The sequence below is a fragment of the Hypomesus nipponensis genome, chromosome 11, assembly GCF_054491055.1.
Source record: "Hypomesus nipponensis isolate SF chromosome 11, ASM5449105v1, whole genome shotgun sequence".
Lineage (NCBI taxonomy): Eukaryota > Metazoa > Chordata > Actinopteri > Osmeriformes > Osmeridae > Hypomesus > Hypomesus nipponensis.
The window spans coordinates 33,340-105,428 of NC_140371.1; the positions used below are offsets into that span (position 1 = coordinate 33,340).

Genomic DNA, 72,089 nt, shown 5'->3' on the forward strand with positions numbered 1-72,089 from the left:
CATGACACAAAGAGGATATGGAAGCTCTGGAACACCGAGGCAAAATCGTCTTATTGATGTCCCATTCACGCCACAGAAGGACTTCATGAAGTTACCCCGGGGAGCCTCTGAGGTTCTGACCCAAGGAGACAAGTTGCTGGTCCGTTGGAAAGACAACAGCATTGTCACAGTGGCAACAAACATGGAGGAGAAATACAGTGAGACCTCTGTCAAGAGATGGAACAAGGCGCGACGTGCCTTTGACAAAGTCCCACAACCAAAATGCATCAAGCTTTACAATGAGCACATGGGCGGTGTTGACCTTCACAACCAGCAGGTTTCAAGATCCCATATCGCCATCAGGTCTAAGAAGTGGTGGTGGCCTATCTTTGCATGGTCTCTCAACAGTGCCCTTGTAAACAGCCACTTCTTTTACAGAGACATTATGGGAGGGAGCATCGACCTGCTCACCTTCTCACGGATAGTAGCACAGTCTCTTATGCAGAAGTTTGGCACAAAACCACTGAGCCATGGAAGGAGATCTCTTCCGAGTGCTGCTGTTGAAGATCAGGCGAGATACGACAAAACTTCTCACTGGCCAATCAACACAATGCACCGGTTCCAGAGATGTTGTCGTTGTGACAAACGCACCACATATGCATGTGACAAATGCAAAGCGCCGCTGCACATTGAGTGCTTCAAGATGTACCATGGACAGTAAAAACAGAAATCCCAAATGAATGAAAAGGGAGGAAAAAGCCAATAAAAGAAAGCAGTACAACCTAAGCAGAAAATCAAAATGGATCAAAATGACAAATGAATCAACTACAGTTGTTGGTGAATGTTGCACTAAATGTCATGTTATAATGTTAATGTTTCAATACATGTTGCAGTCGCAATAAATATTACAATGTGTTATACAATAAAGTTACAATGTTGAAACACGTTAATTGTTGTTTTTTGCCTTTTCTCTCAGTATTCAAATCGGTGTTGTATATGGAATTTTGAGAGGTTAAATAAATCCCAATGATGGGGCCTGCCAGTGAATGTTCTAAATGTATTAATAACTGGGCTGGATAGGGTTATTTTGATAACTGCATAGGAGGAATATGTTACATCAATATACAACACACTATCCCACCGGTCACAATTGTGACCGACCATAAAACATACTTTTTCACCGACTTTCCCTTGAAAAAAAACAAGAATAATGATTAATTGTTTCAAAGGGTTACTAATGACACATGATTTTGATATTTTTATGTCTGGAAAAAATTCGGGATTAAATGGGTTAAATGCTCCATCCATAGTGTTGGATAAAAGGAAATATTTGGAGGAACCCCTTTCGCTAAAGGAACTTACCAACTCTGTTGCAGCAATGCAAAGTGGCAAGGCTCCCGGACCAGACGGCTACCCCATTGAATTTTATAAAACATTTTCTTCCAAACTAGCTCCTCTTCTCCTTGAAATGTTTGAACATTCCCTGGATCAGGGGACCTTGCCGCAAACACTCGCAGAGGCTACTATTACGCTTTTATTAAAGCCCGAGAAAGATGCAACAGCGTGTGGCTCCTAATGGCTGATATCACTTTTGAATGCCGATGTAAAAATATTGGCCAAAGTTCTCGCCACTAGATTGGACACTGTTATGACAGACATAATTTCTATGGATCAAACTGGCTTTATTAAAGGTCGTCATTCTTTTACCAATATTCGCAGGCTTCTTGGCGTCATTCACTCCTCGGCATCCTCTGAGATTCCCGAGGTGGTGATCTCCTTGAATGCCGAGAAGGCGTTTGACCAAGTTGAGTGGCCACTTGTATCATGGATTTGCTTGTTATATGCCTCACCTAAAGCATCGGTAATGATTAATAAACTATGTTCCAAGCCTTTTCCTCTATCGAGGGCTACACGGAAGGGTTGGCCTCTTATCCCACTGCTTTTCGCTTTGGCCATTGAGCCACTCTCTATCATGTTGAAAACCTCACAAAACTTGAATGGAATCTACAGGGGAAATATGGAACAGTGTCCTTATACGCGGACGATTTATTGCTCTACGTTTCGGACCCTGTGCCATGTGCCTCTGACATTGTGAAAATGCTGGATCAATTTGGTAGTTTTTCAGGTTATAAATTAAACTTCTCAAAAAGCTAATGTTTTTTAGTCAATAATCCATCCCTTACAATTGCGGAGTCATCCTTGCCCTTCCGTCTTTCTAGGTCAGGATTTAAATATTTGGGAATCAATGTTACCCTTAATCTATCTGGTCTTTATGACAAATGTTATACCCTTGATTAATAATCTTAAAACTGACCTTCAGAAGGGGAGTCTATTAAATCTGTCTCTGGCAGGCAAAATTGCGTGTATTAAAATGAACGTACTGCCAACATTTTTATATCTGTTTCAGAGCAAATCTGTTGACAGTCTGATATCCTAATTTTTATGGGGTAATAAGCACCCCAGGGTTCGTAGGGTGCTCCTCCAAAGGCATAGGGCAAAGGGGGGACTGGCCCTGCCTTGCTTCATGTATTATTACTGGGCGGCAAACCTGCATAAAATTGTTAATTGGATACAGGTCCTGAATGCTGACTGGTGCCAATCGGAAGCAGATACCTGTACATCATCATCACTTCCTGCACTAGTCGCTTCCAAGCTTCCACTGTCTCCTAAACAATACTCCTCGTGCCCCTTTGTAACTTCCACTCTTAGGATCTGGTCTCAGTTTAGAAAAACTTTTAATTTGAAAGATTTCTCAATTTATGCTCCCATATGCATTAATCACCTCCTTCTCCCAGCCAAATTAGATCCTGTCTTTGCAGATTGGCAAAGAACAAATCAAATCAAATGTATTTGTATAGCCCTTTTTACACGCAAGCATGTCACAGAGGGCTTCACATACGCCCATAGAACTGCCCCTCAACCAACCTAAACCCTCTAGGAAGACAGGAAAAACTCCCAACGGGAGAAAAAATGGAAGAAACCTTGGGAGCAGCAATTCAGAGAGGGATCCCCTCCTCCAGAGACGGTTGGTAAGAGAGAGGAGCAGAACACAAGCTAAACATACTCATACAATGTCAATGGGTTTTCAAACACCAAAATCCATTGTTTGGCTTTATAGACATTGGATGGGACCTGGAAACTCGCTGTTGGCTGTCATGGAGACTGGTTTCCGGATGATGACCTGGTCCAGCGTTGGTAGACCGACGACCAGGCAGGTCCTGACAGCTCAAACCCCCCACACCACAAGGGATGTGTGGGGGGACAGAGAGAGGAGAACAGGGATTAGAGAATGCCAGGAGCAGCTAACAGTTACAGTCGTAATAGAATGAGATCCCCACCGGTCAAGTGTGGACTAGTGCAGCAATTTAACAAAGCTAAGAGGGTATTTGATGCAGCCCCACACACCAAGACAGCGACAGCCCCCCTCGGTTGGAACATGAAATCTGTTTATTCTACTAATAGGTTAGTATTCCACTCTAAAATAGGTTATATTTATACGAATAAGGATGAAAACAACCAGTCCCCCGTTGTACATTTACATTACATTTACATTTATTCATTTAGCAGACGCTTTTATCCAAAGCGACTTCCAAGAGAGAGCTTTACAAAGTGCATAGGTCACTGATAATAACAACAAGATAACCCCAAAGCATTGCGTGTAGCCAAAACAAGAAGTACACATTGTGAATAACCAAAAAATAAGTGTTAAAGGGAGGAAACCATAAGAGCATGTAGTTGGGCTTTGCCAGTTGTTCCGCGTCTCCACCGCCCTCCGACTCTGTCTCGACTCACTTGATAACAGATTTTGGCAGAGGAGAAGACACAAGTTTTTACAAGTTTCATAAGCACTTGCTCCATACTCCTCCAACGAGCAACTCTTAACTTTTGTTCTGAGGTAAAATTTGGTCAGAAAATGTCTAGATTCGGTCGTTCTGAAATCGTCTACTTTTCCCTGTGAAAGCAAGCTGTTTCACCTTTGGCCTAGTTCAGAAAAAATCTGAATTTCAGCAATCTGAATTTCAAGAATCTGAATTCCTGCAATCTGAATAAAAAAAATGTGTATTTTTGGATCAAAATAATTCTGTTTTATTAAATTCGGCATACAAATAATTCAGATATTATATATTCAAAAGCAAAATATTTCAGTTTTATGAAATTCGACACACACATATTTCAAATCTTTCATATTCAAATTGAGATACTTTTGTCAGCTTTCTAGCTCCATACAAATGGAGAGATAATGTTGAGACTCATGTAAATTATGTTATATGCACACTTGCTTCTAATAATGACCCATAAAGATTATAGCCAGCCATCCAGTCGTCAGTCATTTACTCTCCCTCTGAAACCATTACCCCCTCTCTCCCTCTGAAAACATTGCTCCCCTTTCTCTCTCTCTCTGACACCATTATTTCTCTCCCTCCCTCTAAATCCATTACTCCCTCCCTCGGAAACCATTACCCCTTCCTTCTCTATATGAAAACATGACACCCCTCCTCTCCCGATAAACAAAAACAACACAGAGAGGTATATCTTTAATATTTTAATTGTGCATCAGTTGGAAGTGAGGGGCGTGATATAACCTTTCTGTCCTTCTGACCTTGAGCCCCAATCCACAAGATCCTACAGGGAACCTCTACACTAGACACGGCTTGTAACCTTCTAACCCTAATCCTTCAACCAACTGTATTCCACTGAATAAGTACGTTTCTTCAATAGTAGTACAAAATAATTGCAACAGTACATGCCCTATACACTGTGAAGTGTTTGGCTTGGATGCCAAATCACCTTCGATACGGTATAATAAGTATGACAGCTGAGCATGAGATATTAGACCCTGCTGGTGTGGGTTAGGGTTAACCCTATGAGATATTAGACCCTGCTGGTGTGCAGAATTCTATCTTGACATGTGTCCAGATAATAAACCAGTAAACACTATAATACATACATTTATAAAACATACAAACAAGTACAATTTTCTCTTAGACACACAAGTGTATTCATAAAGATTTACAGGCGTTGACAGACTAAACAACGGCAGTGCACGTTTACCTTCTTGTCACCATAGCAGCCCAAAAGAGGGGGGGGGGGGGCTTCCAGGGTGTTTAGTAACAGAGAAGTAAGATGACATCCCCTCTCAACTCTCCACACCGTTCTACTCACCTTTCTCTATCCTCACCCTTTTCCCCATTTCCTTAACATCCTCTCCCCTCTTCTCACCCTTTCCGTCTCTCCTCACCACCCTGTCAGGGTGCAGGTCACCTAAACTAAATTTGTGTTGCTTGACCGTCAGTCCTTCCCTCCTCATTTCTTTTCTCATTCATTCCATGTGTCTTCTTCATGCTCCTCTACTTCTGTCTTTCTTCTTTCCTCCCCTCCCTACCTTCTCTCCTTTCCTCCTCCCTTGTTGCCCTGTCTTTTCCTCCTACCCTCCCCTCACTTCCCCCTCTCTTCCTCTCTTTTCCATCTTATCACCTCCTCTACACCCCTCATTACTCTCCTTCCCTCCTCTCCTCCTCTGTATTCCTTCTCCTCTCCCCTCTTCCCCCCTCATTCCTCCTCTCCTCAGAAGTTGTAAGGTGACACCAGCAGGGTGACCCTGGCCAGGTGTTTGGCCTGGAAGACTCTGTCTGAGTACTCTGCCATGTCCACCTCCACGCTGACCTCCTGTGGACCTCGTATTGGTTGGACCAGGATTAGCTCTCCCGTCTGCCTATCAGAACGCTGCATTACAAACAGGCCCCGCGGGTTTCCCCCGACAATGCCAAAGCGCAGGCTGTCTGGGCCGGAGCGCCCAGGGGAGGGAGGGCTGGGCGGGGCGGCGGTTGCCATACGGAACAGCGTGGCAGGCGTCTGGAGGGCGGAGGGTAGGGGCAGAAAGTGGAAGGAGATGGTCTTGGGGGCAAGATGGCAGGAACGGCTCTCCATGGGGCAAGGATTCCTCTCACACTGACTGTAAAGGGGAGGGGGAGCAAAACAGACGATTTAGAAAGGGGGAGGAAGAGCATATTGAGGGAGGAACAGGAGGGGCTTCGTATAGATCATTTAAATAAAGAAAAAGCATTAGAAGATAGAAATAACTTTCCTCTTCTAATGTATTTTTTGACACTCTCTCACCCTCCTATAATTACTCTTCAAATCAAATCAAATGTATTTGTATAGCCCTTTTTACACGCAAGCATGTCACAGAGGGCTTCACATACGCCCATAGAACTGCCCGTCAACCAACCTAAACCCTCAAGAAAGACAAGGAAAAACTCCCAGAAAAACTCCCAACGGGAGAAAAAATGGAAGAAACCTTGGGAGGAGCAATTCAGAGAGGGAGCCCCTCCTCCAGAGACGGTTGGTAAGAGAGAGGGGCAGAACACAAGCTGAACATAGTTATACAGTGTCAAAGGGGTAGACCGACGACCAGGCAGGTCCTAACAGCTCAAACCCCCCACACCACAGGGGATGTGTGGGGGTGGACACATCTCCCTTTCTGTTGTATTGACTGGCTTGCACTGGAGCTGTATTTCTCCCCAGGTTGTGCAGGCCTCAAGAGATCAGGCAGTACAACATTTCATGCCCGTGTTTCCAATCTGTGAGAAATTACCAAATGCAGCCAACAAGGTTTGTGTGCCTAGGGTGGAGTTTAGAGCAGGGGTCGGCAACCTTTTTGATGTTAACCAAATACAAATCAACTCAAATGAGTAGCATGTGCCTGCAGAGCCGGAGAGGCTGCAGTTTCAAGACCGCAGTTTCAGGACCGCAGTTCTAGGACCCTAGTTTGATCTGACAGTGAGTCAAGTGACGCAAGATCGGCGGCGTTTGAGGGGCCCCTAAACATTTAAATATATTAGTAAATCAGTTGACTTCTTGAAGAACTTACATTAATTGAAAGTGCACTTGACCTATTCCAAAGTATACTTTGAGGTACTTTAGGAAGTATACTTCATAAACTAAAAGTGCACTACACAGGCTACTTTACAGTATTCAAAAGTAAACTTCAAAAACAAGTGTTCTTTAAAGTGTACTAAATGAACTAAAAAGTGGGACAATTCAGTTCACATAGTACAAAAATGGTATATAAATAAGTACAATGCTCATATATAAATAAGTATACTGCTAGTACACTCTAAGTACCATGATAATAGTAAACTTTTTATACTTTAGTAGACTTACAAATTAAACTGAAGTTATTGCTGCCACCCATTACCTGCCTGTGAGAAGTGTGAAAAAGTTTATAGGGATTTTCTCTGCTAGTTAGAGTATTCAAGATACAGAGGTCTCAGAAAAATCTGCAACCAGGAGTAAGGACGCACAGATCACATTGACTTTTGGAAGGTGATAGTGAGTAGAAGACTGACAGGCTTGCCGGCTAGGCAGCTGACAGGCTACCTAAAGAATCTGGAGGTGAGGAGCATGGGTATTTGGTGCCTCGGAAGGGGCTCATACTTTCTCTAAATAGAGACCTGCTAGCAGACAGACAGGCTGATAGACAGACCGGCTGAAAGACCAATAGGCAGGCACACAGACCGACTGTAGATTGTCTACTCACAATGGAGACGTCTTGATGTAGCTCACATTGCCATGGGAATGTGGACACTCGGGGTTGACACACTGGAAGCCTCCGCCCGTGTTGATGCAGGTGGTCCCTCTGGAACAGTTATGCTGCTGGGACAGACACTCGTCCACATCTGGAGAGCACAACCCTCATGGAGTGGGAAGGAGGGAGAGGTGGGGGGAGAGACTCTTTTATTTAGTTCTACAGCTTTGTTTCACTCTGACTCATCTCCCATGCCGCTGCTGGGAAGAGTAAAGGTCACTCCTTCCACAAGCTAGCTTAAAGAAAGAAGGAGAAAGAAAAGCACAAGAAAAGCTTACAGGCTAACATTCTAGAAGGCTAACAGGATAGACGCTAACAGGCTAACCGACAGTGGGTTAACATGCTATCTAACAGGCTATCTGATAGGGCGATAACGCAGTAGCATGCTATCAGGCTAGCAGTTTAACATGCTTGAAAGCTAACAGACTAACAAGCAAAACGCTAGTAGGTTGCCAACAGACACAGAGCATAATCAGCCAGCCATCCCAACAGGCAGTCAGCCCACCCAACAGCCAACCCACCCAACAGCCATCTACCCTTACAAAAAAGAAGTATACTTCAAGTTTATTTTGGAAGTATACTTAGTATAAAAAGTATACTATTATCATGTTACTTAAAGTATACTAGCAGTGTACTTATTTATATACTTTTTTGTACTAAGTAAACTGAATTGGCCCACTTTTTAGGTCATTTAGTACACTTTAAAGTACACTTGTAGTGTATTTCAAGGTTTACTTCTGAATACTGCAAAGTAGCATGTGTAGTGCACTTTCAGTTCATCAAGTATACTTCCTAAAGTACTTCAAAGTATACTTTGGAATACTCTAAAGTAGCCTGTGTAGTGCACTTTCAGTTCATCAAGTATACTTCCTAGAGAACCTCAAAGTATACTTTGCAATACTTTCAAGTGCACTTTCATTTAATGTAGGTACATCAACAAGTAAACTTCTAAATGTAATTTTACTATTATTTACTAATGTATTAAAATGTTTATGGGCCCCTCAAATGCCTCAGATCTTGAGTCACTTGGCGAGAACGGGGCCCTCATAATAGTTTACTGCAGATTTGTAGCTTTTCACTGCGCATTCAATACCATTCCAAGAATCCAGCTGTTCTTATCAAATGTAACAGTCATTTAACTCATGGTTACAATGGTAAACCAGCACAACAATGACAATTACCACGCAACAAAACTCTACATTCTAAGCAGACACATTTAAAAAACGGAATTCATGAAGTTACATTTGTATTTCGAAAAAACTGCAAACTTATCAGCAAATTTTAACACTATTTACCGCCTTGCATCATGGGAATTGACTAGCCAATGAGCCACACTATCTTCATTATTTCACGTCGTTATTTCGTTCTTCAGTCAGTTTGACAGTATAACCTTCAAATTCTCAAGTAGCTTTATCGTTTTTTTCCATTAATACTCCAATTGATAATTATTAGTATAAGAGTATAGGGTTTCAGAATGTTTTAGCAGTAATTAAGGTTACAGCTTCAGTAACAAAAAAGACTCAATGTGCAATGCATTAGATTTTCATAGACATGAATAATTAGAACGAGATGGATCTAAAAAATGTAACCTGTAATGTACTTTAAAATTATTTTGACTGTTTTTGCTGTATAATAATAGAAAACATACATCCTACTCCAGAAAAAAATGTATACCATTTTCTGTTTCTAAGCATACTTCCTAAAAGTACGTTATTGAGTACGTTGTGAAGAGCTACGAATCTGCAATAAACTATTATGAGGGCCCCGTTCTCACCAAGTGACTCAAGATCTGAGGCGTTTGAGGGGCCCATAAACATTTTAATTAGTGCTGTCAGTTTAACGCGTTATTAACGGCGTTAACGCAAACCCAAATTAACGGCGTCAATTATTTTATCGCGCGATTAACGCTCTTTTTGGCCTAGCAAACTTTGTAGTTTTTTTCACATGCTGTTGCAACAACTACCGACGTTAGAAAAACTACAACACCACACCGGATCTAGCTAGACCGGAAACAAAACAACAGGCACGCCAAACACTCGTTTGGCTTGCGAGCTGGCTAAAGAGTAGTAGCAGAGCCCGTTTACGGATATTAGACATTCTCTGGTAGTAGGCTAACGTTACGTTTTGAGTGGATGACGAGCGCGAGATACCGAAATGGATGCCAATAAGATTCTGAATGGAAAGTTTGCTTTTAAAAAGTTGCCAAATGGTTCTATTGACAAGACCAGTGATCTGTGTGTTTTGTCGTTGTAAACTGAGCTATCATCGCAGCACGTCCAGTCTGAAATACCACTTGATGGCCAAGCACACAGCTGATGCAAATTCTCTGCCCCCTCGTCAAAGCCAGGCGATTGCAATGTTGTTTTCAATAAAAAAAATATTTGCACAAAGCAATCCGAACCACTTTTCTATGTTGATAAGAGCATTAAAATTTGAAAAAAGATTGGGACAAAAAGAAATCAGGGACATTTAGAATAGATAAAAATGTGCGATTAATTGTGATTAATTATTTTAATCGTTTGACAGCACTAATTTTAATGCATTAGTAAATAATAGTAAAATTACATTTAGAAGTTTACTTGTTGACGTACCTACATTAAATGAAAGTGCACTTGAAAGTATTGCAAAGTATAATTTTGAGGTTCTCTAGGAAGTATACTTGATGAACTGAAAGTGCACTACACAGGCTACTTTCCAGTATTCAAAAGTGAACTCGTTTCAAAGCATACTTAAAAGTATATTAAAAGTAAACTATGTTCTAAGTATACTTCTTAAAAGTATATTAAAAGTGAACTATTTTCTAAGCATACTTCTTAAAAGTATATCAAAAGTGAACTAAAAGTGTACTATCCATATTTTAGTATACTTATAGTATACTTTAATATACTTCTTTTTTGTAAGGGTAGCCCCACAGACTGCCCGCAAGCCCTAGTCTTTTTATTTACTGTAAACCTTTTTACTCGCCACGTGAGTTTGCTTCATTCATACTGGTCGTCGTCTACATGCCCCCTCAGGCTAGCGCCAACGAGGCTCAACATGTGTTTGCCAATCAGATATTGTGCGTGGAGCATGAAAATACGGATTCCTTGGTTATTGTGCTAGGCGACTTCAACAAAGGCAATCTCACTCAAGAACTCCCCAAATACAGACAACTGATCAAATGCCCTACCAGAGAAGGGAACACTTTGGATCACTGCTACTGCTCAGTAAAAAATACCATGTGGTTCCCTGAGCGGCACTTGGTCACTCAGACCACGCCATGGTCCACCTGATTCCTGCATACAGGCAGAAGCTAAAGCGCTGTAAGCCTGCAGTGAGGACATCAAAACAGTGGACCAGTGAGGCTATGGAGGATCTGCAGGCGTGCTTGGACTTTACTGACTGGGATATGTTCATGACTGCCTCCAATAGTCTGGATGAGCTCACGGAGGCTGTGACATCAGACATCAGCTTCTGTGAGGACTGCTGTATACCAACACACACCAGGGTGAGCTACAACAATGACAAACTGTGGTTTACAGCTAAACTCAGAAGGCCGAGGCTGGACAAAGAGGCCGCGTTAAGAAGTGGGGACAAGGACAGATTCAAGGAGTCGGAGAACAGGTTTAGCAAGGCGGTGAAAGAGGTTAAACGACTGTACTCAGAGAGGCTGAAGCGCCAGTTCTCTGCTAACGACTTATTACTGGAGAGGGCTCAGGCAGATTACCAACTTCAAGCCCAGAGCCCCCCACTCCACTAACGACTCTCGTCTGGCCAACGTCCTGAACGAGTTCTACTGTCGTTTTGAAAGACAACTTGACTGCCCTGAACCATCCCTTCCCTCCCCCCCGCTCCCCACCAACTCAGTGATGACACTCTCCATTCAGGAGAGTGAAGTTAACAGACTTTTCAAGAGGCAGAACCCACGCAAAGCAGCTGGGCCAGACGCTGACACCCTCAAGAACTGTGCTGACCAGCTGTCTCAGGTGTTCACCTATATCTTTAACACCTCCCTGGAGAGATGCCATGTGCCAGCCAATCTCAAGTCCTCCACCATCATCCCTGTGCCCAAAAAGCCCAGGCCAACTGGACATAATGACTACAGACCTGTCGCCCTGACTTATGTGATAACAAAGTCTTTTGAGCACATGGTGCTGGCACACCTTAAATCCATCACAGACCCTCTACTGGACCCCCTGTAGTTTGCCAACAGAGCCAACAGGTCTGTGGACGACGCAGTTAACATGGCCCTCAACTTCACTCTACAGAACCTGGACTCCCCAGCATCCTATGCCAGGATCCTGTTTGTGGACTTCAGCTCTGCCTTCAATACCATCATCCCAGCCCTGCTTCAGGACAAGCTCTCCCAGCTGATTGTGCCTGATTCCACCTGCAGGTGGATCACAGACTTTCTGTCTGACAGAAAGCAGTGCGTTAAGCTGGGAACACAAGTCTCTGACTCCAGGTCCATCAGCACCGAATCACATCAGGGCTGCGTCCTTGCTCCTCTGCTCTTCTCCCTGTACACCAACAGCTGCACCTCCAGTCATCGACGACACCACCCTCATTGGGCTCATCTCTGGTGGAGACGAGTCTGATTATAGGCGGGAAGCGGCCAACCTGGTGACCTGGTGCAGCCAGAACAACCTAGAGCTCAATGCTATTAAGACAGTGGAGATGGTTGTGGACTTCAGGAAGCACACAGCCCCACTCACCCCCATCACCGAGTGACTCCCCAGTCAACACTGTGGAGTCCTTCCGCTTCCTGGGCACTATCCTCTCCCCAGGACCTCAAGTGGGAACTGAACATTGGCTCCCTCATCAAGAAAGCACAACAGAGGATGTACTTCCTTCGGCAGCTGAAGAAATTCAACCTGCCACAGACAATGATGGTGCACTTTACTCAGCCATCATTGAGTCCATCCTCACCTCCTCCATCACCGTCTGGTACGCTGCTGCCACTGCCAAGGACAAGAGCAGACTGCAGCGTGTCATCCGCACTGCTGAGAAGGTGATTGGCTGCAATCTGCCTTCCCTCAAGGACCTGCACACCTCGAGGACCCTGAGGGCGAGTGAGGTAGGTTGTGGCCGACTCCTCCCACCCTGGACACTCCCTGTTTCAGTCACTCCCCTCCAGCAGAAGGCAGCGGTCCATCAGGACCAATAATTCACGCCACAAAAACTGTTTTTTCCCTTCTGCTGTTGGCCTTTTCAACAAGGCCTAGAGTCCACACTGACTCTAATGACTTCCTGCTTAAAACACATTGCATTTACACAATTGTATCTTGTACATTTGTATTTTTTATAATATTAGTTTTTTAGTTTTTTATATTGTAATTGGCAACTAATATTTGATTTCATGACAACTTTTATTTTATTGTACATGTTATTTAATTCTAATTCCAGTTAGTACTGCTAGTTTATGTACCCTTTGTACCCTTAGTATAGATAGTCCACATATTTACATTTTAGGTTCCTATATGTTTATTGTATGCACCTTCCTGCCAAAGTAAACTCCTTGTCTGTGCAAACTTTCATGGCGAATAAATCCCATTCTGATTCTGATTCTAAGACAGTGTGTGTGGGTGTGTGTGTGTCTGCAGGGTTTCTGAGTGTGTGTGTGTGTATAGCAGTCTCTGTGTGCAAAGTCTCTGTGTGTGTGCAGTGTCTCTGACAGTGTGTGTGTGTGTATACAGTGTCTCTGACGGTGTGTGTGCAGATCTCTGATGGTGTGTGTGCGTATACAGTGTCTCTGATTGTATGTGTGTGCAGATCTCTGACAGTGTGTGTGCAGTGTCTCTGATTATGTGTGTGCTTACCCTCACAGCTGCGCGAGTCGGAGAGCAGCTTGTAGCCGTGGGGGCAGGAGCATTGGTAGGACCCGGGTACGTTCACACACGCATGAGCACACAGCTTCCCTCCCTGGTCCAGCCGAAACACCTCACATTCATTCACATCTGGGAGAGAGAACACACAGATATACTTACTCACAACTGCGGCAGCGGCAGCGCGTCTGTCTGCTTTGCGGGGAAGATGGCAGAAAGTGCAGAACCCAGCTTGACCGCAGCAAAGGAAGTGATTGTAACCCCAAAAGATCTATAGAGTGATGTCTGGAAATATTTTGGATTTTGGTCAGTTGATGGTAAACTTGTTGACCCTACAGCTGAAGTATTGTGTAAACTATGTAAGCTAGAGTTAGCTCACCATTCAAAAACTAGCAACTTGAGGCTACATCGTCGGTTCTATACTGTAAAAATTCAATTAATGTTAATAATATTTGTTTCAATCACTGAATGAAGCCTGCCATATTTGGGACAAGCAGGGGCGGATTAAGGTGGTCAGGGGCCCCTAGGCTGCTCTTTATGTGAGCCCCCCCCCCCCCTCTTAAATATTGTGCTTTACTAGAAATGGTCCACATGCAAATAAGGTGAACTGACATACACACACATTGAGACAGCCAACTGTACAGTGTTATCTTTACATTCCTACAGTGCTAAAATCAGCCCAAACGCGTGAGTTCTAAATATTTCCGACACTTCCACTAGAGTGAGTTATTTTTGCAAAATGGAAGCTAGCTAGCTTTAGCAAAGAACGTTTATATTCAATATACGTATATAAGAGATGTAAGTGGAAAGAATACCAGACATAACCCTTTGCCTCCACCGCAGGGGCGTAGCCAGAATTTTTTGGGGGGGTAGGCCTAGAAAAATATGGATAGGCATCTTTTCAGTTTTTTTTTTAACTTATTTACTTTGCGATGTGCACCCGGTGCATAATGTTTTGGAGATATTTTCGTTTTTGGGTAGACCTTAGAACAAATTGGGTAGGCCTCTGCCTATCCAGGCCTACCCGTGGCTGCGCCCCTTTCCACAGCCTCAAAACAATTACTATGAACGGAATGTAACTATGAACAGCAAAGCAACAGAATACCCTGCATTCACAGTTCAACTGCAAGCTGGTAATCGCTTTTAGCTTTATTAACCAAAAGGTAGGCTACTGCATCTGCATCAGTGCAGAACATGTTTTACTGAGGCAAAATCACAACATCAGTGGTGGAAGAAGTATTCAGATCCCTAAAAGTACTAACACCACCAGTGTTGGGTGTAACGCGTTACTAAGTGACGCGTTACTGTAATGAAATTACTTATCCACTGAAAAAGTAAAGTAAGGGATTACTGTTAATTTTTAGGTAATTTTATTACAGTTACTTGTAATGTACTTGCGTTACATACTGTAAATTAGTCAAACAGTTCTGTGTAAATCAATATTGAATTAAAATCTAAATGTATACATTTAAGGTAAAAGTGAACGCTGCCTCTTTTAAATCGTTAGCTGTAGTGCAGTTGCACGGGAGACGCAAGTTTTTGCTGCATAAGCGCGGGCTCTAGCTGTTTGAAGTGGAAGATTTTGGACTCGGCTGCAGCAAGTAGCTCTAGCTGTTTTACCAAATGGAAATATTCCAAGCTCTTCACCTTTTTGTCACAGGCTAACAAGAACATTAATGTAAAGTGCAAGCTATGTCCTGGGGAGAAAAAATGATATGCGGCTGCGGCTAGCACAAGTAACCTACTGAAGCACCTCACAAGGCAGCATCGACGAACAGTTTTGAGTGATCAATGTTTATCATGAAAGTTTGCACAGACTAGGAATTTACTTTGGCATCGACAGATAACACCTCAGCAACACCTGTTAAGCAGCCAAAACTTGATTTTACATCGCCAGTGCAGAAAGTGTCTGAAGGTGAGCTTAAAAAAAATATTGCAAACTAGATTGCAGGAAGAGATGCTACTGCTGCGTACTGTAGAATCCTGTGATGTCATGTTTAACTTAGAAGTTAAGCTTTTGTGTTATGCACATATTGTTTGGTAACTAAAGATGAAAGAAGGTTACATTTGGTTACAGGTTACACGTGTTACTAAAATGTTAAGTATTAGTAGGCTATGTTTAAAAAAGCTAAAAGGCTAAATTGTTCCAAGTTTGACTCGTATTTAATTATTGAAAGACTTTCCTTTCTGTTGTCTATCCAGTCAAGGTTTTTAGGGATTGTAAGAAGTACTGCATTACATTACTTATTGAGTAATTAAATTACTTTTCAGACAGAGTAAATACTGTAGTAGTTTCATACAAACTACTGAAAAACAGGATGCAAGTTAGAACAGTATGTCTCATTTAGTATCTATTAACAGCACCGGCAAGGGCTGGCCTGATAGGTCTGCCAAACTGCCTCAGAGCATTGCCTTAAAAGAAGAAATATGCTCCGATACCCTCATAGGTCAGAGTGTCTTGGAGTGGCTGAAGTGCGCAACAACATGTAATGAGGGACAGGGCTATCTGTGTATCAGGGTTCCAGGCCGATTGCCAATTAAATATTTGGATGACGTGCATATCCTGTATAAAATGTCCTGCGTAACTATGAAAGTTTTAGGTTGGTCTGAGAGCTGAGGCGAGCCTGGTGAATGTATTCTGTTCCGGGCACAATAAAGTAAGACCTTTGTTATAATCGACTACGACTTGCAGAAATCCTTATTGTCCCCATCAACTGACCTTGGACCATAGAGAGAGCAAATTGAGTCCACAACATTACAAAACTACAATATTGATGAAGTAATTAGTAATACATAACTTTTTTGAAGTAACTTACCCAACACTGAAAACCACACACTAGTACCAATAGCACTAACTCTCCCAAATTCGCTGAAATATTACTGATGGCCAATGCTAGCTGGCAGTCCTCCTGATGTGGATCTTACATTTACATTTATGCATTTAGCAGACGCTTTTATCCAAAGCGACTTCCAAGAGATAGCTTTACAAAAGAGCATAGGTCACTGATCATAACAACGAGGTAGTCCCAAACATTGCAAGCAGCCAAAGACATCTTGTCTTTGACTGGATAAAGATTCAGCAGCCTTGAAGAATCCATTCAATTTCGGAATATGTTTCAGGATATCTTGGTCAGTGCCGCTGCTAGCCATTTTGGTGCCCTAGGCATAATTCCTTTATGATGGGAATTCGAGGTGTTAGTTCGAGGTGTATAGGCTAACTATAAGTTAGCAGCATATTTCCCGTATTTAACAATAATTAAACATGGACTTACCTAAAAGTGATGCACGGGCATCATCTTGCAGTTTATTTCTTTTTCTGCCCCTAACTCCTGTTGTCTTTTTGAGGCCATTTTCGAAAAGTTTACCTAGCCTACTGTCAAAGTTCGTCAGGCCACTGAGATAGAAAAGGGCACCCATGGCGAACTTTGGAAAGTTGAGTGTGTATTTGTTTTTTTGTGGGGAGGGGGTGGGCACCATCGTGACGTTTTTTGAGCAATTAAATATATCTCTTGTTTTGCCTGTTTTGTGATAAACATGCCTAAAAGGTGCGTAATATTTATATAGGCCTACTGAAATAATATCGGCATTATAATTATAAAAATTATGATGATTTTTCAGTTGGCAAATTTTTGGTGCCCCCTCAGGCTTGGTGCCCTACGCACAGCGCGTAGTGCGCGTTGTGGGAGCGGCGGCACTGATCTTGGTCACGTTGTTCTTTTAACCTTTGTATTTTGCGTTTTTGTGCTCAACTTTAATACTTTACTTTGGTAATTCTGCCACTATGCCATCTAGCAATAGCAGTGAGTAATGAATATGATGGACATGATTTGACCAGCAGCAGCTGATTGGGTAGATGTGACTTGGGTCACATCTGTCCAATCACTTGCTTATTAAAAAAGAAAAAGTTTCTTATGGGCCAATTAGGGTCTTTATTTTTCCCGCTGAAGTACATTTAAAATATTAAAAAACAATACGGCCAATCCGGGGTCCCCTGCACACATGGGGCCCCGCCTGCACATTAATCCGCGCCTGGGGACAAGCATTGCGACCTTAAATTGCTTGCACAAAACTCTTGATCAGAACTCAGCATTTGTTTATTGTTGTCGTTCATTTTTCAATGCTATGCGCAGAGCACGACGGTGCAGGTGAGAGAGAAAGACGAAAGAGTGAGTGTGTGCCAGCGAGAGGCCAAGGTCTGCGGTCTTGGCCATTAGTTTATGTACTTATTTTAGTGTAGGTAATATGTTCCCTTTGCTGCCTGAACCAAAATTCTGAACTTTCCATATGCTGTTGAAATATGATGTTCATATTAATATTTTATGAATTTTCATATGAAATCATACATCTTAACTGTTGATACTATATTGAAGGGGAGAAGTAGAAGATTTTTATGATGTAAATAAATATATGATTACTTAAAGGGGCAATTGACTGGGTTTTTGGGGTATTTCACACTGTTCCTTAAGGTCTCCGAATAGGGTATGTAACGTTGGTTGGGTTGAAAATGGCCCGGGTGCTGTTCTATGCCCCCTGAGAGATCCTCTGAAATGTTCCTGGGAAAAAACACTAGCTTTTCTCCTTTTATGGTATGCTCATTAATATTTAGATTAGCTGCAAGCTGATTGGTTGGTTTTCAACGAGCAAAGCTGGGGAGCAAAAGCGCAACATGGCCAACAGCAGCGCTCGCTGAAAAATCGAAGTTGGAGACTTGAAATAAAAACGCGCAAATAAATCTATTGTGTCTACAAATCACTGTTTTCAACAGATTGACTATATATAATTTAAAATAATAACATTACTTGTTTCCACTTCTGTTGTTGAAGCAAACTGGATTGACTTAGGTGGGTATAAAGTTAGGCTACAGCTTAGCAACCAAACCATATCGTGATTCTACTCGGCGTCAGTTAGCTAGCTAGGTCTAGATATCTTGCTGAAAAATAACATGACAAAGATCTCGACAAACATCGTGCATCGTGAATTGTAGATTTACATGACACAGGTTATTTATTTGAATGAAACACAGTCAGGAACATGAATCAACGTTAGTCCCATTGCCAACAAACTAGGCTAAATGATCACACAGTCAACCTATGCTCTTGCGTTAGCAAGCTAAATTTGTTTACATGCCTACAGTCTAGGTGTTACTACTAGCAACAGTTACTAGCAATGCTAATGTATCCTGTATCTAGCACCTGCCTTTCTCCAGTTCTTTCAAATAGATTATCTATACAGGCGTTAGCAATAAGCCAGACTGCTGTTCGTTGTCTGGCTATTTTTCAGAATCTTCCCTTCTAATGCCGACTACAGCTAGTCTAGTTAGAGTCATTTGATGTGTGTAGAAAAACGTATTTAGCATTCTACCTGGTATGCTATATACAGGAAACGTTAGCATTGCTAATAACTGTTAGCACAACATCATACTGTCCTTATAGCTTGCGGTTGCAATGGGCATACGGTCGGTACAACACCTCTTTCCAGGTTCAGGTTCCTAGCAAATCCTGCTTGAAATTGTACAAGGTTGTCAAAACCGTCTTGGGTGAAATGTTCAGAGCAAATGAATGATTGAGCGTTGACCTTCGCCGGGATTTTCAGCAGCCATGCCTGTTGAATGTTTGGCTCCTTGGGAAGACTGTGAGTGTTAGCCTTCCCTGTACAGCCTAGAACACAGCATTTACAGCCGTGGTCCATTTTCAATATCCTTGTTATAATTCAAAACGTTCTTCTTTGTAATTCCTTATAAGTAGCCTACACAGAGCAGCGTGCAGCTAAACTAGTATCAGAGATAGATGCTACCTCGGGCTGGTCTGGATGTCAATTCTGGGGCGTGACAAAGATACAGACCAGAGCCAATAAGAGGGCGATCACCGGTCCTACGTAGGACCGGTAGCTTTGTTGAAATCTCTTTTTGAGATTTGAATAGGAAAGAGGTGTCAATGGACTTTGATATTCACGGTATGTTCAGTTTACCCACCGAACTGTCGTTATTCAACTATGACAAGGTAAAATCGGTTCTGCAGTCAATTGCCCCTTTAAGGCAAATCATATTTTATCAAGGTGATTTCAGGCAACCATTTTTTACAAAAACTTCTCCATCCACCATACCTCATCAGACAACTTAAGTTTCAAGATGGAGAAATACTTTGAGTTTATGGAATATCCACAGATCTGTGGGCAATCTAGAACAGAAGACAGATTAGAAATATCATCTTTTGATAAAAAGTTATGACCATTCTAGTGATTAGTGGAAACTAGGGGGAAACCGGAATTCCTCTCCCCTAAAAGTAGCTAGCGCTATAGCTGGATACTCTTCTGGATAACTAAAAAACGTTTGGCTGTCTTCCACAATCAATTGAATTGGCCAAACAAAGCATGTACATTTAGCTTACAGTGTACATAAACTGGTTGGTTAATGTTGTTTTTCCAAGTTTTTTTTTTTATCTGCTAAAATCAAAGCTAAACAGTGCTATTACCGTCATAGCTGCCTGTCACAAACGCCCAAGCCAGACACGTATGCTAATTCTTTCCTGGAAAACTTGTCACTCCCACAAACAAATTATTTGTAAGTAAAAAGTTTAGACTTTTAATTGACAATATTGTCAACACATATTAAGAAACTTGTCTTTACTCATTATATCGACTCCGATTTCAATTTGAAGCTGTTAATCTAACACTGTAGGCAATCTCCCATGGTATAGACCAATTATCACCCTACATCACACAATTGTCAAGCAGGCTCAACTGCGCATATCGGTTGCAAAAGACGAACTTCTCCCTGAAGTTACACTTGGAGTGTCGATTAGGTCATCATATATCTCTGGCCACTGGATTGCAGGGCTTGACATTAACTTTTTGAGGCTCTTGGCCTTCAGACAAATACATTTACGTTTCACTTGTCTATGCACAAAAGTCACTTGACCCCTATACCCTTAAATAGTCTGACCAAGTGATCAGGCAAAACTAGCCTGGCTAACGGAGGTCGCTTTCTGAGGCAAATGACAAATGAAACAGGCTTGGTTAAACAACACCGAGATGCTGGCTATCTTCATCAGACTCGTATCTACATTAGGCAGTCCTCCCTGACATTTCTGTTGTAGAATGGAGTGAAATACAACATTGTGCACACTGCCAGTGAGCGAGTCTAATGTCAAAACAGTGTAACGGGGACGCAGTCTCACTCAGATTGCCAGTTTTAACAAATCAGAAAAATAATCGGACCAGCTGGCTAAAAGCAGAATTCTCTTGAAAGCTGCCCTGCTCGACATTTTAGATGTAGATTTGACTGTAAAACTGTAAAATTATGAACTTTGTGACATGACGTGAAGACACGCTTGCCGCTTGTCTATGCAGTCTGTCCCGGGCGACAGATCAATGGGTAATCGCTTTCTCTCTAAAAGGCTGTCCTCCTCAACTTTTTTGGTCTTTTTAAATCTAACTATTTGTATTAACCGTGTGGTCCTTTTGCCATTTCAAATGCTATCCTTTCCTGGTTTTCTGCAACCACATTGTGCGCGCAGCCCGAATGTTTAGAAAACAAATAATTGGTCTATCCGTTCTGGCTCCGCCACGGAAAACAATGGCTGCCTTTGCTGACGATACATTTATTTCCCCTTCCCAGTAATCCCTTAACCAATGATATGTGCTTTGAGTTGAAGTTGTCATGAGTATCTGGAAGTTTTCAGAAATAAAATCGGTGATTGGACAGCGAAGATATTAAGGCGGGAACCATGGGAACTTTTGTTCCCATATTTGAATGGTCCGGCAGGAAAGATTTTGAGGTGTTATAGGTTACTTTAGGCTGGTATTGCGTCGGTGAAACGATAACGTTCAGTCATTTAGCATTCAGTCACTTAGCAGACACTCTTATCCAGGGCGATAACGTCTTCCCACAGTGTGTATATCACTTTGGTTTTATTGGATGTTGCATCTTAGTTTTTTTGGAACACAAACTTCTCATCCAGAAGTTGCAGATTGGGTGGAATTGTTAGCCTGGGTGCCAGCCCAACTTTTCCCCACCCACAAAAAAATTTGGTCGGGAAGTTGGGTCTGGAGGGTCTCGTATTGGGAACAACTACATAAAACCAGGATCTGGGCGGACCAATGAAATTGCCAGGGCAGGCTTTATGTGATGATGGACAGATGATCAACAGTATCCTAATCAACAATGTCATGAAAGAGCCCTTGGGTTGAATTCATTTTCAACAAACAACATATTACGTTGCTCTGATTGGTTGTAGGTCTATCCAATTGAGCGTAGAGGCATTTGTTTTACAAGTTCGGTTGAAACAAACCATAGTCTAACTAACCCTAACCCTAAACGCCCCATAGTCACAGCCCAACGGAGAGTTTTCAGACTCATATTCTGACTAGAATTATGAGTATGACAACGTCAGGCTATGGAATTGTGGGTATATTACGTTAAATGCGTTAAACAAAAATAACGAATTAATCCTGTAATTTAATCATAACGCGTTATTTTTCACAGCCCTAGTTTAAACTTAAATAAATTAGCCATACCTACATTATACAAGTAGTTTTGTCTCATTGTATTAATTTGAATATGTGTTTTTTTTTAAGGAAAGATTCAAACGTCATTTTTGAGCAATTTTTACAGCCCTAATAGGTAGTCATCAACAGGCCCAAACAGAATACGCGGGTGCAGAATTCCGACGAAAACCCGCGGATTCTCAAGTACAACAAATTGGTCTGAGGCAAAATGTAAATACACTTTTCAACTTATATTACGTCTCTGTTATTAAAACATTAGCCAAAAATGCTAAGAATTGAAAAGGAAACATTTAACCCAAATTACAACAAGAGCCAGGGCCAGGGAGTTTTCAGCCGATCATTATGAGGATGGATCAATACTTTTTTGTAAAGTCTGTCAACATTCAATTGATCATATTTGCCATCAAACTGTTGTGGAATGTCTTCGGTCGCTCCTACATAAGAACAGGAAGGCTAGCGGAATTCCGCAGAGTTTCAGTCTGAATAACCGCAGAAAATGTGAAAAAAATCTGCGTATTCCGTTTGGGCCTGGTCATCACATATATAAAGACCTAGCGGTTTTTAGGGGCAGAAATATGGCAGCGGGTGTGGTATATGGATTGCAAGTGCCCAACACTTGCAGTGTGTGTCCATATCTTGCCTTTTCTTTAGGTAAGAGGTGATCCAAAGAAACGTGGGAAGGTATATTTGCCGGCGTTTTCTGCGTCTCAACGGTGTGAGCCGCTATCACCAGCAGCTTTCTGCCCTCCAGGTCACCGCGGATGTCACATGACTGAAAACTATGAATAGCATTGCCAACTCATTGTAAGGCATACGTAAGTTGTTCTGATCGTGTTGGTGGGATACATATTTGTCAAAACAACAAATGTTGTCGTAATAATGCTTTGTATACAACCGTTCACGGTAACATTTGTTATTTACATCAATGTTACAGCTAATCTAGAAGAGCCACAGTGTATGCCAATCATGCAAACTCTTGTAAACTCATTTTACTTGTCTTTAATGATAGACATATTACAGGTTATGGTCCAGAAGATGGAAACATTGGAGGAGAACCAGCGAGAGGCTCTCCTATTCAAGCGACTATAGGGAAGACACACTGAAGAGGTGCCAGTGATGGACCTACAGGTGGCCCAAAGACAGGCTGAACTCCAAGACCTTGAGGAGCGCCTTAAGGTGCTGGAGTTCCAAAAGAGAGTGGTAGGTGTTTTGAGATGCCATGAACTATGGCTCACACGCAGCATTCAACGTTCAAATTAGTGCTGACAATAAGTTCATGACTTCTAATTGCAGATGCAGTGATTAAGTGGAAGACGGGACTGGGAGAGAACGCTGTGGAGCTCCTGATAGCAGAGACACTCAAACGCCCCGGCAGCCCATTCAAAATAAGCCAGGTGAATGAATCATGATTGCAGCTTCCATATCCAACCTTTCACATGGCTATGTGACAAAAAACTAGAATCCCATAATATTTTTTTGATGATGTATCCTGCTTGACCCCAACCAATCGGGCTTCAAGACCGGCCACTCCACAGAGACTGCCCTCCAGTCTGCCAGAGCGGCTTCGAGGTCATCCGTCATCATTCTGCTGGACCTTTCTGCAGCGTTTGATACGGTTAACCACCGGATCCTGCTCTAGAGACTTTCTGAGATGGGCATCACTGGCACTGCACTCCAGTGGATCTCATCCTACCTATCGGGAAGATCCTACCAGGTCTCCTGGGGAAGCAAACTGTCAGACCCTCGCCAGCTCTCCACTGGTGTCCCACAGGGCTCCGTCCTTGGACCCCTCCTCGTGTCTCTGTATACCACCTCACTTGGAACAATCATCCCATGGCTTCTCCTACCACTGCTACGCTGACGACACGCAGCTTTACCTGTTGTTCCCCCTGACTGATCCGGGGATCTCAGCTAGGATTGAGCCCTGCCTTGCAGACATCTCCGCCTGGATGACCGAGCACCACCTCCAGCTGAACCTCGCCAAAACAGAACTTATCATCCCGGCCAAACCCTCCATCTCCCACGACCTCCCAATCACCCTGGGATCTGCAATGGTGACCCCTTCATCCTCTGCCAGGAACCTTGGGGTTACCATGGGTGAAGAGCTCTCCCTCACGGCCCACATTGCTGCGGTCTCCCGGTTGTGTAGATTCACCCTCTACAACATCCGGAAGATCAGGAAATGCCTGTCTGAGAACTCCACCCTGATGCTTGTCCAAGCACTTGTCCTGTCCAACGGTCTTCTTCAGACAACTGCCTGGTGGTCCCACCACTCAAGACCGCCCGGTCCCAACACAAGCTCTTCTCCTGCCTGGCCCCTCAGTGGTGGAATCAACTCCCCACCTCCATCAGAGACACAGAATGTCTCTCCACCTTCAAGAGAAGGCTCAAGACGCACTTGTTCTGGGAGTATAACGTTACTTAGGAATGGTTTGCTGAACCCAATGCTAGTTTCTTCAAGGATCACAATGACTCTTGCTTAGAGACTTGCTCTTGTTGGTTAGTGGTAAATGATTTAAACTGTTGCATTCGCTGCAAAATATTCTATTTAGTTATTTTTATTTTACTGTTGCTTGCTTTTCTAAAGGTACACTTGCACTTAGAGATTCATGTTGTTTAATTGTAACTTGCTTAACTACATGCTCTTATGGTTCTTCCCTTTGACACTTATTTTTTGGTTCAGGCAGGAGGACTCAGTATGTCTTACTAATACTTTATTGCACACTATACAATACATGATTGTACATTGATTTGATTTGGCATTGTGGTTCTGCTCGCATCGCTCCCTGCCGCATCCAACGAGACACCGTCTGGACCTCCGAGCAGAGAGCAGCGACGCATTCCCCAACACAAAACCACATGCCAGACGAGACTATGAGACATTACTGTGTGTAGGTGGTGCCCCTGTAGATATGGTGGAGATGAGCGTCTGTTACCCATACATACCTTCAGCATTGTATCTCAGCGCACCGGTACCCCTTATGCGTCAAGTGACTGAATTGAATAGGTTGAAGGGGTACCGAATGAGGCACATCTCCACATACCAACTGAGGCACTGCCTCTTCAAACCAACTGAGGCATGGCCCCGATATTCCAACTGACGCACGGCCTCGACGTACCAACAGAGGCATGGCCTCGACATACCAACTGAGGCACGGCCTCGACATACCAACTGAGGCACGGCCTCTACTTACCAATTGAGGCACGGCCTCTACTTACCAACGAAAGCCCAGCCTCGGACATACCAACTGAGGCACAGCCTCGACATACCAACTGAGGCACAGCCTCTACTTACCACTGAGGCACGGCCTCGACATACCAACTGAGGCGCAGCCTCTGCTTACCACTGAGGCACGGCCTCGACTTACCAACATTGATTGTGACGCGTCACCTTGTTACGTGCTGCCGTATACCCGCGCCGCCACCTGACGACATTTATTGTATGCACAAGAAAAAAGGGATACACAACGTGAAGTAAGTTAGTAAGAGGTAGGGAGAGTGGAAGCCATTCTGGCCTTCCAGAACATCAGTGGCATTCAGTCTGACGTAACGTTGAACACTTGCAGATGACCAACGACCCATCGCTTTCAGCGTCGAGGCTGAGACCACTTGAGACGCTGACGTAGCCGCACCGATTCGGAACGAGTGCGCCGTGTACAGCTTTGGGTCCAGACCACAGCGCCGGCACAGGATTCCGAGCCTCCCAGTGAACCAGTAACGGGTCATGGCTTTCCCAGCATCGGTGACGAACAGGGGCTCGCTCGTAGCCGTGGATGAACGCCAGCGGAGATATCTCGCCATGGAGGAGAGGGGTCAGAAAGCTGAGTTATTCCGCGATATGACGACAGGAGTACCCACACCAGCTTTCACACCCTTGCTGTGTTTTAACACCACTGTGTACATACATGTATCCATGGTTAAATCGCAGAGGGTGAGATCGTGCATGATTTGATATGTGCTTGACCGACAAGTGAATTCGTCGCACCGCATGAACCCATAAAAAGCCATGAGACACACAGCTTCCAACATGACATCAGTGGGAGCGTTGAAACAACCCGCCCGCAAAGCCGACACCAAGTGATGAAGTACAGGAAGGGTTATGGGAAGTCGCCTGTCATTGCCTTGCGGTCGCTCTTTCCGCAATCCGTTGAATAGCAGCCGAACCGACGGGTTCCCCAACAGGCTCTGCACAGACGGGTCCAGACATCTGAGATGGAACTGAATGCCGGCCACCGCTGCCTTGATCGTCGACGGCTGAAGCTTTCGGGAGGTGAAGCAGTGAACAATATATGCGCATACGACAAGCAGGCTCACCGGGTGATGGGGCGTATTGAGTGCGCGGCAGAAAGAACAGAAATACGACCAAGCAAAATCATAAGATTTTAATGTGCCCTTGCCTAAGCCTGCTCGCATGTATCGAGCGGCGACCGTCATGTAGCCTTCTAGCGTCTTGCTTAATCTAACAGTGTCTCCTGAAACGCTGGGCACACCAGGCCGCCCGGCTCCGCCTCCGGACATAGTGCCCGGAACTCCTGAAATCGAAAACGTGACAGAGCATCAGCCACATTGTTGAGTAACCCAGGAATGTATGCGGCCCGCAACACGAAGTTGCCTGTGATGCATGTCCAGGTCAGACGCCTCACTAATTTGTTAATCAATGCCACGGAAGATCTACCTTTGTTGATGATGTTCACCGTGCCCTTGTTATCACAGAACACCACAATCCTCTTCCTACACCAGTGTTTACCCCACAAAAGACACGCTACAACGATAGGGTACAGTTCGTACAATGCTGTGGATTTGCAATCGCGCGCCAGAAACTCCAGTTCAACGGGCCACGGCTCGCTGAACCACTCGTTCGCGAAAAAAAACCCAAACCCAACGGACAACGCCGCATCGGTGTAGAACGCCAGGGCACTGGAGGTCTCCTCCTCATCGTTGTAGAAAAACGACAAACCGTTCCAATGCTCGCAAAGCACGGCCCAAAAACGCAGATCGGACTGGCAACCCTCATCCAAACGCACAACGTCGTGCAGCGCAGGAACAGACTTAGCCACGCCTAGCAGACGGGAAACAAATGACCGACCATGGGGAATAATACGCATAGCAAAATTCAGGTGCCCGAGCAGCGACAAAAGATCACGTTTAGTCATCGAAACCGACGCAGCCGCCGAAGCCAGAACAGCGCGCACCTGTACGAGCTTCTCCGCCGGAAGAGACGCACGCATCAACAGGCTGTCCAAATGAATGCCCAAAATCTCGATGGACATGAGAGGCCCTTGCGTCTTCTCCTTCGAGAGCGGCACGCCCAATTGCCCAAAAGTTGCCCTCACCACCGAGATGCACCGAGCCGGTGCCGAAAACGGAAAATCGACCACCAGGAAGTCGTCCAGCAGGTGCAGGACAAACGGCAGCCTGTGCACGTTCAGCAAAACCCAACACAGCGCCTCGGACAGGGTGTCAAAAATGCGCGGGCTGCTGCGGCAGCCGAAAGCCAGGCGAGCGTAAAAATACATTTACGACCGCCATTTGATGCCAAACAGGTGCCACTGCGACGGGTGAAGGGGCATCACTTTGAACGCGTCGGAGATATCGGCCTTCCCGAGCCAAGCGCCCATGCCTGCCTGTTTGATTAACCAAATCGCGTGATCGATGTTAGTGTAATACAGAGAAAACGGCTCCAGCGGAATCAGGCTGTTAATGCTAGGGATCTGAGAATCGTGCGGAGCGGACAGGTCCACGATCAGGCGCTTTTTCCCAGAATATTTGCGGGTAGCCACGCCAATGGGACTGACGCGAAACACGGGAAACGGCGACTCCACGAACGGCCCCAACAAATACCCTTTGCCGGTTTCTTTAGCAAGTAACGCATCGACCACGTCGGGCTCCCTGAGCGCCGATTGCAAGTTATTACACACGAGTGACAGTAGGCACACTTTCCACCCCAGCCATAAACCCCTTCCGCAACCCGGTGAGGAGGTATTTCACCAAACATTGGTTGGGGTGACCACTCAAAGCTTCAGACAGACGAACAATGTCAATGGGGGTAGAAGGATGATTATTTATTTCATGGCCTTGCCCGCAGGTCGGAACCGACGCGGGCAGGTCGACCTCGGATGGGCGTCCGAGCACTGACTGCAGACATGAAGAAATCGACAATTAGGATAGGTACAGACCCCCTCATTGAAATACATGCACACGGGAGGAGCAGGACCAGCATTAACCACCTGGCGTTTGAAGGAGCGACGCTCCGTTCCACTGGTCCCAGGTTTCACATCACGGGAAGAATCCCCCATTTTAGAAGGCACCGTGAGAGGGCAAAGCCCCGTAGGATGGGAGAATGACCCACACACCACACATGACAGGGGACGAAGCCCGGTGAATGTGCGGCTAACCAGCTCTAGATCTAGCACAGGCCAGTCCAGACGCGGATTAAACCGCTGAACGTACAGGGCTGCCTTGGCGGAGAAACCCTTATGATATTCATAGAACAGCGCTCCCCCATAGGAGAGCGACAGGTCAGTAATGATGGCTAGGTAGGTGTCCAGCTCGACTCGCCTCCCGGGGAACCCCTCGCACATGACGTCGCAAAAAAACCCAAAAGCAACGACGAATTCGGACATCGTGAGCGTCTTAGTCAGACGGGGATCGGCGTCCCGCAGAAACACAGCCACGTTCCCGCAATCGACCAGACGGCTTTCGACCGACTCAGGCCCACACAGCAATATCTTCACCAGGTTTACCTGACAGGATCTGCTCGCGGAGACCCGCCGGAACGGCAGCAGACGGAGGCAGATAGGAAGCCCCAGAGGCAGCGGCCGGCACCGCGCTGGCCAAGGTGTACGAAGGCCGGAACTCCTGTGCAGCAAGCACACTCGCCGCCGCGGCGACGGGAGCTGCACCCAAGGCCCCGGCCCCCTCGAGGTGCTGGATACGGGCATCCATGGCAGTGAGCGTGCTCCGTAGATCGATCAGCGCCGCCAGCACGGGATCGGGCTGCAGCTCGGGAGCAGAATGCTGCACGGGGTCTGGCGGCGGCACGACCAGACCTCCTGAGGACCCTGCTCTGGGCTTCTTGGCCAGGCCGGCACCCGCGGCGGGACCTCGCTTGCTCTTCCCCAGACTTTTGCGGGGAATGGGAACCTCGGCTCCCTCCTTGCACACGTCCATGAAATGGAGGTATAAATCCTCATGAGACAGACCAACCGGAGGACTAAGGCCCTTTTCGTAGTACCCGGAAAGGAGTCGAGGAACAGGCCATTCCTCGATCGGGACCGGTTGCCTCACCGCCAAACGGGAACTTCGACGGGGTTTGGACTCTCCGGCTGGAGGGAATTCCGCGTCCGCGCAAGGTCCACCGTCAACGAACGGATCCCCATGGAACTCCTCCAATTCAGACCCAGAAGGACACGACATGACACACTCAGCAGGAAGACTGATGTCTGTCGCATTAGCGATGCATGTGCCAGAATAACCCCGCTTTATACCCCGCCCTGTTAGGGAGGGAGTGCCCTGCAGCGTAAAATGACGCGTTGCTAGTGACGCGCTATGTCTCGCGTCCTCCTTCATGAACCAGCTCTGCTTGTTTGTTCACAATGTGTGCTTCTTGTTTTGGCTACCCGCAATGCTTTGGGGCTATCTTGTTGTTATTATCAGTGACCTATGCACTTTGTAAAGCTCTCTCTTGGAAGTCGCTTTGGATAAAAGCGTCTGCTAAATGAATACATGTAAATGTATATTATTTTAGATGTGATTTATTTATTACTTTTATTTCACACATGCATTTATGTTGATAGGACACTGACTTATTTTGTGCTTCATTGTCAGAGCCAACAGACATGACCTGAAATGGTGACTGGCAGAAGATTTTAATTCACTGTTTGGCACTTTGTTTGAAATAAAATGACTGAATTCTACATGGAAATGCTGCCTTGTTTATGATTAGCTTGAGTTAGACTACACACCACACAAACATAGTCCTCCTCAAGTTGGCTATGTAGCCTATTATACAATAATAAGTAGCATTTGGGGCAAATGAGGTCTGCATATGAACCGCCCCAATATAAGCAGTAGAATTGAGAAATGTAGGTTACTTAATTAATGTTGCAGTTATGGACTGGCAACGTCACCAAATTACGTTTCTAGGAGGTCGTGGTTACGGACTGGCAACGTGACAATTCACTTTGCTAGGAGGTCGCCAGGGGCGTAACTATAGGGGGTGCAGCAGGTGCGGCTGAACCTGGGCCCGTGGGGTGTCGGGGGCCGTAGCCAGGCCCAAAGACATACACGCGTCACTCGACGGGCCCTTCCTCAGGCCTCGTTGCGGCAACGTACGGGCAACCTAACTGTGCTAGCTGGGGAGGCCCCCTTTTTTGACCAATTCTTCTTCGTCCGGCAAATAGGGAGGGAGTCAGGTGGCTGAGCGCGTAGAGCATTGGGCTAGTAATCTGAAGGTTGCCAATTTGATTCCTGGCCGGTGCACATGATGTTGTGTCCCTGGGCAAAGCACTTCACCCTACTTGCCTTGGGGAGAATGTCCCTATACTTACTGTAAGTCGTTCTGGATAAGAGTGTCTGCTAAATGACTAAATGCAAATCAACCCCTCTGGCGTTATCTTCAGAAATCATTAATGCTTGCTTACACTTGCCAACAAAAGCATTTTACTCCAATGAATGTTTGCTTCCTCTGGAGGTGCGGTAGCTTATTTGTAGACTTTCATTGGCTGGCACAATGCGTGCAGCATCCATGCTTAAAATTTTTTTTTTTGTAAAAGATACAAATTGAACTAGCCCACTTAGCTGTATCACTTGACTTTTACTTTTCACTTGATATTTTATACCAAACAGAAACACTTTACTTAATACATTTATTAATATATCGTGATATCCATGATATGGCAAAATCCCTATCATGGCACAACGCCATACCGGTGTTCGCATTCATACCGGTATACCGCCCACCCCTAACTCACACACGCTTACTCATACACACTCACATACAGTATGTGAGGGGCTATTGTGGAAGTTTAGACACAGCACACTTTTAAATAGATATGGGAGGGAAGCGCTAAGGCTCAAAGAGCAAATACAATTTTATCAGGTAGCTTTTTAATGTCTACAGACATGGAGGACACATCTGCTGTCAGGCTCTAGGTGTGTTGCTCAACGTAACAATGCTTTCAATAGGGTTTTATATAACTTCTTCTAGGGTTGAGGGATAATCTCATCAGTGACAACAATGGTCAGTTGTGTAGACAGTGAAGAGGTCTGTCACTAACCACTGATCAATTAACAATAATTAAGATAACAAATAATGATTTATATATTACTTTTATACAGTTTTGAATGTTCTGAATACAATAAACAATGTTTGATCTATACCCTGCTATATATTAGCTTGTGAGAACATGGAATGTCAAGGCCATTTCTAGGCGCACTACCTAAAGCCTGAACAAAAACGATCTAGCACCATGAATGGACACTGATATGGACATTGATGTACTGCACACTTGTCACTTATACACTGTCACTTTCAGCTACTGGTTGCTCTTCAGTTACATTGCACTACTGTACCTCACTGTACCTTGCCACCAGGCTCCCGTATGGTCATTGACATAGTCACTGATCTGCAAATTTGCACTATTGCACTGTACTCCACTTAGGTTAGAATAGGTTATAGGGTTGAAACAGTTTTTTTGTGCATTTTGGGTTAGTATAGTGTACTATTTATTGTTATCTGTAATTTAGGAAGTTTTAGTATTAGGGTTAGTAAAGTCGATTATTTATTGTTCTGTATATTTAGGAAGTTACACTTATTTAAGCTCAGCATAGATTTAAATTATGTTCCGTGTACTTATATGTTATGCCAGGTGCTTGCGTTGTCTTGTCTTAAGAAATTCAGTGCCCAGTCTAACTCTCTTGTGTTGTTCTGTGTACCTGACAAATGAAAGACTTGAACTTGAATGCGCATCTTCTCCTTGTGCTTGCGTAGGCTATGTTGATTGTTACCCCCCCTGGTGTTTGTAGTGAGAGTAAAAAACTAATATATTGTTATACTATTTAACTTCCTTTTATTTCTTGTATTCTTTGTCCAGTCCTCTGAGATGCTCAATTGGAGTGTATCAGACAACTGCACCTGACAGATATGTAATAAATACTTTGATTTTGTCTTGAACTTGTATTTGGAAACTGACTTAATTGACTTGGTACTTTAACAGCAATAGGGTAAAAAGAGAATTCCTACTGTCCTCAGAGCAGTATTTCAGACATATAGAAATGCAACTTATGACTTAAACAGTAATATATGAGAGAACCAACACAAGGCCTTACATTTAAATGTTTTTCTTCTATTTGCTTACTTGTGATTAACTTTCTGAATAATAATTTAAATGTATTTATTTATGAATAAAAAAACGGAAGGTGGTGGAGAAAATGTATTTCATAATACAAACAAAAGACTGTTGTTCATTCGTTTGACCACTCAGACACACATACTGTATGCACAGACACACACACAGTATGTGTGTCTCATACAAAACACACACAAACATTCTTACACACTCACTCATGAAAAGACATGTGGACATAGAACTGTTGATCTGAAAGAAAATTTGAGGGTTAGGGTAGTGATTCTGGAGAGGTAGTGCTGATGAATCACAGACTATTGAGCTAACAACCACCATCATGCTAATAGGCTAGCAGACTAGCTGGCTTGCAGACTAATAGGCTAATAACCTATATGGTTCACAGTCTAGCAGGCTAACATTGTAGCAGGCTAACTATCTAGCGGGCTAAAATTCTGCCAGGGTGGCAGGCTAAAAGTCTAGCAAGCTAACAGGTTGGCAGGAAAACAGTCTATCAGGTTGGCAGGCTAACAGGGTAGCAAGCTTAGGGCTGGCAGGCTAACCAGTTAGCAAGCTTCGGGTTAACAGGCTAGCAGGTTAACAGTCTCACCCTGGCAGATACTGCTGTCGGAGGTCCCACTCATGTGGAAGCCTGCGTCGCAGCTGCAGTGCTGGGCGCGGTCCACTTTGGTACAACGCGGCCGGCGGCTGAAGGCCGGGTCATCCGTCACGCTCCACTCTGGCAGCGCTGGACGCGAGAGGAGAGGGAGCTTAGCCTTCATCCTATGGGCCTGCGAGTGCCTGGGCACCACTGGACGCACATGCGACACACACACACAACAAGGAACACACTCACAAGCACACACACACAAAATACACACATTTGCAAACATACCGTACATACAGTACATCCTCACCATGACATGCATACCAGGACAGTGTCAAGACATGGACACACACATAAGACTTAACAACATAACACACAGACACACACACAGCTCAGGGTTCGTACAGTAAAAGTCGAGGAATTTCAAAATGGTGTTTTCCATGCTTGGAAAAGTCATGGAAAAATTGACACATGGAAGTCATGGAAATTGTTTATTTTCGTGTTCATAATTAATACTTTTTTACAACAGAAATATACAAACAAAATATCTGCCATGACCTGAACAAGGCTCACTGCGCAAGCTCATTATGTAGGCCTACGTTATGGACCTATGCTGAATCCCTGGTGATGTTTACAGGCTGTACTGCAGATTGCCTCCGACTATCACGTCTCGAATTTGTTATAATATCGCTTGCTGACCACGTCAATGATGTAGTGTTGGAGGTAACTGTTTACCACAGATAACAGGTTACACAGCGTTAAATAGCGAGCTAACTAAAAGTACGGTAGCTATGCCAGGCAAATGTACATTCAACAATGCTTGGCTACACTATAAAAAAATAATGTATTCACTTTTTCTGTAAATTGTTTTTTTTCTGTATTTCTGAATGACTGGAAATACAGATAGAAAGACAATGGCAAACTGTACATTTCTAATTTTACATAACAATTACAGCCAAATGTTCTTTCTTAAAAAAACACTAAAATGTTTTGTAAATAAAAAATCAGTAAATAAAACCGATGCATGGTATGCAATTACTCATGCAGTGAACGCTGTATCTGGAGAAGTGCGCAGAACTGATGAAGTAAAAAAATTAATGGTTTAACATAAATCTGAATTCTTATGCAAAAAAACAGACTGTTTTTTTGACTTACAAATATCCACGAGGACTGCTCTTGGTAGCCTAAAGCGTTCCAACAGGTAGCCTACTCGTCGCTCTCTGCAAATAAATCGGTATGGTCAAGGAAGATGTGATCCCTCCTCAGGGAACGATCTGCAACATTTTGCAGCAGCAATAAATACGCCATTGTGTGGCGTAGTCCCAGGGGCGTTTCTACACGGGGCCTACAGGGGCCAGTGCCCCTGTAAAACATTTTTTTCCAAGTTTTTCTTCTTTTAGTAGTCATCATGAACCGAGGAAGGGACATTGCATCCTTTTTTGCCCCAGTAAATAAAAAAGTTAGAAACATATCAAGGTATTGAGAGAGCTGAAGAGCTGGAAGAGGGAGAGCCAGAGCATTTAGTATGATTTTAATGTACAGCAAAATTAAAGTATTTAATGTTTAAATATCATTTGTTTCCGTTTTTAATGTGCCCCTTTGATTAAACACTGGCCCCCCCAGTAATATTAGTCTAGAACCGCCACTATGTAGTCCTAGGGTTCGGAAAAAGCCTTCTTTTGGCCTATAAATACAGTGATAAGTCACGTATTTGATGGCAAAGTTCCCTGTTAACATAATTGATTTGAATTGAAGGCAAAGCAAGGCTAGTTTACAGTTTTTTGAATGACCCATCTCATAGTAGCTTTATAGAATGTACGGTTACTGTATTGAAAAAAAAAGACATAACATAATTGCTGCAGTAAAGGCTTCATTTGCAACAGGACAAGAAATATGCAATATAACTTCCATTTACATTACCCGAGCTCTGGCCCTTCTCTGAGCGCCACCACACATTCTAACTCCTCTCCCTCTCCCTTGTCCCTCTCCCTTGTCCTGGTACTTGTCTTCCTCTCGCTTGCCCTTGTCCCACTCCTCTCCCTTGTCCTGGTACTTGTCTTCCTCTCCCTTGTCCTGGTACTTGTCTTCCTCTCCCTTGTCCTGGTATTTGTCTCCCTCTCCCTTGTCCCACTCCTCTCCCTTGTCCTGGTACTTGTCTTCCTCTCCCTTGTGCAAGCATTACTGTATTCTTAATTTCTTTTGTTGCTCTATATTGTTATTTTCCCGCACCAGATCAGCTCAAAGAGGTTCTCTTTACTGTCTATACCATATGGTCATGCAATTGAAAGAACCTCAACACCTGAGTGTTTCCTAGTTGGGAATCAGCTGTGATGTACAGTATTTGCATAACTTAAGCTGTTTCTCAGTAGCCCATCCATCCATCCATCATCTGCCACTTGTCCGGGGATCGGGTCGCGGGGGCAGCAACCTAAGCAGGGAGGCCCAGACTTCCCTCTCCCCGGCCACTTCCACCAGCTCTTCCTGGGGGACCCCGAGGCGTTCCCAGGCCAGCCGAGAGACATAGTCCCTCCAGCGTGTCCTGGGTCTTCCCCGGGGCCTCTTCCCAGTGGGACGTGCCCGGAACACCTCACCAGGGAGGCGTCCAGGAGGCATCCTAATCAGATGCCCGAGCCACTTCAGCTGGCTCCTCTCGACGCGGAGGAGCAGCGGTTCTATTATGAGCCCCTCCCGGATGACCGAGCTTCTCACCCTATCTCTAAGGGAGAGCCCGGACACCCTGCGGAGAAAGCTCATTTCGGCCGCTTGTATTCGCGATCTCGTTCTTTCGGTCACTACCCATAGTTTGTGACCATAGGTGAGGGTAGGAACGTAAATCGACTGGTAAATAGAGAGCTTCGCCTTTCAACTCAGCTCCTTCTTCACCACGACGGACCGATGCAGAGCCCGCATCACTGCGGACGCCGCACCGATCCGCCTGTCGACCTCGCACTCCATTCTTCCCTCACTCGTGAACAAGACGCCGAGATACTTGAACTCCTCCGCTTGGTTCAGGATCTCCTCCTCGACCCGGAGATGGCACTCCACCCTTTTCCGGTCGATTACCATGGCCTCAGATTTGGAGGTGCTGATTCGCATCCCAGCCGCTTCACATTCGGTTGCGAACCGCTCCAGTGAGAGCTGAAGGTTGCGGCCCGATGAAGCCAACAGGACCACATCATCTGCAAAAAGCAGCGACCCGATCCTGAGGTCACCAAACCGGACCCCCTCAACACCCTGGCTACGCCTAGAAATTCTGTCCATATAGGTAATGAACAGAATCGGTGACATAGGGCAGCCCTGGCGGAGTCCAACCGGAAACAAGTTTGACTTACTACCGGCAATGCGGACCAAACTCTGGCACGGTCGTACAGGGACCGGACAGCCCCGATCAGGGAATCCGGTGCCCCACACTCTCGGAGCACCCCCCACATGAGCCCCCGAGGGACACGGTCGAACGCCTTTTCCAAATCCACAAAACATGTGTAGACTGGTTGGGCGAACTCCCATGTACCCTCCAGGACTCCGCGGAGGGTAGAGAGCTGGTCCACTGTTCCACGGCCAGGACGAAAACCACATTGCTCCTCCTGAATCCGAGGTTTCTCAGTAGCAATAGAATAAGACACAGGGGGTATATTTCTGTTTCAATTCACAATATAAACAGTTGTTCACTTTGACTTAAGCCAATAATTTAGGTTTTGAACATGATGTTATCTGTTTTGCTGACAGTGTGAAAGCATTGGTAAATTGGGCAGTAAAAATCGATTGTTTTGGTCTTGGTTAAGCTTGTCTGTAAAAGAAGTTCAAGCATTTAAAACGTGTGTTTACTCTATGCATTTTGTGTCAAAGCAACAAGAAATGTGTAAATTGTACAGCCTACACAGACGGATGTTGTGCTCACTGTGTCAAGAGTTTAGGAAACTTGTTAAAGGTATTGAAAAAACTTTCATAGCGATTGTAAAATACTGTATTTATATAGGCCTAGCACAATTCATACACAATGGAAATTCCAAGTGCATTACAAATGAGCAGAAGTGTAAGTGTAGTGTGTATTTATTAAAACAAACAAAAAGTGTAAAATTAGGAAAATTATGAGTTGGAAAATTATAAAGGAGAGAAATATTCAATTTTAAATTAGAACGGACGAAAAAGGTATAACCATTTATTTTGCGCAAACATGTCAGCTCTCAATTGTGCGTAAGAGTGCTCTTGGGTGTGCGTAAATTCTGTTCTTACCTAACAACAAATCCCAAATAAGAAAACATTGGTGAGCCAGAATCTTCGTGAAAACTGCGTAAGTGGGGTTTGAGAACAAATTTGTTCGAAAGAACATTTGGTAAATGAGGCCCAATGACTCTTGCTTAGAGACTTGTTGCTCTTGTTGGTTAGTGGCAACTGATTTAAACAGTTGTATTTGCTGCAACATATTCTATTTTGGTTAATCTTATTTTTATTTTACTGCTGCTGCTTTTTCTACAGGTACACTTGCACTTAGAGATTCATGTTGTTTAAATTGTAACTTGCTTAACTACATGCTCTTATGGTTCTTCCCTTTGGCACTTATTTTTTGGTTGTTCACAATGTGTGCTTCTTGTTTTGGCTACCCGCAATGCTTTGGGGCTATCTTGTTGTTATTATCAGTGACCTATGCACTTTGTAAAGCTCTCTCTTGGATGTCGCTTTGGATAAAAGCATCTGCTAAATGAATACATGTGAATGTAACCCTGACAGCTGGAGGAGGAACCTCTCTTACACGACACACATACATTCACACACACACTTGTATTTACACTCACAGACAATCAAACCCATACTCACATAGTTAGACACATACTGCTTTCTGACACTTGCACACACACAAACACATGTACTGTGTATACAGGCAACAATGTCTGGTTGTGTGTGTGTTTGTGTGTGGGTGTGTGAGTACTGACCCGTCTGGGTCTGGTGCTGGCAGCGTGACCCACTCCAGTTCTGTGGACAAGTGCACCTGTACTGGGCCCGCCAATCCACACATGTCCCTCCATTAAGACAGGGGGCACTGGAGCACTCATTCACATCTGGAGGAAGAAAGGAGGAGGAGCAAGAGGAGATGGGTAAGAAGAGAGGAGAAGGAGCATAAGTGCAAGAAGGAGGAATGGAGAAGGAGGAAGAGGAGACAAGGGAGAGGAGTAAGAGACAAGGTGAGTCTCCCCAACCCAGCTGAGTTAGACATAACATAAGTTACACAATAGCAGAAGGAGCATCTAGCTGAACTAGATCTTGAGACATTTAAAAGATGTGGTTCTGTACATGAAACACTGCAAATGCTTCAAACCACCAGAGACTCGGCATATGTGGATGTGTGTTCATGTGTGTCTTATTACCTTTACTAGGTTCAGCACCAGCACTGTAAACAGTTCCGTTTCAAGTTCAAGTCTTTTATTTGTCAGGTACACAGAACAACACAAGGTCAGACTGGGCACTGAAATTCTTAAGACAAGACAACGCAAGCACCTGGCATAACATAACATATAAGTACACAGAACATAATTTACATCTATGCTGAGCTTAAATAAGTGAAACTTCCCAAAAAATAAGTGAAACTCAAGTGAAACTTCCTAAATATACAGATAGCAAATACAGTTCTGTTTCTAACCCCAACCTTCACCTGTCTCTAGAAAGGAGAGGACTCAACAACTGTCTGTCTCTCGAGGAGGAGATACACGTCTTCATTTTAAAACTCCTTTCAAGTTCTTTTTTATCTTGTTTGAATGGTGTTCTTTAAGGTCTAAATTTACCCAAGAGAGGTTCTCTCTTGCTCATGTTAAACCTTGCTGTCTCTTGGACAGAGGCTGGGGTTAAGGTGCAGAGGGGAGGATGTGAGAGGCGGAGAGGGGTGGAGGATGGGAGGAGAGAAGCAGGAAGAAAGGAGGAGGAGAGAGGAGGAGGTGAGAGAAGGAGAGGGAAGGAGGAGGGGAGAAGTGAGAGCAGAAAAGGGGAGGAGAAGAGCAGAGCATAGAGGAGTGGGGGGCGGAAAGAGGGGTGGGGGAGCGGGACAGAGAGGGGAGAGCAATGGGGAGCAGAATACCCACAGTGGAATGCACTATAGGTGTTCCCAGACATTTAATGACACTTTAACGAGAGCTTGATTCTGCGAATTTCAGAGTCCTGCACTGATTGGAGAATGGGCCTTTTATTCCTGTAAGCAGAGCCCCTTGAGCCCTAACCTTATCCCCTTCAACTCTAATTCAATCCTAACCTTAACCCCTTCAACCCTAATTCTAATCTCGTCATCTGACAGGACTGCCCTCTCCCTCCCCTCCACCCAGCAGTCAGGTTGAATGATACTGAGACCAACAGGTTAATACATTATCCAACAGATAGAATATATGAAAATTAGTGGTGGGCCGTTATTGGCGTTAACATGCTGTGTTAACGTGAGACTCTTATCGGGCAATAAAAACAATATCACCGTTAATCTATTCTCCAAGTTAGGTTGGGAGCTGGGTCTATACTACACAAGCTATTATGACTTTCACTTTGATATTTTAACTCGGATGTAGCCTATACCTAGCCGAATTGCAATGTAGGGGGCGAGAACGAGTCTTCGAACCTGTGTGCATGCCTTGTGTATGAAATTACCGCATCAAACTTGAAGTGCTAACATCGATGCAACTATGAAGCCGCCGGGTTTGCTTCAGGGAAAATGTATTTTTAAGAAGCTTCCTAATGGAAACCTCGACAAGACGTTGTTTGCACCTCGTGCAATGCGTAATTTGTTTACTGTAGGAGTTCTTCCAGTCTCAAATACCACCGAAACGCAAAGCATCCCTTAGCTAATGCTGAAGATGCCGGGCCAAGCACTGATGTAGCGCAGCAAAAGAGTCGTCGTCAAACTACTATGTTTGAGTGCAACCGAGGCAAGCCCGTCAGCACAGCTCTATCAGCAAAGCTAACTAAGCTCACCTGGCTTGAGAAACCCGTTCTCAAAGACTTACTTTTAGTTATTATTTGGGTAGCACACATATTCAGAATGCCTTTGACGGAATTCAGATGAGGCATTTTAAACTAGATTAATCTAGATTAATTCCAAGATTACAGTGAGATTAATCTAGATTAAAAAAATGATCTGTGCCCTCCACCAATGAAAATACATTATCCAACACAGATACAATTCAGGATAATACGACAATGTGGTAGTCACAGCCCCTCCTTCTCTCCCCTTTATATTGTCATCCTCCTGTTCCCTTTCCTCCTCTCACCCCCCTCCGGTTTTTGCCTTCCCCATCTCTGCTAGACTGGTAACAGCCATTCCTCTGGATCATATAGACCTGGTAGGGTTGGGGGGAGCAGATGGTAGCATCGGGGGGTAGACGCTGATGGAGTTTGGGGGGTTTGGTGGATGGTGGGTTTGGGGGTATAGAGGGTGGGGGGTTTGGGTGGTATAAAGGGGGGTGTTTGGGGGGCGTAGATGGTGGGATTGGGGATATAGGTTGTGGGGTAGAGGGTGGTGGCATTAGGAGGGGGTGGTTAGATGGTGGGATTGGGGTATAGATGGTGGGGTTGGGGAGTAAAGGTCAAGATATCGTATGTGTACATACAGAATCTGAATTAGGTTTATAGAATAAAATTAGCATGGACAGAGTTTAGTTTAGTATGTACATGTGTACATACGCGAAAGCTACATATGCAGTATTATTTACATACTCCACTGTCTTCTTTATGTCAACACTGATGTAAAAGCAATGTATAAAACATTTTGTGACTGAATACGTTGATAACTACTTCAGATTTTGTATCATAGCAATAACCATGGCAACATAGGAGAAGGTAGGCTATTGCTAATGTCTGTCTAATTGCAATCCAGCTCACACATTTGCTCTCTCTAGTTTACAGCTGTTGTGTAGGCTACCTCTGATGTCTGTTGTTATTTCACATTTTGCTTATGCAAATGTGTTAAGGGCCAGGGAGATGTGCAAAAACTACCCACCAAACGAACAGCCCTTCAGTGTATGCGTAGATGTATTTAGTGTAAAGTACATTTTGGCCTTAACAGAGTTAGTCTGGGCACCCCACCATTACGGAAATAAAATATATTAACCAATATATGATTGGAAATACATTTTAATTTGTTGTAATATATTATTTTCCATTACATTGACCAATATATTATAAATGGCAATACATGGGATAATATATGGATGATAAATATATTACTAATTTATTATAAACTATAATATATATTCATGTAATATATATTGCAATATATGGAACATGAATATATAATATGTGGTTATATATCCCAAAATATATGCAATTATGTATTCATAAATAACCACCATAATGTATGCCGCTTTACATGGGAAAATGTATGGGTAATGTATGTAAAGATATAGTGTCACATGTATGCTTCATATATGGTAGAATATATTTTAAATATGTAAAATGATATGGAAAGATATATTGTACAATGCATGTGTACATATATGAGAACATGCCCATACAATGTACAGACATATATGGTGATATTTACATTTAGCAGACAATCTTATCCAGAGTGACTTACAGTAAGTACAGGGACATACCCCAAGGCAAGTAGGGTGAATTGCCTTGCCCTAGGACACAACTCCATTTTACGCTGCCGGGAATCGAACCGGCAACCTTCTGATTAATAGCCTGATTCCCTTACCGCTCAGCCATCTAGAAGGTATTCTAATAAAGTTGTCAACGGCTGTATCGGCTCCCGATCCAGACAGTACCACCTGCTAACTGAAAATGTGCCCCAAAAACGGAAATAACGTAAGATTGACATTTATTTAGGGGGAAATGGCTAATTCAAAAGAAGTTTGCTGGAAGCGATTATTGTCAGTATATATTTCAAATATTTTTCCATATAATTTTACCTATATTTCAAATATATTCCACAATATATTGAACACATCTGTACATATATTTCATGTATATCTTTCCATATAATTAAGATTCCTCCGTCAGGAATAGGCTTTAAGGTGACTTCCCCCTAAACTACCCTAAAAAGTTTCACCTTTATATGTAAAAATATGACTGAATTAGAGCTGTTTGAGCTTGGACCAAATGTGACTATGATTGCCTTAAGAGAAATGTATTATTTTATTATTTAGTAACTGAACACTGCAAAGTCTAGATCGTGGAATGGCTCAATTGGATGAGAGATTGTACTGGTAAATGAAGGGTTCCAGGTTCAACTCCAAACATAGGCTTTTTTGTTGTTGTTGACTAAACAGTTTCTAGTTTTTCTGGGTAATCCCAGGGCCTGTTCCATAAAGGCTACTCAAATAAGTTGGATTTAAAGTCCCAAACCAGACTTGAATTAGCTTAACAAGTCAAGCGGGGCTAAAGCAGTTCCATAACGGCCAATTTCAGCTCACGCAGTCCTGCTAATTCAAGTCAGATTTAAGTAGTCAAGCTAATTGCGCGTGCACCCTATTCTTAAGCATCCCAAGAGGTAAAACATGGATCATACAATCCACCATGGCAAAAGCAATGCACAGGGCCGCGTGACTTTTTCCAGAAAGAACGTTCCCTTTAAGCATTGTACTATGACAACTCCTTCATCCACCACTTCATCAAAATGAAATGACACGTCATGATTGACGTGAACGATAGGCTACGTAGGTCGAGGTCCTTTTTTAGACCTTTAGTTACTTTGTTGATTAAAAAACAGACACCCTCTAAACAACTTTAAATTTACATTTTTTTTAGTGCTGTCAAACGATTAAAATATTTAATCGCGATTAATCGCATTAATGTCATAGTTAACTTGCGATTAATCACAATTAATCGCACATTTTTATCTATTCTAATAGTCCCTGAATTCTTTTTGTCCCAATCTTTTTTCAAATTTTAACGCTCTTATCAACATAGAAAAGTGGTTCGGATTGCTTTGTGCAAAAAAATTTTTTTTTGAAAACAACATTGCAATCGCCTGGCTTTGACGAGGGGACAGAGAATTCGCATCAGCTGTGTGCTTGGCCATCAAGTGGTATTTCAGACTGGACGTGCTGCGATGATAGCTCAGTTTACAACGACAAAACACACAGATCACTGGTCTTGTCAATAGAACCATTTGGCAACTTTTTAAAAGCAAACTTTCCATTCAGAATCTTATTGGCATCCATTTCGGCATCTCGCGCTCGTCATCCACTCAAAACGTAACGTTAGCCTACTACCAGAGAATGTCTAATATCCGTAAACGGGCTCTGCTACTACTCTTTAGCCAGCTCGCAAGCCAAACGAGTGTTTGGCGTGCCTGTTGTTTTGTTTCCGGTCTAGCTAGATCCGGTGTGGTGTTGTAGTTTTTCTAACGTCGGTAGTTGTTGCAACAGCATGTGAATAAAACTACAAAGTTTGCTAGGCCAAAAAGAGCGTTAATCGCGCGATAAAATAATTGACGCCGTTAATTTGGGTTTGCGTTAACGCCGTTAATAACGCGTTAAACTGACAGCACTAATTTTTTTACATTGTTTTAAATAGCCTACTATTAATCAAGACATTACCCAGTAGCCTAACCTTTTAACATGGTTGTGTCGGGAAAATGGAGGATATAGATGTAGCCTATGGATCTAGGTTTGTTTTGCAATTGTAGACTACTGTTAACAACAATACAGCTATGCTAATTATACTCAGATAATTTAGATTGAGATAGGCCTATGCCTGATGCCTAAACATTTGAAATCACAAACTAGGCAAGCCATAGGCTACGTTTAACGTGGCGTGTATCAAACCATTGTTCATCATCGTTTAATGTATTAGGATAAATGCTGTAGCCTATGTAGGCTATTTAAGTTGATTTTCTATCAATGTTGAACATATTGAACTGATGAGAATAAGAAAATGAGAATATCCGTGGTAAATCATCGTTTTCCCGTCGGTTCAGTGTTACAGGAAGGTCTGGTTAAGCACCAAATCACACTAACCCTGACAGTTAGGCCGAATCCCAATACTCCCCCTTACCCCTTACCCCTTCCCCTTCGTTTTGCTCGTTCCCGTGAGAGCTAGTGGTGTCCCAATACTCTTTTTGAGCTAGGGGAAGGGCTAAGACTAAGGGGTATACACCCCTTGAAACCAAGTGAGGTCGGGAGCTTACTTGAAACCGAGGGCTATGTGAAAACTGCGCGACCGGCAACAATGGCGGCCAGATCATCCAGAGAGTCCGCTAAATATAATATTTTCGGCTTAATTAATTGATAAAAAAATTATGACAGTCTTGTTTTGTGTTATATGCAGTCATGAACATATATATTTGCAACCATTTTCCTAATTGAAACGTTTCTAAAAATCGCTAGTTTGGTACGCTAATATTACAGTGCTGAATTGCACAACAGTCCCGCATTTCTTTGACTAGCATGTCTACAGTTTAAAGTAAACTCCATTAGCAGCGAATTTCGTTCAAATCAGTGCATAACACTACTTGCTTTGGAGATATCGATGCGTGCTAGATGACGTACCTGTAACCAAGTGGTATCCCATTTCTTAGGGCTATGTAGCCCTTACCCCGTAGTTTCGAGGGCCAAGGGCTAGGGGTAAATTAAGGGGAAGGGGTAAGGGGAAGGGGTAAGGGGGAGTATTGGGGTTCGGCCTTAGCCTGCCCCAGACCACTTTCGCAGCCTAAGTTGCCATAGTAACCAAGTTTGAACTACGTTGAGCTAGCTTTATGGAACCGAATGAACTAGAAATGAGTCAGACTAACTGACATAAGTCTGGCTTATTCGGTAAATTCGCTTTATGGAACAGGCCTCCGGTGTAACTATCTATTATGTCAATTATACAATATTTTGCCAATTTGAAGGAGGAATCTGCCATTGTTGCTTACAGCTATGTTTTTTTACATATAATTCAAATATATTCTACCATATATTAAACATACATGTGAGACTATATCTTACATAAATTACCAATACATTTTCCCATATAAATCGTAATACATTATGGTGGTATTTAGAGATATAACATTTCATATATTTTGGGATACATAAACACATATTATATATTCATGTTGAATATATTGCAATGTATTGTACAATATAAATATTAAATCCCATATATGGACATGTATTGCCTAATATATCATGATATTCTGCAATATATTTTCCTTAGTCTCTTTAGTCTGGGGACCCTACCTGACCTGTACAGAGTTAGTCTGGGGACCCTACCTTAACTGTACAGAGTTAGTCTGGGGACCCTACCTTACCTGTACAGAGTTAGTCTGGGGACCCTACCTGACCTGTACAGAGTTAATTCTGGGGACCCAACCTTACCTGTACAGAGTTAGTCTGGGGACCCAACCTTACCTGTACAGAGTTAGTCTGGGGACCCTACCTGACCTGTACAGAGTTAGTCTGGGGACCCTACCTGACCTGTACAGAGTTAGTCTGGGGACCCTACCTTACCTGTACAGAGTTAATTCTGGGGACCCTACCTTACCTGTACAGAGTTAATTCTGGGGACCCTACCTTACCTGTACAGAGTTCATTCTGGGTACCCAACCTTACCTGTACAGATGGCGTTGGCTCCACTCCAGCTGCCATTCTCCTGGCACACACGTGTTCCTGTGCCAACCAGATGGTAACCATGGGAACAGGTGAAATGGACCTCATGACCCTCTAGGTACTTTGAGCCAAACTTCCTGCCATTGACAGGGTCTTCTAGAGGGGGGCAGGTGGAGGGAGCTACATGGGGTGAGGGGATGAATTGGGAAAGAGAGAGACAATGTGAGAGGGAAGGAAACAAAGAGTACGAAGATCGGAAATGTCAGAAATGTGTCCCTCAATATTCTGTGGGATGTATCAGACAGACTGTTCCTGGGCACAGGTTGGTTAGAGAAACAGCCAGGTCATCTGGTGCATTAGAACAGGAGTCATGGGGATCTTCAAACCAGTGGTGGAAAATGAAGGAGTATGTGTACTTGAAAATCACATTTACTGAAATTGTACTCTGTGTTTTATATGGGTGGTGGTTAACAATATGGTATACAGTGTTCACTACTGCCAACCACACTATTACATTGTTTGTAACATTGTGAAACAAAGATATTAACATAAATATAACTAAAACATGAGTGGAGGTACAAGATCAGTACAGCCTGGCAACTTTAAGGATGAACAGACCATCTGTCGTGTAATACTTCCTAAGCCGAATTGGGAAGGAACATAATATGCAATACCAAAAAGACAAGATGATTTTCATATGGCTATCTGTCTTTAAAAAAATTCTAACAGGATTTGTTCACACACACCAGAGCATTATCCAATAGAGTTCTGGAGTGGAGTATAATCACTTCCTGTCTGCTATACTGTAACTAGTGGTGAAGGGGAGGTTGGATCATTAGTCATCATTACTGACTAGGATCTTTGAATCTCATTCAATTAAATAACAGTAACTATTTTTTACAAGTAATTTTGTTCATTTCACAGTGAGGGGGCTGCGTATTAAATACGTCCACTATCGCAAACATTTACCATATTTTAAAGGGAAAAATCATAATGCATTTAAACCAGCCAAGATAAATGATAGTGTATTAGGGTTAGGAAAGAGAAATGTCTAGTCCCAACGTTTGACTGAGTGTTCCATTTAGTTGTCACTTGACCACTTGGCTTACCATAGAAGACGTGAATGGTTCGTTTGCAACTGGTAATTTCTGGTCTTTGGGTCTTTTATTAGGCTATTTTTCATTTTTTTGTCTTAAAGTTCAGTGCATTGTAACTATTTGCCATGATATTGAAATTAAAATGCAGTTAGTGTTATCTCTCACCATGGTATCTGACAAAAAAGTGTACAAATGTTGTAAAATGATGTTGATTATCGGTAAAGTTTATTTAATTAAACTATACTTGAGTCATACCCAAAGACTCAATTCTGTGGTGAAAGAATCATTTCTATTTCCTCCACGGAGCCTGTGCAACAGTCCTAATGCGCGGCCACGACAAAATTAACAAATCACTCCGAGACTACTCGTTACTCCAGAGTCATACTCAAGATGCATTCAAAATGAATGAATTACTAGTATTACACATTATTTGTAAGGACTAGAATGAAAACTGGGAACCTGGGGAGCACAGGCACTGGGGAACACGGAAATGGGCCGGGGTTCAAACAGGGGCTGAGGCCAGTGCTGAGGCTGAGGCTGGGGCTGACTAGAGTTGTGGATGGTACCTGCGGAGCTGCGTCTGCTGGGAAAACTACTGAAAAAGATTGACCATCCCAGGCCGGGCCCGAGCCACAGGGAAACTTTTGTTTCTGAAAGCTAGTAATGTGTGTTCTACAGTGTGTGTTGTCCTATAGCATTGTGTGTTGTCATATAGCAGTGTGTGTTGTTCTATTGCAGTATGTGTTGTCCTATAGCAGTGTCTGTTATTGTGTGAGTTCTCACCAGCTGATTGGTCAGCCTGAGGAAGCTTGGACACAGAGTTGTGGAGTAGCGCCATTTTGGACTTCATGATGCGGAAGGCTTCGTTAAACCTCAGCTCCTGGCCCTTCAGAAACCTTTCCATCTGGCGCAGCACACCTACCACCTGCTGCTTGTCCACACAACTCTGCCACACACACAAGCACAAGCACAGTTACAGCCTGGGAATGCTCAGATTTCAACAAGGACAGTAAGGTTTTATTTTTTAGGTTTTATAGAAATTTCGATTGGTGAAAACCAAGCCCTGGGTATTCTTCTCCGCCTTTGACAAAATGAGAGCTCAAACGCTCGGTTTTGAAAATCCCCCTATTGTGATGTCACAATAGGGGGTTACCTCCCCTTTCTTTGCTTTGCCCGCCCAGAGAATCTGGCCCACCACTGACAAAATGAGCTACGACCGTGCAAGCGCGATATTGTTTTTTCCTCGAGACATCATGGCTTCCAAACGACCGAAGCATGGCAGTTAGCCCCGCCTTTCTTCCTCATAGCATTTAAACCTACAGACACAGAAACAGCATGTCCTGAGGAAAGCTCATTGTGGGACTGCTTGTAGTGGTTGTAATTCTGCACCAAGGCTGAATTTCAGGGAAAGAGACTTCAGATACAGTATTAGGGGACCACTAAGGCCTATATAAAAGCATCCAAAAACAGGATGTCATGGGATCTTTAATAACCTTACGTTCTGTTCTGCCGGCACAAATAAACTATTGTCAGTGTTGGGGAGTTACTGAATACATGTACCGGCGTTATGGTTATGTTACAAAATACTTTTTTGGGCATGTATTCTGTAACAAAATAAGTTTTGAAAGTATCCTTCCCAAAACTGCCTATTGCCCTGTACGATAAGCAGGCTGTCTTATTATTTTAGGCCACTCATCTCAGTTACGCACTAGGATTTACTCCTAAGAAGCACACCTAGAAAAGTAGTTTCATTCATTATTATGTGCAACAAGTTTAATCTTTACAACAGTATCATACACTGAGAGCACAGTGTTGTGTAGTGAGGTCAGCCAGACCACACAGAGCCAACATCCTGTCACACCTGTAGAGTCTGAAACAACATCCGAGTGCACCCGACTACATCAAGTCTCTCCTTCAGCCTTACACCCCCACCCGCCACCTACGGTCTTCTTCAGACAACCGCCTGGTGGTCCCGCTCAAGACCGCCTGGTCCCAACACAAGCTCTTCTCCTGCTGGCCCCCCAGTGGTGGAATCAACTCCCCACCTCCATCAGAGATACTGAGGGCCTAATTTACTAACAGTAAGGCGCTGATTGCCCAACGAGGATCTGGTTTGATAAATACCACCCAAAATGCAGAAATACACCGTGCGCTATTTGCGGTTGGTCAAAGGCGCAGATTAAGCTGCGGTCGCAATGTTAGTAAGTGAGGCCCTGACTGTCTCTCCACCTTCAAGAAAAGGCTCATGACGCACTTGTTCCGGAAGTACAACGGTATTTAGGAATGGTTTGCTTGACCCAATGTTAGTTTCCTCAAGGATCAAAATGACTCTTGCTCAGAGACTTGTTGCTCTTGTGGTTAGTGGTAACTGATTTACATTTTTGTACTCGCTGTGATATATTGGTTTTATTGTTGCTTGTTTTTCTACAGGTACACTTGCACACAGCGGTTCATGTTGTTTAAATTGTAACATGTTTAACTACATGCTCTTCTGGTGCTTCCCTTTGGCACTTATTTTGGTTGTTCGCAATATGTGCTTCATGTTTTGGCTACTCGCAATGTTTTTGAGGCTATCTTGTTGTTATTATCAGTGTCCTATGCACTTTGTAAGGCTCTCTCTTGGAAGTCGCTTTGGATAAAAGCGTCTGCTAAATGAATACATGTAAATATAAATGTAATGTAACATCCTGTCACACCTGTAGAGTCTGATCCAATATCCTGTCACACCTGAAGAGTCTGATCCAATATCCTGTCACACCTGAACAGTCTGATCTGACCACCATTGGCGGCGCTAGGGAGGGGCTAGCAGGTGCTTCAGCAACACCAAGGAAGACAAAAGCACCCCGATAGCACCTCCTAAAATATTGCTCATTTAGTAATAGTATTCAGGCCCATTGGGAGAATTTGTTTTTTAAATACACTGAATAAAACGATATGTGTTAGGTTTGTTAAGTTACTGTGTGACCGTTAAGTAAGCTAATAAACTACACTAGGTTTTAATTTAAATAAGTAAGTAGTAAGTAAGTAAGACTTTATTTATATAGTACATTTCATACAGGAATTGCAGCTCAAGGTGCTTTACATAAAATCAACAAAAACAATAATACAAGTGATAAAAGTAATAGATCTAAAACATATAACAAACCAGACTAGCTGCACTCTATCTGCGCTCTCTCGAATCCACATTATAACAATACGGAAAATATAACAATACGAGTCCAACGTAGTGTTTACATTAGGGTAGATAAAGCTCAAAAAACTATTTTGCACTGAAATGAATGCAAAAAATCTCGCTCGCGCGCTATGCGAGTTTCAGTTCACATCAAAACCTTGACTAGGTTCAGATTAAGCACCGAATGTTCAACGCATGGCTGGGCCTCTGGTGGGGTTTTGGCCAATACACTCCCTGCTGAAAATGGGTCCCACTCCGGCCCTGATAGTATTTATATTATATATATATGATTGCAGCTCCCCTGTCAATGATCTAGCACCCCCTCAGCACCTGCATTAAAAATGATCTGACCCTTCCGACCACATCAGACAAACCTAATCAGCCCTCTTTACACCCTCAGTATGCTGATTACCCACCAAATGCAGATGCAAAGAAACCATAGAGTTGGGGGGAGGTTCCCCAATTTCCATGTGAGGCCCTCCTGCAAAGAGGCCCCGGAGAAGACCCAGGACACGCTGGAGGGACTGTCTCTTGGCTGACCTGGGAACGCCTCGGGGTCCCCCAGGAAGAGCTGGTGGAAGTGGCCGGGGAGAGAAAAGTCTGGGCCTCCCTGCTTAGGTTGCTGCCCCCGCGACCCGACCCCCGGATAAGCGGTAGATGACGAGACGAGGCCCTCCTGCTAGCTTGCAGGCTTCAAAGGGCTTGCTTAAAACGACACGTCTCCAACAACCATTTGTGCTCTCAATTGGAACAAAGAACATACCTTGATCCTAACTTTTGAGGAAAGTTCTTCAAGACTTCACCTTTACCACATGAGTAGAAGGTGGAGAATTATGAGAGGGATATTTGTGTAATATTTGTTACTTTGTTTTGATGTTGTGTTTACTGAAATCTTGGTTCTAGTACTCCTTCTTCCTGAAAGATAACCAAGTCATTCTTGCTATCTACTAGAGGTGTGAATCTTCACTGATCTCCTGATTCAATTAGATTATGATTATCATGTCAGTAATTCGATTACGATTATCATGTTAGCGATTCAATATCTCGATGCATCACGATACGTCAAATCCATTTTTCTATTAAAGCCATATAGGATATTTGACATGACAGAATGCATTAAGATACTGTATAGCAGGGGCGTAGCCAGAAAAATATTTTTGGGTAGGCCTAGAAAAATATGGATAGGCATCTTTTCAGTTCTTTTTACTTATTTACTTTGCGATGTGCACCGGTGCATACTTTTTCGAAAGATTCTTTCGTTTTTGGGTAGGCCTTACAACAAATTGGGTAAGCCTGTGCCTACCCAGACCTATCCATGGCTACGCCCCTGCTGTATAGTTGAATATAATACCGTTTTCTATATTACTTCATATGGTTATATTTTCATCCAAAAATAGTAAGATAAGTAGTAAGATATAAACAATCTTTTTTTTTTACAAAGTCTGAACACAACAGACAGCATTATTAGTAGTATTAAAAACAGAGTTGCATCAATCCTCAGAGTTGCTGGCCCAGAGTTTGCATTTTCTGCGGCAGGTGTTGTTGCTAGCAACTCAGGATGGAAATGGATAACGTGATTCCTTAAGTTGGTAGTGTTCCCAACATATTTAATTTTGGTGTGATAGGCTTTGTATATCTCCTGTTAGTAATATCTGAAATGAAGTTCCATATCTCAGCTTTAAAAACACTTGGAGTGTTTACAAGGACGATCGCACTGCCACTCTCAGCCATTTTGCTCTGAAATGTATGCGAATCGCGACGAATGACGTCAGGTAAATGACACCCAGATGAGACTGGAGTCTATCATAGGTCAAGATGAAATGGGTTAGGCTACTGATAATGATCATTCAACTATATTTTGTAACTGTACCAAGATGTCAAGAACAATATTTGAACAATCTTATGAACCAGTCAAAGAACAGTTCACACCGTTGGTAGGCGTGAAGGAAAGAGGGGGAGTTGAGAACCCAGCTTCCTCCAATCAACTTCTGACTCTGAACTGTATAAAACTCTTGAAATGACAATCGATTCCTTATTCCAGCTAAGCCAACCATGGCATGAATGCTTTCAGGATTGGCGTTCCAAAGGACGTCGCAAAGCTTCTCCTGGGCAACACTACCTGAAAGTTTCTACAGAAGAAGTAACCAAAGCTCAATTCTAATTGCGACCCGAGTGAGATCACAAAGAGTCAGTCACATGACCCTGCAGCGCAGCCGCGCTTTGACTTCTGAGGCAAACCCTCCACCTCATTGATCAACCCTGATCAAACGTAACTATGGCCAGTGGTGTATAAAGTCCCAAAAAGCCATACTTGAGTAAAAGTAAAGATACCTTACTGGAAAATGACTCCAGTAAAATTAAAAAGTCACCTATTAGAATACTACTTGAGTAAAAGTCTTAAAATATCTGATATTTACTGTACTTAAGTATCAAAAGTAATTTTCTGATATTAAATGTGCTTAAGTATTGAAAGTAAAAGTACAAGTAAATGCTTTTAAAGGTGACATGACATGCTGTTTTTGGATGCTTTCATATAGGCCTTAGTTGTCCCCTAATACTGTATCTGAAGTCTCTTTCCCGAAATTCAGCCATGGTGCAGAATTATAGCCACTACAAGTAGTCCCACAATCAGCTTTCCTCAGAACGCGCTGTTTCTGTGTCTGTAGCTTTAAATGCTAATGAGGAGGAGAGGGGCGGCAACATGCGCTAATGTTTACAGGATGTATCGCAATGGCTTGTTACCCCTGTTGCCTCGAATTTAGCCATTCTCTTCTGATAACCCTGGTTTGCAGAAGTGCACACTCAGTCATTTCAATGTGGAGAAAGGCGGATATCGCGAGCCATGACACCAACAGCAGAACGGTTATCCAAATAACAAAGAAGTGTACAACACTCGCGTTACAGCGTTTGTATTCACACACATACTTGATGCCATCAACAGTAACTGCGCTGTTAGCTGCAGAGCTAATGTTACAGCCACATTATAAGGGTAGCAAGCTAGGTAACCATATACAGTAAAGCAACAAAATGATAAAGCGTTAGTTAACTTACTTGTCCAAGGTTTGTAGCTTGACCAAGGAGATTTAGTAATGATCCAGAATTTAATTTCAGCAAGGCCAGCTTTGAGTTGGCTCAAGTTGAGGAAATGTTTGGTGCAGACATACAACACTTTGGGAAGTTGTGTCAGAGTTTCTCATGGGCGGGCTAGATGATCTGGTCGGGTAAAGCAGAGAGAGGGGAGGTAACCTTCCCCCCATCTACGTCACTAGGGGGAGATTTTCAAACAGCGCAATTGAGCCTTCATTTTGTCAAAGGCGGAGAAGAACACGCAGGGCTTGGTTTACACTTATCGAAAATTTTAGCCACTGGGGGACCAAAGGCAGGCTAGGGGAAATCATATTAATGTTAAATAACCTCATAAAATGAATTTTTCATGTCATGTCACCTTTAATAAAAAAGCCAAGGGTCAGAATTTTGAGAATTATGAAGTTTATTATTTTAAAGGGGCAATTGACTGGGTTTTGGGGTATTTCACACTGTTCCTTAAGGTCTCCGAATAGGGTATGTAACATTGGTTGGGTTGAAAATGGCCCGGGTGCTCTTCTATGCCCCCTGATAGATCCTCTGAAATGTTCCCGGGAAAAAAACACTAGCTTTTCTCCTTTTATGGTATGCTCATTAATATTTAGATAAGCTGCGCGCTGATTGGTTGGTTTTCAACGAGTGAAGCTGGAGAGCAAAAACGCAACAAGGCCAACAGCAGCACTCACTGAAACACAGAAGGTGGAGACTTGAAATAAAAACGCGCAAATAAATCTATTATGTCTACACAACACTGTTTTCAACAGATTGACTGCATATCATTTGAAATGATAACATTACTTGTTACCACTTCTGTTGTTGAAGCAAACTGGATTGACTTGGGTGGGTAGAACGTTACCGTGCGTGTCCACTACACCGAAGCGGAGCGGCGCAGAGCGTCGGCTTCCCATTCATTTTCAATGAAACCGGGCGTTGACGCTCGTGTACGCTCCCACAATGCCCTACACGAGCGTCAACGCCCGGTTTCATTGAAAATGAATTGGAAGCCGACGCCAACGCGCCGCCCGCTCCGCTGTAGTGGACACGCACCGTTAGGCTTAGCAACCAAACCATATCGTGATTCAACTCGGCTTCAGTCAGCTTGCTCTAGATATTTAGTTGAAAAATAACATGACAAAGATCTGGACAAACATGCATCGTTAATTGTAGATTTACATGACACGGGTTACTTATTTGAATGAAACACAGTCAGGAACATGAAACAACGTTAGCCCCATTGCCAATAAACTAGGCTAAATTATCACACATTCTACCTATGCTCCTTGCGTTAGCAAGCTAAACTAGTTTACATGCCTACTACAGTCTAGGTGTTACTAGTAACAGTTACTAGCAATGCTAACGTATCCTGTATCTTGCACCTGCCTTTCTCCATTTCTTTCAAATAGATTATCTAGACAGGCGTTAGCAATAAGCCAGACTGCTGTTCGTTTTCTGGCAATTTGTTCGGAAGCTTCCCTTCTAATGCCGACTACAGCTAGTCTAGCTCGAGTCATTTGATGTGTGTAGAAACGTATTTAGCATTCTACCTATGCTATGTACAGGACACGTTAGCATTGCTAATAACTGTTAGCACAACATCATACTGTCCTTACAGCTTGCAGTTGCAATGGGCATACGGTCGGAACAGCACCTCTTTCCAGGTTCAGCTTCCTAGCAAATCCTGCTTGAAATTGTCCTAGGTTGTCAATTGTCTTGGGTGAAATGTTCAGAGCAAATGAATGATTGAGTGTCGAACTTCGCCGGGTTCTTCTCATAGACAACAGCAGCCATGCCTGTCGAATGTTTGGCTCCCTGGGAAGACTGTGAGTATTAGCCTTCTCTGTAGTGTACAGCCTGGAACACAACATTTACGACCGTGGTCACTTTTCAATATCCTTGTTATACTTCAAAACGTTCTTCTTTGTAATTCCTTATAAGTAGCCTACACAGAGCAGCGCGCAGCTAAACTAGTATCGGATATAGACGCTACCTCGGGCTGTTCTGGATGTACATTTTGGGGTGTGACAAAGATACAGACCAGAGCCAAAAAGGGCGGTCCCCAGTCCTACGTCACACCAGTGCCTTTGTTGAAAAGCTAGCGTTTTACAGCCACATTTTTTCTTTTTGAGATTTGAATAGGAAAGAGGTGTCAATGGACTTTGATATTCACCGTATGTTCATTTTACCCACCGAACTGTCGTTATTCAACTATGACAAGGTAAAATCGGTATTGCAATCAATTGCCCCTTTAAGTGCTGTGGCCACCATGACTAGTTCTACCATGCACAGGAGTAGTCCTACCATCCACAGGAACCTATGATAACACGTGTTTCATGGTTTTGCACGTTCCTTTCCCCATGCATGCCCACATGCTCCCTCCTCCCTCTCTCTCCTGGTTCTTTTCCCTCCTCTCCTTCCCTTTCTCTCTGTCTCTTCCTCCTCTATGGGCTATAGTGGTAGGCTCCCCTGGGCTTAGGCTGTTTGGCAGATGGGAGTCCTCCATCCACCCTAGGCTCTGGTTTTCCATACCCTAGTCTAACAATCACCCTAACCCATCACCATAACCCTAACTATGCACCCTAACCCAGCACCCTAACCCAGTCTGGTTTTCCTGCAGTAGAGTACCAGGATTAGGGTCTGTAAGGTTCACAGACCTGGAATGCACCAACTCTGTTATCATCAGATTCTGGATGCCACCAGCTGTTTCTGGAGACTGATGGACTGATAAGCCATTCCTCATGTTCTTCTGTGAACTCACCCATCAAAGCTTCCAGACAACTAACCCTAACCCTAGGCCATCAAAGCTTTCAGACAACTTCAATATTCACAGGCCCACATGAAACCTGAGCCTCCACAACAAGAGCATTGGTTTCAACAAGTCACACTTCATTTCTTCAAGATACTTAAAACTGATTTACTTTCTACTGCACAATCTTTATGTGGATTACTTTGGATAAACATGTTTGCTAAATTATTAACGTAAATGTAATGAACCAGCTAACATGGAGCTAACACCTGAACCAGCTAACACCTATTTAACACCTGAACCAGCTAACACCTGAACCAGTTACCACCTAGCTAACACCTAGCTAACACCTGAACCAGTTAACACCTAGCTAACACCTGAACCAGTTAACACCTAGCTAACACCTAAACCAGCTAACACCTAGCTAACACCTAAACCAGCTAACACCTAGCTAACACCTGAACCAGCTAACACCTAGCTAACTCCTGAACCAGTTAACACCTAGCTAACACCTGAACCAGTTAACACCCGAACCAGCACACAGAGGGGACATTACAGTTTTCCTTAATATGCTCAGGCTGAGAGACAGAGATACAGAGAGAGAAGCAAGAGATGCAGAGAGAGAGAAGCAGAGAGAGAGAAGCAGAGATGCCGAGAGAGAAGCCGAAAGAGAAGCAGAGATGCAGAGAGAAGCAGAGATACAGAGAGAGAAGCAAGAGATGCAGAGAGAGAGAAGCAGAGAGATGCAGAGAGAGAAGCAGAGAGAGAGAAGCAGAGATGCAGAGAGAAGCAGAGAGAGAGAGAGAGATGCAGAGAGAAATTAAGAAAGAGAGAGACAGAAGGAGAAAGAAAAAGAGAGAAGCAGAGAGAGAGGAAATGCCTCTACCTGAGGAGTCATATCCAGATGGTTATAGTTTAAACTGGACGCAGGGTACCCTGTCTTAGTGTAAACAGCTGACCAGCTTCAACAGACGGTGGAATAAGAGGCTCTTTTCACCCGATGTGCCCACAGGGTTGGTCAAACACCCAATAAACAAACACTTACTGTTTAATCAGTGTCACGTTCGCCATGGAATTCTGACAATTCACCAAAGCCGAGTGCGGAATGTCTGCTGCGCTCGTGTTGTTGTAGCTGAAGCCTGCCACATAGTCCGCTACACAGCCCCCGAACTAGGTTTCACTACAGACAAAACCCGAACCTCTTTGTACCTATTACATAACTTTCAGACAAGATCCCGAACTGCCCCGTACTGTACTTATTTACACGATCTCACTAAAACCTGCCCATTCTAAATTAAGTCAATTTTTGTAAAACTTTTTTTCTGTTTAGGCCTATAGAGTAAGACTGTTTTTATTACTGAAATACAACAGTTTTTGCTCCATTATTCTTGAAGATGTGACGAAGTGTACAAGTATCGTCATGTTATCTAACTACCCAGCCTACTAACCTGCCCGCCTCCATGACCAGTTTGGACAGCTGTTAAAAAAAGTAGCACCAAACAAAAACGTGACGGTGCCATCGCTAATCCGAAAAGTGTTTTTGGTGCTGAAATCCTATCCGAGTTACCGTCCAATAGTTCGAAGTGAGGAGGAATCCAAAGAGACGAAGCCGTCGTCTTGCTACAGCTTCTTGCGGTCGGAATCAGGGCGAGGGAGGATGCTGATCAGGTGCGCGTGGAGACAATAAAAAGTTCACCGGGACGCACGGAGCCGCCACCTCAGGTCCCAGCTGGCTCCTCAGAGGTCTGGATGGCGTAAACCCTCCCCCAACCTCTCTGACTTCAGTCCGACGTTTTTTTTTCGTTTTTTTTCTTCTTTGTAGGTACTGGCAGCCTATGCTTTCCATGCTAGAAGTGCCAAATTACTCTGTACGCCTTCTTAAAATGACAGATAATGTCATCTTGGTGTAAATTTGTTAAAAAGTTGGACACATTTCTGTGGCATAACCAGGTTTTTCACCTGTCTTAACCCTCCAACCAAGGACTCTAACAACGTAATTGTGGTCTATTCTAGAGAACTCTATTGCCAAGTGTCCTTGCAAAATCTCGAGGACGGAGAACGCACTTATCAGAGATGTGTGTGATTGTTCTTTTTGTTGCGCAATACACCGGGTGCAGCTAGTTTAAGCAGCTAATCCCATTATCACTATTGTGATAATAACAACACTGACATTGTCAGTGCAACCTTTGATCAACTTTTGTTTTACTGTTTGTGTATTACATGTGCGTTTTGCCATAGTATGGCTGCTACTTTGTTCGTACAATACAATTATAGACGAACTCAAAAACTCATGTTTGTTGCATTTAGCTCATCTGGTGGATGAGTATACAATGCTATTTAACATTGTGGCCAAGTCTTTTATTTGTCAGGTACACAGAACAACACCAGGTCAGACTGGGCACTGAAATTCTTAAAACAAGACATCGCAAGCACCTGGCATAACATATAAGTACACAGAACATAATTTACATCTATGCTGAGCTTAAATAAGTGAAACTTCCTAAATATACAGATAGCAATAAATAATTGACTATACTAACCCTAATACTAAAAATTCATGAATATACAGATAACAATAAATAATACACTATACTAACCCTAAATGCACATAATACCTATTACAACCCTATAACCTATTCTAACCTAGGTGGAGTACAGTACAATAGTGCAAAATTGCAGATCAGTGACTATGTCAATGACCATACAGGAGCCTGATGGCAAAGTACAGTGAGGTACAGAAGTGCAATGTTACTGATAGTGCAACCAGTACTGAAAGTGACAGTGTATAAGTGACTAGTGTGAAGTGAATCAATGTCTATATCAGTGTCCATTCAGAAGCCTGATGGCCCTTGAGTAGAAGCTGTTGTCCAGTCTGCGTGTGTGCAACCGGATGCTGCGGTAACGCCTGCCAGAAGGCAACTGGGTAAAAAGACTGAAGGATGGGCGGTAACAGTCTCTTAGAATCCTGCCGGCTTTCCTTGAGGCAACGTGTGTGGTAGATGTCCTGTAGGGCTGGGAGCTTCCTGCTGATGATGAACTCAGCAGAACGGACCACACTTCCTAGGGCCTTGCGGTCCCTGTCTGTGCAGCTCCCATACCACACTGTAATGTAACCAGTCAGAATGCTCTCTATAGTGCATCTGTAAAAGTTAGGGAGGATGACTGAGTCCATACCAAACTTCTTCAGTCTCCTCAGGAAGAAGAGGCGTTTACGGGCTGCTTTGACCACCTTGTCCGTGTGAACAGACCAGGTGAGGTTGTGTGTGTTGTGAACCTTCTTGCCTGAGACAAACAGTGGCCTTTTAAAATTGCCTTTTTAATGTCACAAACTAGAAGCGGGTAAAAGCTATGTTATAAAGATGGGCAGACATACAACCAATAGATAAGAGGAACAGACAAGATGGAGTGAAGCAGAAGGAGACTGGTGGCACTGCTATCAGGTTGCTTCACCTGAAAGCTGAGGGACAGAATGATGATGCAAAGGCTGTGTAATTATTTTGGCACGTATCTTTCTCATGAAAGTGGTGGAATAATCAACCAAGCAATTAGAAGCAAGTAAAAAACCCCAATGGAATAGAATAGGACTTCAGTAAACACCTTACATTCAAAATTCTTAATGTAAGGCTGAAGTAGGTTTCTTATTTGTAGCTTCTGATTTGTGATTCCTAGTTCAACAACTTTTTTTAAAAAGGGCTTACTATTTGCAACTGCTATATTTCAAGTCTACAGGCTAATTCAGAATTTCTTTTAAGCATCTAAATAATCTAGAACAACAAATTACAATGATTCAATGACAATAAAAAACTTCTCAATGAGTCAACGTGTTTAGTATTATCCTTCCTAACGTTTAATGGGACTAGTGCACAGTGCCTGTGATGCAATCAATGATGACGGTTTTGGTGACACACAAACACAGAGATTCTTGGAATTACCCATAGTCCAGTGCTTGTGGTTTTTGTGCCTGTTATGCAGCTGCAGTTTTTATCACAATTGACATTCTCAAAACTTTTTCTTCAATGTCCATATGCTCTAGTCATTTATGCACATCGTAAAAGCATTTAATCATTCTAATGAACTAATTGCCAATGCTTTTGAATATTTATGCAAATGATAGTAACCGACAATTGTCTGCTGCCTCCTACATTACCAATTGCTTATGTATTGTTGATCGATGTCTTTTGGTTTTCTGTTGATAGTTTTGATTACAATGAAGGGGAAAGACTATGTTATAGCCTAGTGATAATGTAAGGGGTTTAATATTGACCAAATAACCAAAAACGAATCCCCTATGGTTTAAAGGAAGAGGGGAAACTGAACCGTGTATTAACATTAACATTAACCAAATTATGCCAATACCAATGGAAATTGCAGTTATTTGACTCTATGGGTTAAATCAGCACAAGAATGGTCAAAGTAAGGTTAAATTAAATTGATGTTTAATAACATTGCAAATGAATGAAATCAATTACAAGGCAAACATGTTACAAAATGAAAGCTTTAAATTTACCTGCGCTCCCATGATTATTGTAAACCAGAGAGAAAAAGCAAGAGGTGAGGAAAGAGGACAAGCCAGAGCTGAGGAGGTCTCAGGAGATCAAAAATCCACAGAACAATGCTTCACAATTAATTTTATACACAAGAACAACCAATCAGACCACATGTTGACCCTTACTTATCAACATATGACTAGCAATGCCACACTAAAATAAAGCTGCAAGCAGCGATGCGGGTTCCTCTGCAAAAATGGCAAAAAATTTACATTGTAGAAGGTCAAGAGTTGGACAACAAGAGAACAAAACTACTTCATGTTGGGCTAACTACAATAGGCTGAATGGGGATTTGAACTCATGAGCATAAGGTTACAAGGCAGACTCTCTATCCTCTCTGCTACACACCAACTGTTGAGAATGTGTGAGAAGAAAGGTCATAGAATTAGCTTTGGTCAGCTTTGGGACAAAGGTTAAGAAGCGGTTGACATTTCAAAGTGGAATTGCATGAAATTGCGCATGGTATTTCATAATGATGTCATCCTGTTTAACTAAACAGATATTCAAATTTAAGACAAGCTAAAAGACTGCGGCTGGATTCAAACCTGCAACCTTATACTTTGCAGGTCACTGTCCCAGTCCATTGAGCTATTCTCAGTGTTGAATATTGTCATGTTCAGTTCCTGTATAAAAAAGTACGCTGTTTCTTCTGTGGTAAGAGTTGTTAGGTTCAGCCAAAGTTTAAACTACTCAAATTCAATCATATTTTGACATGCCAAAGTGAAATTGTTGATGGTACTTCAGAGAGATGTCATTTTGAACCCAATAAGGTTTGAAACCCATCAGTCAAAATGACATTTGATTTATTGACACAAAGATATTGAGGCAATGTGGACATTTACATATATACACCCCTTTCAGACATTTTGTATTTCATTTCTCATTCCATTTTACCCTATATAAAAATACACCTGCCCGCACACTATCCCAATCCATGCAGTTTACCTCCCTCCCAGTGCAAGTCACGCCAAAGCAGAAATGCTGTAGCGGACGCATGAGGTGTAGATGACCACCAAAAATTGCCTCTCACAATCAAAACACATTGCTCTCAACACTGTTTCCAGAATTTCTCAAAGATGGCTTGAAGACTGCTTTCCAGAACCACAGTCAACTTATGGTCAAGAATAGCCTCATTGGCAAAAGGATTATGGCACAGGCTATGATCAACCCCTTGCGGGCATTGATGTACTACGGCCGACTCTCACTTCCGATTAAACCACACAACATGCACTCTCAGAGTGACCAACAAGATTATTTTAACTAACAAACAACAAGATTAAAAAACATATATCTGAACGAACGCAACAACTGAAAACCCTTGCATAGCTGTTGTTACCAAACTATTTTCCACAAGTTTTGGCGTTTTTTTACATGCCACACTGCATGCTGGGTACCCAAGAGCGCTGACGCTGATGATCTAGCTGTGCTCCGACTGCGTGATATGACGAGATGCTAGTGACGCACTAAGGTCTCGGAGTCTCCTGAAATGTAACGCGTCTTTCTGCCTTGAAGCTGCGTGCGCATCATCATCGAGACCCCATGTATATGGCAAGATAACATCCAAGCTAACAATTTCTCAAAATCTGACTGCAGCTTTGTATACCATATGTACTGTGTTATGGTTGTTTGAGTTAAACAACTTGCTTAATGAATTAAATGGCTGTTAAATGTCAAATCCAACTATAAATGTATAAAAGAGAGAATTCCAATCAAATCTGAATTATTTTTAAACCTAAAGGTTTAAAAGACAACCTTTGCCTAAACTGACATGCACCAACTCAGAGAACTGAGTGTCAACATCCATTTACATCCACATTTAGTCTCTATTTTATGCTCTACACTTAAGGCATAACTATGTTTAACTTAATGTCTGCACCTCTCTGTCACCACCTTTCTCTGGAGTGGGGGGTGGGGGCTTCACAGGGTGTCTACAGGTGCAAACAAGTTAAATTTAAGACTTTTGAAGACTTTTTAATAACACTTCCAATTGAAATTAAAGACCAAATTTACGATGGAAATACAAATCAAAAGTGGAAACAAACAGTAATCTTCCCAAACACTGATGTCTGTTCAATATCAACAGTATGGTAAAATGACAACAATCGGTTGAGTTTAAGAACATTGACTAAATGTGTGTAATGTGAAAGGATAACACAAAAAGGTAATTGCTGTCCTAAATTATATTTTTTATTACACAATGGTGGAGCAGAAACTAGCAATTCCATGAATCCCATGGAAACAAAGGCAAATGTGTGAGATGTACTGATGTGGAGCACAAATCATCCAAGAAGCAGTACTTCTCTTGAGTGGTTTTTATTCAGATGACTAATCATTGGATTCAAGTCAAAAGTTTATAACTTGATCTGGTTTCATTACTTAAGACCCTAAAAGTCAGCAGCTTGGCATGCTGTGACATGGAAACATTTAGACTTTCATCAAAGTAAAAAATGCTGGTTTGTCCTTTTTCATCAATGTCCTCAAAAATCAGTCTGCAGAGCTACTGTGTCTGTGGGGTGACTGTCTGTCTCTGGAAGGCTGGCAGGCAGGGGCAAGCAGGGCCTGCAGGCAGGGGCATGCAGGGCCTGCAGGCAGGGGCAAGCAGGGCCTGCAGGCAGGGGCAAGCAGGGCCTGCAGGCAGGGGCAAGCAGGGCCTGCAGGCAGGGGCAAGCAGGGCCTGCAGGCAGGGGCAAGCAGGGCCTGCAGGCAGGGACAAGCAGGGCCTGCAGGCAGGGGCAAGCAGGGCCTGCAGGCAGGGGCAAGCAGGGCCTGCAGGCAGGGGCAAGCAGGGCCTGCAGGCAAGCAGTCAGGGCAGGCCAGCTGGATGAAGCTGTCCTGGGGTCAGGGCTGAAGAAAAGCTGTCCAGCTAGAGGGGGGTAGTCCAGCAAGGGATCTGTTTTTCTCTCAGCATCCTCTGTTGAACTGTGTTGAGCAGGCCTCTGCATGACCCTCCAGACCTGTAAAAGTGAAGAAAGGATCCATGTCAGTTGTGAAAAATGAACCTTTTTACATCTACACTTGACATAAACTACAGTTGACTGTGAAATGCAGTGGCATTACTTGAACTTGAATCCAAATGTGTTGAACTGATGGAGACCCGGCCATGCAAAGTCACTCCAAACATTTAGCTCGATCCCAGGCTCTAGCAGGAGTATTTAGCTCCGAACTGGTCAATATACACATCTGACCAAAGATCAGCTAGACCTTTGCCTGTAAACAGTGATTCTGTCTGTCAGAGACCTATTAGGCTGACCGAGTGAAACTAGCCTGGCTAACGTAGTTCGCTTTCTCTGGAAAATGACAAATGAAATAGGCTTGTTTTGAAGGATCCTATATACTGGCTATCTTCAGTAGACACTTGTCTACAAAAAGCAGCCCTCCCTGACGTTTTAGGACTAGAATTTAGTGAATTACGATATCGTTTACACACTGCCAGTGAGTGAGCGAGCCGAGTCTGTCATTGAGGCTAAGTCAAAACAATGTACCCCCGGGACGCAGTCTCACTCCACTTGCAAATGAAGTCAGAACTCTTGGCCTCGTTGAGGAGGCCAACAGCGGAAGGGAAGAAACTGTTTCCTTCTGCTGGAGGGGAGTGACTGAAACAGGGAGTGTCCAAGGTGGGAGGAGTCGGCCACAATCTTCTTCGCTCGCCTCAGGGTCATCGAGGTGTGCAGGTTCTCGAGGGAAGGAAGATTGCAGCCAATCACCGTTTCCGCAGTGCGGATGATACGCTGCAGCCTGCTCTTGTCTTAAGAGCATTGAGCTCTAAGTTGTTCTGGCTACACCAAGTCCCCAGGTTGTCAGCTTCCCACCTATAGTCAGACTCATCTCCACCAGAGATTAGCCCAATGAGGATGGTGTCGTCTGCAAACTTCAAGAGCTTGACGGATGACTGGAGGTGCAGCTGTTGGTGTACAGGGAGAAGAGCAGAGGGGAAAGGACGCAGCTCTGAGGAGATCCGGTGCTGATAGACTGGGAGTCAGACACTTGTTTTCCCAGCTTAATGCACTGCTTCCTGTAAGACAGGAAGTCTGTGATCCACCTGCAGGTGGAGTCAGGCACGTTCAGCTGGGAGAGCTTGTCCTGAAGCAGGGCGGGGATGATGGCAGGAGCGCCGCCAGGAATTCTTGGCCCCATGAAAATAAAAGTAGAAATAGAAAAGTTTTTCTATTTTTTGGGGACCCTGTCAGTCAGGGGCCCTTGGCATTGTCCTAACTTTCCCCCCCAATATGGCGCCCCTGGATGATGGTGTTGAAGGCAGAGCTGAAATCTACAAACAGGATCTTGGCATAAGATGCTAGTGTGTCCAGGTGCTGGAGGGTGTAGTGGAGGTCCATGGTGACTGCGTCGTCCACAGACCTGTTGGCCCTGTAGACAAACTGCAGGGGGTCCAGGAAGGGGTCTGTGATGGCTTTAAGGTGTGCCAGCACCAGACGCTCAAAAGACTTCATTACACACCACAAAGGTCAGGGTGACGGGTTCATTCCTGTTGGCCTTGGCTACAAACAGAATTCTAGAAAATTAACAGACATGTAACATCAAGCTTATAAAGGTAATAGACCAATTATCACCCTACGTCACGCAACTGTCAAGCAGGCTCAACTGCGCATGTCGCTTGCAAAAGACGAACTTCTCTCCGGTCTATTACTCTTGGAATGTCGTTCAGGTCATCATATATCTCTGGCCACTGGATTACAGGGCTTGTTATTAACTTTCTGAGGCTCTTGGCCTTTGGACAAATACATCTACATTCACTTGTCTATGCACAAAAGTCACTTGACCCCGATACCCTTAAATATCCTGTCCAAGTGATCGGGCAAAACTAGCCTGGCTAACGGAGGTCGCTTTCTCAGGCAAATGACGAATGAAACAGGCTTGGTTAAAGAAATTCGAGATTCTGGCTATCTTCATCAGACTCATATCTACATTAGGCAGTCCTCCCTGACGTTTCTGGTGTAGAATGGAGTGAAATACAACATTGTGCACACTGTCAGTAAGGAGTCTGACTGAGGCTCAAAACAGTGTAACTGGAATGCTGTCTCACTCAGATTGCCAGTTTAAACAAATCAGGAAAATAATCGGACCAGCTGACTTAAAGCAGAATTCCCATATCTCTTGAAAGTTGCCCTGCTCGACTTTTTAAATATAGAATTGACTGTAAAAGTGTAAAATTATAAACTTTGTGACATGATGTGAAGACATGGCTGCCGCTCGACTATGCGGTCTGTACCAGGCGACGTTCTCACTCAAATTTCAAGACTTTCGTGACCCAAATCAAAATTCTGATGCGACAGATCATTGGGTAATCGCTTTCTCTCTTACAGGCATGTCCTCCTCTACGTTTTTGGTCTTTTTAAATTTAACTATTTGTATTATCCGTGTGGTCCTTTTGCCATTTAAAATGCTATCCTTTCCCGGTTTTCTGCAGCCACATTGCGCGTGCATCCCGATTGTTTACAAACAAATAATTGGTCTTTTATGTAGCACAGGTAAAAAGATAGTGGGAATTCTACTGCTATTAGATCCCGCTCAGCAGAATTGTGAAGAGATATTGCAGTCTCTAAGTTTTTTGGTGATACAATATATATCTTAGGGAATAAAATACAAGATTGAAGAGTTAAGATCTTGCTTAAAGATCCTGTAAAGGGGAATTGAAAATTTGTTTTAAGTTCATCACACCACAGAAGAATGTGTTGTTAACTACCCCTCCGAATTGGAATGAAAAAAACCCACAGACAATTATGTTAAATTAAGCTTTGAAATCGTGAGAAAATCAGCAGTCTTCTCTGCTTGAGGCTGGGGGGGTCGTGGCGCCTGAAGGAGCTGAATCTCCGCCCCCTCGGATGTATTGAATTTAGCAAGAACAGCAACACTAGCTAAATCAATTGCAGATATCAGAACAGACCAACCTGCAGTCTCTAAGTGTTTTAATTACTTTGTCTTTGCAACCTACCAGCTGAGTAACAGAATGCAACCGTCTGTGATCTGACGTAGATAGGCTGCTGTTACATAGATCGGTCAGGTTTTGGCTCCACCTATACAAAACCTGAGCTGAAAACGGAAGAGAAACAGTCTTACTCCCGGTTTCAGTGCGACAAAGTTTTACCCAAATCACAAAAATAATCGGACCAGTTGGCGGAAACAGAATTCCCATATCTCTTGAAAGCTGCCCTGCTCGACTTTTTTGGTGTAGAATTGACTGTAAAACTGTAAAATTATGAACTTTGTGACATGACATGGCTGCCGCTTAAGACTGCAGTCTACCGGGCGACATTTTCACGCAGATTTCAAGACTTTCGTGACCGAAATCTAAATTCTGATGTGACAAATCAATGGGGGATCCTCAACCTTTTTGGTCTTTTTAAATCAAACTATTTGTATAATCTGTGTAATTCTCTAGCCGTTATAAAGGCCACCTTTCCATGGCCGCGGGAACTAGGGGTGCTGAAGCAACCCCTGACAGAACGAGAATTTAAAATGATATAACTTGAAAATCCACCACAGCGGCACAGCCCCGCAGTAGCGTAATGGCAATCAGGGGATGGAAAACCAGCCTAAGAAACGTAAGGGTGGGGATGAAAAATGAAGAGACAAAATTACATCACCTTCACTAGACACGTTTTTACCAATTGAAAAACTGATGTTTATTTTACATAAAGCTGAAAAAACTAGTTTGCCCGCACACTGTGTGCACTTGCATTAACTGCAACTACTACCATTACCTAGCATTACTGAAAACACATCTAGGCCTACATGCATTACCAGGGTAGCTGTGGTGGCGTACATGGGGGCAGATTCTGGTGGACCGGTCAAAGTCCGGAGCCCATTTTTGCTCCCAGTCTGTCCCTGCCACCCACACCAAGCATTAAACAATGTTTAATCAACAGGTAAGATGAAGCGAGCCATTCAAACAACAGTTTTCTTTTACAATTGCAAACGTCCTGCGAAACTACATTAGCCAGAGGCTCAGCTACTGATTGCTGTATGGGCTGTTTTAAAAAATTGCTAAATTAAGAGTGTACCCACTTCTCTAAGGACCACTACACCACTGCTGAAAACTGAGGTCAACTGAACAAAACAAAACTCAAAACACGGCTTAACTGAAGAGAACTAAACAGAGAAAAACTGACCTCCATACTGTAAAAAAAACTAGCTTATGAGGAAAATGGCAGTCCCACTTAAACATAATAGGGGAACACCAACATAAGAACTAACATATAATTTTACCGAAGCACACTATTCATTGCATTTTGAGCTATGGCAGCTTTCAATCACTTACCATGTGACATCAAAGAAGTCTGTGAGGGTTCAGGGCTTAGGGTTTAGGGGGGACATTAGGATTGGGCCTGTTTGGTTTGCATGGGCAGAACCTTCAGATGTTAAAGTTGTGGATGCTGTTAAAGAAAGTATAATACATTACAGTACAATTCATGAACTGTAATCACCAGCTGCATCACGGGCACGGCACTATCTATAATTCCAGTTATGAATATTTGTGGCATTTTAATCACCGAATGCTTCACGGGCACTGTGCACTAGTGAATATAGCAACAGGAACAATGTCCGTACGACTCTATAAAGGATGCATGTCTTAAAGTTATGTATTGTGCCAATTAAAGTTATGTCTTATGAACTTAGAATTGTGCTCAGGCTTAAACATTGTGCCTCACACAGGGTGTGGGAAACAGGCTGTACTTTGTGTCTTAATATCTCCATTTCAGAAGCAACCTTGAAACCGTGCTGAGACGGCACCCGAGCAGGTGGGATGCGTCGGCAAGAACTACTCCCTGATGCAGGGGAGAACAAGCTCAACCCTCTTTATCTTACTGCACTGTATACTATGTGCTGGGGCAGGGACAGATAGCAGGTTGGACTCCATGAACCAACCCGAAACTCTGTTGCAGGCAGGGAAACGTAGACAACCCCAGAGCTCTGTACTTGTTGATTTCCGACTGCTGCATTAAAGCTGATATTATCGGACTTCTGCGACTCAAGACCACTCTTTCTAGAACACAGACTTGTGTCATTGAATACCTTCATTATCATCGCCTGGAGAAGCACTTGTCTTCTCCAGCGAATCAATTTGGTTTTAAAAAACATCATGGTACAGATATGTGCATTTTTGCTCTTAAGGAGATCATATTGTACTTTAAAAGACGAGGCTCTAACATCTTCGTCTGTTTCCTTGATGCCTCTAAGGCATTCGACTAGGTTAACCATTATGCACTGTTTAAGAAATTGATTGACAGAAATGTACCTGTATACTTAGTGACGTAGAATTTGATATCACATTGTTGTAATGATGAAGATAGGTTACGATTTAATGGTTTATCTGAGTTAAAATTAAACTTTTATCCATATTTTTTGTATATTCTATATTACTGGAAACCATATGTTAAGCTGTTGACTGATCATTGTTAATACTACAAACCGGTAGAAAAATATTAGGCCCCCAAATATAAATCAAGTGGCACATTTGAGACCCTGCGCCCACACACCTTAGCCGTAAATTGGGAGAATTGTCGTTGTATTAGGAAAACACCTGTAATCTGAAACCCCAGGACAAGGGACCAATAATGTGAGGGTGCATAATGTAATGTATCTGTGACCAACTGTATTGTACCAATAGCAAAAAATGACACAAATAATAGGCAGAAAATAAAGTATAAAAGGGACTGTCCGGAGATAAACGGACAGTCTGCTCTTCGGAGCTCACTCACTGTTTTACCCTGTTTTGGAATAAACCTTTGCATCAGACTCTGAGTTCCAGTGCCTCTGTTTTGGACTAGGTTTATTTTTCATCTGTTGGGATTTACAATAATTTTCACTGGTTTGGACTTAGAATAATTTTCAACGTTTGTACTTAGTTTAAGTGTTGACCCGTCAAAAATCAGCGAGATCGACAGGCGGATCGGTGCGGCGAAAGGCGAAGCTCTCTATTTACCAGTCGATCTACGTTCCTACCCTCACCTATGGTCACGAACTATGGGTAGTGACCGAAAGAACGAGATCGCGAATATAAGCGGCTGAAATGAGCTTTCTCCGCAGGGTGCCCGGGCTCTCCCTTAGAGATAGGGTGAGAAGCTCGGTCATCCGGGAGGGGCTCAGAGTAGAACCGCTGCTCCTCCGCGTCGAGAGGAGCCAGCTGAGGTGGCTCGGGCATCTGATTAGGATGCCTCCTGGACGCCTCCCTGGTGAGGTATTCTGGGCACGTCCCACTGGGAAGAGGCCCCGGGGAAGACCCAGGACACGCTGGAGGGACTATGTCTCTCGACTGGCCTGGGAACGCCTCGGGGTCCCCCAGGAAGAGCTGGTGGAAGTGGCCGGGGAGAGGGTAGTTTGGGCCTCCCTGCTTAGGTTGCTGCCCCTTCGACCCGATCCCTGGTCAAGCGGTAGATAATGACATGACAGTTAAACAACATGAATCGCTAAGTGCAAGTGTACCTACCTACCTACCTAGAATATTTCGCAGCGATTACAACAGTTTAAATCAGTTACCACTAACCAACAAGAGCAACAAGTCTCTAAGCAAGAGTCATTGTGATCCTTGATGAAGCTAGCATTGGGTTCAGGAAACCATTCCTAAGTACCGTTGTACTCCCGGAACAAGTGCGTCCTGAGCCTTCTCTTGAAGGTGGAGAGACAGTCTGTGTCTCTGATGGAGGTGGGGAGTTGATTCCACCACTGGGGGGCCAGGCAGGAGAAGAGCTTGTGTTGGGACCGGGCGGTCTTGAGCGGTGGGGCCACCAGGCGGTTGTTTGAAGAAGACCGTAGGTGGCGGGTGGGGGTGTAAGGCTGCAGGAGAGACTTGATGTAGTCAGGTGCAGTCCCGTTCACTGCTCGGAAGGTCAGTACCAGGGTCTTGAATCTGATGCAGGCTGTGATGGGTAGCCAGTGGAGGGAGATGAGGAGCGGGGTAACGTGGGAGCGTCTGGGTAGATTGTAGACCAGGCGGGCCGCTTCATTCTGAATCCTCTGAAGAGGGCGGGTTGCGCATGCTGGGAGACCGGCAAGCAGCGAGTTGCAGTAGTCCAACTTGGACAGGACAAGTGCTTGACAAGCAGCTGGGTGGAGTGCTCAGACAGGTATCTCCTGATCTTCCGGATGTTGTAGAGGGTGAATCTACACAACCGGGAGACCGCAGCAATGTGGGCCGTGAGGGAGAGCTCGTCATCCATGGTAACCCCAAGGTTCCTGGTAGAGAATGAAGGGGTCTCTGTCGCAGATCCCAGGGTGATTGAGAGGTCGTGGGAGATGGAGGGTTTGATCCCTGGATTGGTCAGGGGAAACAACAGGTACAGCTGCATGTTGTCAGCGTAGCAGTGGTAGGAAAATCCATGGAAGGTGAAGATTGGTCCAAGTGAGGTGCTGTACAGAAAGAAGAAGAGGGGTTCAAGGATGGAGCCCTGTGGGACACCAGTGGAGAGTTGGCGAGGGTCTGACAGTTTGCCTCCCCCAGGAGACCTGGTAGGCTATTCCCGACAGGTAGGTTGAGATCCACTGGACTGCAGTGCCAGTGATGTCCATCTCAAAGTCTGTAGAGCAGGATCTGGTGGTTAACCGTAACAAACGCTGCAGAAAGTTCCAGCAGAATGATGACAGATGACCTCGAAGCCGCTCTGGCAGACTGGAAGGCAGTGGTGACTAAAAGGAGGGCAGTCTCTGTGGAGTGGCCGGTCTTGAAGCCCGATTGGTTGGGGTCAAGCAGATTATTCTGAGAGAGAAAGTTAGACAGTTGGTTAGATACAGCGCATTCAATTGTTTTAGAAAAGAAGTGTAACAGTGATACCAGTTTGTAGTTCAGGATGACGGCAGGGTTAAGGGAGGTTTTTTTGAGTAGAAGGGTAACTCTGGCCTGTTTGAAGGTAGAGGGGAAAGTGCCGGAGGTAAGAGAGGAGTTTAGGACATGGACAAGAATGAGGTCAGAGAGCTCAGAAGGAGGAGAAGTCGTCTGCTGTCAGGGTGGAGGGGGGGGTTGGGGAGGTGGGTTAAGAAGGGTGGAAAAGGTAGAGAAACGATTGTGGGAGCAGAATTAATTTTGTTCAGAAAGTAGAGGGTTTTAGCACCAGTTATGTGAGAAGAGAAGGATTTAAGGAGGGAGTGATACTTATCAAGGTCCAGACCATCTTTGGACTTGCGCCATCTCCTCTCAGCTGCCCGAAGGGTGGACAGTCCTTCACGAATAACATCCGTAAGCCACGGGCAGGAGGGAGAAGATCGTGCAGGCCTGGTTGACAGGGGACAGAGAGAGTCAAGTGATGCAGTTAAAGTGGTTAACAGGGTGTTGTGGCAGTATTAGTGGGGTGGGACGAGAACTAATCAATGGGAGGGAGGGAGGATGTTACAATAGATGAGAAATGGGGGGGAGATAGGGAGCGGAGGTTGCGCCGGAAAATTGGGAGGGGAGGTAGGAGGAGTTGGAGGGAAAAAGACAGAGAATTGGATAAAGTAGTGATCAGAAATGTGCGGTGGGGTTACAGAGGTTAAGTCAGTGATACAGTTACGTGTCAGGATGAGGTCTAGCTGTTTGTGGGTCGCCGGTGTGCTCAGCAGCGTCAGGTCGAAGGAGGTCAGGAGAGACAAGAAGTCGACAGCCTGCGTTCCTGGGAAGTGGATGTTGAAGTCCCCAAGGACGATCAAGGGGGTTCCATCATCCGGGAGAACGCTGAGGAGCATGTCCAGCTCCTCCACAAAGTTGGCTAGCAGTCCTGGTAGGCGATAAAGAACAATTAAGCATGCTTTGATAGGATCAGTTAGCATCACGTAATGGTGTTCAAATGATTTGGCAGTAACAGAGAGTGGTGTGGATGTGTATTTAATATGTGGGGAAAGAAGCAAACTTGTCCCACCACCAGGGGCGGATCTAGAAAAATATTCATGGGGTGGCAAGAGGGTGGCAGGAGATTTTGAGGGGTGGCACCCCCGTGGCAGAAGTATATATGCTGATTTAATCGCAGTCATTAATCTATGTTTATTTGGAATGCCCCCAAATTAAGACATTTTAACCCAAAAACCTAAGGCTACATTATTATGGCACATTATTAAAGCAAAAGATATCAAAGATAAAAAAGATAAATCAAAGATATTGAGGAAACACTGAACAAAAATGTCAAAAGT

General features: G+C 43.7%; 1 protein-coding gene across 1 annotated transcript; it reads right to left on the reverse strand.

The window, feature by feature from the left end:
- Nucleotides 1-5,540: 5,540 nt before the first annotated feature.
- On the reverse strand, nt 5,541-57,142 carry fbln7 (fibulin 7). Its single transcript, XM_084709963.1, has 8 exons — nt 56,877-57,142; nt 47,213-47,375; nt 45,336-45,512; nt 37,758-37,883; nt 32,830-32,967; nt 13,366-13,503; nt 7,520-7,658; nt 5,541-5,932 (listed from the first exon to the last, which is right to left on the reverse strand). Exons 1-8 carry the CDS (start codon nt 56,946-56,948, stop codon nt 5,545-5,547), a joined length of 1,341 nt encoding a protein of 446 aa, XP_084566089.1. The 5' UTR covers nt 56,949-57,142; the 3' UTR covers nt 5,541-5,544.
- Nucleotides 57,143-72,089: the final 14,947 nt, after the last annotated feature.

Coding starts and splice junctions, on each gene's coding strand:
- fbln7 (XM_084709963.1), bottom strand. CDS start 56,948: ATGGCACCGTCACGTTTTTGTTTGGTGCTACTTTTTTTAACAGCTGTC. Junction 13,504..32,829: donor CGACAGCAGTATCTGCCAGG/GTGAGACTGTTA, acceptor TCTCTCTCCCAG/ATGTGAATGAATGTGAGGTG. Junction 5,933..7,519: donor TACATCAAGACGTCTCCATT/GTGAGTAGACAA, acceptor TCCCCTTTACAG/TCAGTGTGAGAGGAATCCTT.